At 34.1% G+C, this 72,089-nt stretch overlaps 3 protein-coding genes across 4 annotated transcripts; all 3 read right to left on the bottom strand.

Annotated features, from left to right (window-relative positions):
* Window positions 1–2,162: 2,162 nt before the first annotated feature.
* On the bottom strand, window positions 2,163–5,648 carry LOC122294965 (double-stranded RNA-binding protein 2-like). The gene is made up of 3 exons (XM_043103953.1): window positions 5,093–5,648; window positions 3,508–3,727; window positions 2,163–3,133 (listed from the first exon to the last, which is right to left on the bottom strand). The coding sequence occupies exons 1-3, from the start codon at window positions 5,336–5,338 to the stop codon at window positions 2,406–2,408; spliced, it is 1,194 nt and encodes a 397-aa protein (XP_042959887.1). The 5' UTR covers window positions 5,339–5,648; the 3' UTR covers window positions 2,163–2,405.
* A 12,410-nt stretch (window positions 5,649–18,058) lies between these two features.
* On the bottom strand, window positions 18,059–34,222 carry LOC122294353 (vacuolar fusion protein MON1 homolog). Its single transcript, XM_043103013.1, has 14 exons — window positions 33,441–34,222; window positions 27,019–27,098; window positions 26,793–26,864; window positions 26,588–26,627; window positions 25,334–25,435; window positions 25,044–25,165; window positions 23,539–23,671; window positions 23,283–23,374; window positions 21,750–21,831; window positions 21,493–21,557; window positions 21,000–21,290; window positions 20,802–20,893; window positions 19,026–19,090; window positions 18,059–18,407 (listed from the first exon to the last, which is right to left on the bottom strand). Exons 1-14 carry the CDS (start codon window positions 33,921–33,923, stop codon window positions 18,312–18,314), a joined length of 1,815 nt encoding a protein of 604 aa, XP_042958947.1. The 5' UTR covers window positions 33,924–34,222; the 3' UTR covers window positions 18,059–18,311.
* A 14,223-nt stretch (window positions 34,223–48,445) lies between these two features.
* On the bottom strand, window positions 48,446–51,766 carry LOC122293990 (putative UPF0481 protein At3g02645). Of its 2 annotated transcripts, XM_043102459.1 has the most exons (3): window positions 49,937–51,766; window positions 49,109–49,149; window positions 48,446–48,798 (listed from the first exon to the last, which is right to left on the bottom strand). In XM_043102459.1, exons 1-3 carry the CDS (start codon window positions 51,666–51,668, stop codon window positions 48,784–48,786), a joined length of 1,788 nt encoding a protein of 595 aa, XP_042958393.1. In that variant the 5' UTR covers window positions 51,669–51,766; the 3' UTR covers window positions 48,446–48,783. The 2 variants fall into 2 exon arrangements, with proteins under 2 accessions (XP_042958393.1, XP_042958394.1); XM_043102460.1 differs by lacking the exon at window positions 49,109–49,149.
* Window positions 51,767–72,089: the final 20,323 nt, after the last annotated feature.

Raw genomic sequence — 72,089 nt, 5'->3', positions numbered from 1 at the left:
TGAGTTGTAGAAAATTAAAAAAAAATGAATAAAATTTAAGAAAAAATTTGAACAAGCATACTTTGTAATCAATTTTTTTAAAAAATTGATAGAAATCCAGGTGAATGCTCTAAAGTTTCCAGTATATCACAAGCGATGCCTTAATATCTATTTGGTTTGAACACTGTTGAATTCTTTATGCATCGTTAAAGTTTCCGCTCCTTCCTACATAGAACTGAAGGATATATATATAGCCGATTCATCTCTGAGCATCTCTTATAGTTTCAGACACTACATTAAATGATTTTTTTAATCAATCATTTCAAATCTTTACCACAATCGTTATGGAAAATCTCTGGTTTCTTTGAAACAAAATTAAGCACAATCAACCAATTCAATCTCCTATTATCTTTGTTGATTTAGTAAAAAAAAAAAGTCATTCACCATTTAAAAGCCTGGGACACCAAAAATCAACAGGTGACTATAGAGGATGAGATATATCCAGAAGGGTTCTACCTAATTAGTTTCGATGTTGCAGTGAGAAAATAAGGAAGCATCCTCGCTTCAATTTGCTGGAAAGATTCAGGAGAAATATGTTTTGCAAAAACAGATTTCATCAACAGTGAGAATCCAAACCTTAGAGAAGCAAGTGTAGCTTTGATGGCCATCGAAGAAGCAAAAAGACAAGAAATAGAAAAATTATTAATTGAAGGGGACTCAAGTATCACCATCCAGACAATTAGTAATTCTGATCATATTCTAGATTGAACCCTGTACCCAGTCATCAATGATATTAACTATCATCTTCATTCTTTTAAAGACAAGAAGGTGAAAAAAATTTATCGATCTTTAAATCGATGCACGCACAATCTTCCGCAATGGGCAATAGAGACGTAAACTTTTGGTAACATCCCTTTAATCCAAATCCCTCCCTCTTTATTGAATTTCTATACTAAGAAAGATCCACTTCCTCTATATGCATAATTATCCCCTTCTAACTTTATAAGCTTTAGTTGTCTTTTAATATATTATGCAAATCTTGCTTTAAAAAAAAAAAAAAAAAAGTGACAGGGCAAGTCTTCCATGCACCGTCCTCTGGTGCATAAGCTGCTGTTGCAGTTGTCAGATGCATTTGAAGAGTATTAAGGGGACTGAATTTTTTTTTTTCCCTGTTTTTTTGGGTTGAATTTTGAATTTAAAAAATGATGTAATTTTGATAGGTTAAAATTTATATAGTTTTGTAAAATAATTATATATAATATATATATATATATTTTTGTACAGAAAACAAGAATAATATTAAATACAACCTTTAAATATAAGTCTTATATAAATTCTTTTGTAAAAATATGGACCCGATAAAAATAAATAAAATTTTCATATTTCTTCACAAAAGAATTTATTTATTTATTTATTTTTAAGAAAGGATTGCAAAATTTATGCAAATATATCATTTATCGGAAAACAATGGAAAGATTGCCGCCATGGAGAAATGCTTGGGAGCCTCCTGGGGTTACCGTTGGCTGTTTTATTTTATTTTTTATTTTTATTTATTTAATTTTTTTTAACTTAATGATTAAATAAGTAGTTTTTAATAATATTTTAATTTTTAAAAATATTAAAAAATTACATATAGAAAAAAAAAATAGATTTAAAAAAAAACAATCACATAAAACAACTAGCGATAACTCTCAAACGGCTTGGAGCAGTGGCTGTATCCGTTACTATATGCTTCCTGTCATTTCAGTGTTCATAAAAAGTAAAATAGCAGACTGATTAGTCCAGGACCAAACCCTACTTTCTTGTTAGAAAGATAGCTCAGAACAAAGCAACCTAATAAGAAGAGCTTGTAGGTAGAAGATGTAGAAATGGAGAAACTTGAGAAGCAACAGTAACAGGAGAAATAAGCAACTTCTTCCCATGAACCAGAAGACAATTCACCATTATCACTCTGCTAATCTAACCAATAATCATTTGGAATTGAAAGTCTGATTCATCCACAAGGTCCCAAGGTTATATGAAATATATATTTGGAGGGGATTTGGGGGGGGCCAAAACAATGTCAAATCTAATATTTCTTTCAAAAAGTCCCCAGTCAATGCAGTCATTGTAATCCCACTCATCAAGGGTTCTGAACTAGGTTTTTCACAGAACAAAAAGGAATAACAAGACAAGCAGAGAAGTTGGCACAGCTAGCTGCTGTTGAATGGCAAAGATTCGAGACTGCTGATACTAATTTAATCTAGCGTTGTAGCTTTTAACAAAACAAAGATGAGAACGGTAAAAAGAAGAAGAAAAATAATAATTAAAAAAGAAGCTAAAGTAAGATCACTCATATAACAGATGAGGAAAGATGGAGAAGCCAAACTTCAGAACTCTGCAAAAACATAACATTGCTTTCCATGAATTCAAGTTATAAACAATCCTCATATTTTGAGTAATTCCAGGTTTTGTACTACTGTCTTCGATTCTTGTAGATTGTTTGCAGTTGTTCCCTTGGTTTCTTCTACTTGAGCCTGTGATTTACTTCGTTGGGCAGGAGCAGAAACAGCTGGAGGATCTTCTTTTCGAACAGCAGGAGGGTGGTCTTCTTTGCGCGTGGGTGGAGTGGCAAATACTGGAACAGCGTGCCTAATGGAGACTGGAGGAGCAATTGGAAAAGATGGGGCCCACATCACCTGAGGGGTTGGTTTGGATGGCATAGGAAGTGGTGGAGCAGAGTAAACAGGCACTGCAGTCCTTATTGTCACTGGCTGTGCAATACTATGGCAAGGCGTCCTAAACCGTCTGGGAACATAAGGAACTGCTCCTGCTGCAGGGAACTTTTGTGGACGGGCCACCCAGCCATCCAATGAAGAAGTCTCTGGTGTTAGCAACGGGCTCTCATTTGCCATTGATGGAGGTTTGTTTCGAGGAGCTGTCTTCTGGCAAATTAAGGGGAGGATCTTTGATGTGGTCGTGGAGGGAGGTTGTGGGCTGGGTGGTCTGAGACTCTGAATTGGGAACTTCTTTGGAAATGGTATTGGGGCATTGGGGTTAGCCATTGTGATTTCCTCCTTCAAACGGTAATTGACTAAAGCCCTTGCTATTGTGATCTGTTCCAGCTCGTCATTGTTCTCTGTTTCAGATGAAGAATTCGCAGCTTCTTTTATCACTAGCAGGAAGAAAGTAACATTCAGTACAATGTTCACAGGCATCTAGGAGCATTGGTGACAACTTAAAAATAGCATCACTAATATCATGGCATTGAGCCTTGAACTGTGGAAAAGGTAAGTCCAAATAAATCGATAAAGTGGTCTACCAAGGATTCTTATTTTCTGTAACAGTCACCAGGCTTCAATCTAAAATGAAGATTGGTACACTATGGTCAACTCTGTGTTACATTTACATTGCTATGCATGCAAAAATGTTCAGTAATTTGTATATTTTACTGGAGCTCAAGAGAGAGGTATGAGATCCATCTTCTAGTGGGCACTCCACAGTCAATTCGCTCACTTCAACTATAAAAAAAAGTTGGATGATACTCACATTGTTTTAAAGATGACCAAGCTGCCATAGCTGCATTCTTCTCTGCTTGTTTCTTATTCTTGGCAGGTTCCCCAGTAAATGTTACTCTGGCCAATTCCACTGTCCCAGTGAAAACAGGTAGATGCCCAAGGCCTGACCTGAATGTTGTGTATTGTGGCAATGGGGCTCCAACTCTCTGTGCTATTTCCTGCAAAAGGTTCTTGTACACACCGGTCTCATCCTAACCAAAGTAAAGCCTAATCAGTATTCAGTATCAGGACAACCAAACTAAATCTGTGCTATTTAATGGATGTTCGCATCATAATTTGAAAAGCAAGTAGCAAATGTCATTCAAGGTTAAACTGATAGGCTTTACGCGTTTGTTCAGATTTTTCCATAAAATTATCTCTAGATTAGTACAAAACCAGAGAAGGGATAGATCCTTCCATCTTATAATCTAGTATCACGCATTAAAATTTGATTTCAGAACGTGTTAAGAAGAGACTGAAGAGCATGACAAAAAGGGATAAATATAGATGGAGGGATAAATATAGATGGCTGCATAAACAGGCTCACCCCCCCCCCCCCCCCCCCCCAAAAAAAAAAAAAAAAAAAGGCAATAAATGGATTGATTGCTCAGTAATATCTGCATTATTAAGATTTAAGATTTCAAACTACAAGTTCATACACCCCTATCTTCTAAATTGCTAAATGTAGCATTTAAATATTCCTATGGACAATACCATACTTATCAAATCCATACATAAGAAGGCAAAGTTTTGAATTCATTTCACAAGCTAACGCAAGCCTAAAGTTAAAAGAAGAAGAAATAACAAATATCTAGTGAAGCTATATGCAAGTGTTTTAGCCGAAAATTTAAAAATATATAGGTACATATATCCAAATCTATTATCTGGAACCCAATGCCAGAAAGACTTAGTCATTTGGGACCTGAAACGCAGAAACCTCCACTGATCGATGCCAAAACACAATTTTAGTTATCTAGGGTCTAATCTTCTGGATGTTATGACATCAAAGACAATTTGATTACAACTTTTTTTTTTTAATATATAATTATTTTGCATTATTTTTCCTCCATTTTCTTGGCAACCAAACAAAGGGTAAAATACAGAAGAACAAAGGTTTACAAAGTTCCGGTCATTAATCACTCCGTCTCCCTTACTGCAAAACACAATTTTTATGACCTAAAAATACCAACCTTAGAGCAATTTATTACACCAGAAAATCAGAGCAAGTACGCGCTGGTTCTCAGAGACATTGATAAAAGAAAGACAAAACCAGATAGCTCTCTCTCTCTCTCTCTCTCTCTCTCTCTCTCTCTCTCTCAGAAAAGAACAAAAACGCTGTGTGCGCAGGATGAGCTGATCCTCAGACCAACAAAGCACATAAATAAATAATTATTATTTAGTTACGTTCTCCCTTCAAAATGACTTAAGAAAACCCCACCGATTGATCGGAAATAGAGAAAACAAACTCGAAATCGAAGATGAATGAACTGAAAAAACCCTAATGGCCGTTTTAGAGAAGGGGCTTGGGAGGGGTTTTGGGGAGGGGGGAGAAAGGCAACGAGAGCTGTGAAACTTACCAGGATCCTGGCGGCGAGCGAGTGAGAGGGACCGCGGTTGGAGAGTGAGTTAAGTGCTACCTCAGCGGCGGAGTGCTCGGCCTGGCGGAGGGTGGAGCAGTAGTGGGGGCTCTCGAAGATCTCTCCATTAAAGTTGACGGTGGCCTTGAACCTAGGCGCGTGGTCGGGACCTTCCCGAATGCACGTGTAGGAGGGAAGGTTGAAGCAGCTCCGCTGTGCCAACTCTTGAAGCTGGTTCTTGTACATTTTTCTTCAGTTCTCTCTCTCTCTCTCTCTCTCTCTCTCTCTCTCTCTCTCACTTCTCTATTCTATCCTCTCTGCCAGCTAACTAATTGAAGTACCAATCGCCCACTTTCTGGGTTTTCCTCGGATCCGATCTGTCTCCGAGGTTGCCAGACCGGCTGTTGTCGAAATAAATGGTTTCGCAACTTTGGCTCTTAGTTACGGCGCCGGAGAATGGGCTCTCCGGCGAGAGACAGAAGAGAGAAATATGATGCGAAGCTCTCAGGGAAAGAGGGAGAGTGAGAAATGAACAGGGAAGTCTAACGTATTTATGGGATTATTAAAAGGGAGAATTTATTATACAAATGCTTTTATTGCCCTGAGTCAACTGAACGTTAGGCTGCATGGATCTCATCTTTTTCCCTCTAATTTCTCCTTTTTTTTCTTTTTTTTTTCCTTTTTCTTTTATTATCTTCTCAGTTCAAAAAATTATTCAGATCATTATATTAAAGGTTTGTTAATAATTTTTTAAAAACATTACGTTAATGTCTCGTTTAGTTACAAAGTCTAGATGGGATATGATATTTTGTTAAAATTTAAATAAAATATTATTATAATATAATTTTTTAATATTAATATTAGTTTAAAATTTAAAAAAATTAAATTATTTATTATATTTTATTCAAAAATTTAAAAAAATTATAATAATTATATAAGATGAGATGAAATAATTTAATTTTATGTAACCAAACCAACCTTTATATTATATAACATTTATTAATACCAAGAAAAATACTACAAATTAACACTAATTATTTTATTTTTTTGGAAAATACTATTTTCATGTAAATTTCTTACCGAAATTTTTTACCAAATTGCATTTTATTTTTTATTTTTTTTACTTCATGATTAAAAAATTATTTTTAAATGAATTTGTAATTTTATTTTATTTTTAAAAAATATCTGAATAGTTTTAAAAAATATTTTAATAAAAAGTGAAAAATAAAAAAAAATAAATGTTATTGTTCGGTGAGGATTTTCGGTGAGAATCTTCTGTGTCAGTAACACGTTCCTTTTGATGATATTTATTTTTGAGTTTTTATATATTTTTATCTTTACCATTGGCTTAGCACTTGACATGTGTCGAATGGTTATTAGTGTTGATGTGATGCTTATAATGATTTGTTAATAGATTGAAAAATTATGAGCTAATTTGATTCTTCTGCAAATTACACCGTGTAAAATGTGCAATTAGAAGGCAAAGGAATCAAATTTTATACTTAAATTGAATATTTAGTAAACATTTAAAAAAAATTCATGAAATCCTATATAGTGTAAGATTTGTATCAAGTGCTCACTTTATACATAATACTCATATAAACAATAATAAATATTAAATTAATATTAAATAATGTTCGATACAGTTATAGACTAGTAATAATTTTAAAATGTGTAAGTTTTATGCATTACATTTAAAAGAAAGTATGGTTCACTATTTAAAAAATAATTTTTTCATGCAGATTCCAAATTTATTTGCTTTTTTTAAATTTGGGATTTTTTTAATTTTTTATTTCTTATTTTTTTAATCCAATAAAAAGTAACTTAAGAAATTAAGACAATATTATTTGCATATGGAAACCATTGTTTCCTAACATTTTTAATATTTTTACCCAAATCTTAGAATTTAGAATGAAAGAAATAGATAGATTCTACTATATTAATTGAGTTTATTATTATTTTTTTATGTGAATCTCGTCGTATAAATCTTTTTCTCCTATTTTTCACCCATTTAAATGATTCGCTCGGTATTGGGATTTGGGTGGGCAATTTGCACATTACTACTCGCCGTGCAGACGGGTTAATAACATGTAAAACCAAGGAAAATTTTTTCTCATTATCTTTATGCTACAAATTATATATAATTTTTTTGTATTAAATGTGTGATTTATGTAAAATGAGTAAAAAAATTTATTTAATTTAAAAAAAATTAATATATGATATGTGATATAGAAATGATGAATAAAATGACTCTAATTTAAAGCAGAAAAGTTGTGAATATAATATTATATTTCTGACTTGCAATTCTTCTTCACTTTTTTTAATTTCTTTCTCATTTTTCTTTAGTCTCTTATCCTCCTTAGCCCATGACGACCTCCTCATTTTTCTTTTTCTTCTCATCCTTTTCATCTTATTCTCTTATTTCTTTCTCTAGTTCTCATACTTAGACGGTCTTTAAATGTTAGAGACCAATGAAGTTGTCATGGTTAGCTAAGGTTGTGTTTGGATATTAAATTGAATTGAATTGAAATGAAAGTTAAAAATTGAATAAAATATTATTTTTTAATATTATTATTATTTTAATATTTAAAAAAATTAAATTATTTATTATATTTTGTATTGAAATTTGAAAAAATCGAATAATTAAATAAGATGAGTTGAGATGGGTTTAGGAACTAAACTAGGCCTAATTCTTAAGTTTAAGAGACAACTTGCTCTAAATTTCATCTAACAAAAAAGATCAAATTCTACCCTAATTCTTCTTAAGTTGTATTTAGTTGTTGAGACTCACTACTTTTTTAATTTTTCATAAAAAAGTAAAACTTATATTAATCTACTTTATACATTTTAACCTAAAAAGCTAAATCATCTCAATAAAATCTATAAAATATTACTATTCACAATTTAATTCATAACAACATTTGAACTTAATCTAATGATCTACTTGGAATAACATTAATTTTATAAAATTTTTAAAATATGGTTATTATAAAAAAAAAAAAAAAAATCGTGTATCTCATTTTCAAAAGGAATCATATCATAAATACGAAGGTACGAAACATTACCAGCCTACCAATAGCTTTACCATTCTACGACAAAACTAAAGAACATTTTCCGGAGGAATGTAGTTGGGGCAAAAACAAGAGATATGTTTTTGGTGTCGGACGTCGCTCTTTAAATTTATTTAACTTTAAATAAAAGTTGAAAAAATATTTGTAATCTTCAAAATATATGAAAACCTTCTTGAAACTTGTCAAAAAATTTTGAAAAAGTCTCTTATGCTCCATTTGGATAATAAAAGTGTTTTATCTTATTTTATCATTATAATTTTTTAAAATTTTTATATAAAATATAATGAATAATTTAATTTTTTTAAATTCTAAAAAAAAAATAATATTAAAAAAATAATATTATAACAATATTTTATTTAATTTTAAACTTTCATATAAAACTATCTCATCCCATTTCACTATCCAAACTGCACCTAACTCTATTTAGAATTCTTGAGACTGCACGAAATATGAAAAAAGATTCAGTTTTTTAAAATCCAAAAATAGAAAAATGAAGATTTATGCACACCTAAAAGAATAATTTAAAACCAGGCCCCAAAATATTTTATTATTTGAATATATAAATTTTTTAAAACGCCCATTTTTCTTCTAAAAGTTTTCAATTTCGAAAATATAAAAATGTTTTTTTTTAACCCATAATATTTTTATGCTTTTATCTCTCCTAAGTCTCTTCAATTGGTTTCTGTTTTCTTTTGAACCAGAAGCATGATGCTTTTTTTTTTCTTTTTTATTTTAAAAAAAAAATTATTCAAACTGAAACTTTAATACGACTAATTATTAAGTTTGATAAAAATAAAAAATAAAAAACTGTTTGTTGCATGGGTATGAAATGAAATTGCATCTATTATATGTTTTTTTTTTTAATTATAAACAACAAATGGGTAATATATACACAGTAACACAAGTATAATATATGCACATATAAATTGTCTATGAATATATATATATATATATATATAGATGAGTAATGTTATATACCATACCATCATTACACTTCCATCATATTATATATGATGTAGCGTATTTATTACCATTTGATGCATAATATATACACAATAACACAAGTATAATATATGCACATATAAATTGTCTATGAATATATATATATATATATATTTATTTATATATATGAGTAACGTTATACACCATACCATCATTCCACTTGCATCCTACTATATATGATATAGCGTACTTATCACCATTTAATGATAAAAAAGTATGCAATAAATTATCATTCAATGATGATAAATATGTTATATCTTACTTAGTGGGATGCAAGTGAAATGATAGTATGATATATAGAATTTTCCTATATATATATATATATTAAAACAAGATGTTTAAATTAGGGTTTTACACCCTCCAACTAAAGTCCACTAGGCCTTAGGGGTGGGCAAAACTCCACCCACTTTGACTTCGCCCGAAATCTAACAAGACTCTGACTCAGATGTTTTTGGAAATTGGAGTTGGAGTTGGAGTCTAGAGTTTGGAGTCCATGTCGGCTCTAAACTCTAACTCCAAACTCTAACAATTAGACTTAATATATTTAATATTATAACATAAATGACAGGTAGTTGAGTGGCCTAATGGTGCAACGCCACATTTTGCCAATTAATTGACTTACGTTCGAGCCCCACTTGTATGAGATGGTGTATATTGCAAACCTTTATTTTAGAAATCCTCAAAAGTTTAAAACGACATCGTTTTTGCCTCCTCTATGTTTATCACTTTAGGACCAAAACCCTACGCCGTTTCTCTCCTCATCCTTCATTTTCTCAGAGCTATAAGTCTCTCTCTTTTCTCTCTTGTCATCGTTTCCTTCTTTCTCCTTCATTGTCTCACAAATTCTCTTTTGTCTCTTGTCCTCTCACTCGACAACTTTCTTTCATCTTTATTTCTCTCTGCACTTGTCTTCCTCTATTGTAATCCAAAATCCTAGGATGCAAAAATCTTCTGTGAATCTATTTGTTATAATTTATGTTATTTGTTATAAAAAAAATTGAAAACAAATTTGCGTTTTGTCATAAATGTATGTTATTTGTTGTTTTGTTATAAAAAAATTGAAACATATTTGTCATTTGTTGTTCTGTTATAATTTTTGTGAAATGTTCTTTGTTGGGAGATTCCAAGATTATGTTGCAAGAGAGAAAACAAGTTGTGAGTTGTGAAATGTTCTTTGTTAGGATTTTATTTTGTTATATTTTTTTCTGCTTTTCTTCTTTCATTCAACTTCGATCAGTACTCCGACTCCAACAACTCCAATTGGAGTTGGAATATGTTCTGATTCGGAGTTGGAGTCAGAGCTAGGGGTATATCGGGTTCGGTTTGGTCCAGTTTTGGATAAAATTTAGGAGAAAACTGATATGAATCAGTTTTGCATTTTTAAGAATCGATTCTGCACCGGTTACACCCCTAAATTGGTTCTACTGGTTTTATTATACTAAATTATATATTATATAATATATATAAATTTATAATATAGTATATTATGATAATATTATAGTGATAAGGTATTATAGTATATTATAATATATCGTGATATAGTATTAGTACAACTATTAACATGCACTATATAATATTAGTATAACTATTAATACAATAAACTAAAATGATATAAGATTTTAAAATTTAATATTATATTAATTAGTAATTTATCATATAATATAAAATTATTTTATATATAATTATATATTATATATAAATATTATCGATAATATAAAAAATTAAAAAATATATATCAACGATCCGGTTTTAGAAAAAAAAAAATCAGAACCGGACCTATTTTAACTGGTTCTAAAAAAAAAAAAACTAGTATTGGACCGAACCAAACTCAAGTCTGGTTAACTGGTTCATCGATTTTTTTTTTTATACCCATAGTTATAGAGGTCGGAGTTGGGCTTTCCGACTTTGTCGGAGTCGGATCCCTGCCCTACCAGGCCTAGTGGTGGTTAAAGGTGATCTACAAATAAGTAAAGAATTTTTGCCACCCCTGAGGCCCCAAGGACGACTAGCTGGATGTTGTTGCTGGTGGTGGTAAGAAAATAGTTTAGGGTTAGGATAAAGTTTGTGATTTTAGGATTTGAGTTTATATTTTAATATTTTCAAACGCAGAATCATCTTATGTAATTTATGTTTTTTCTTTTGTTTAAATTGTAGAATCCTTTTGCGGCGATCGGAGGTTAGAGAACAGAAAGGTGCTTTTACATCATATGATCCTACTGGAGAGGTTTCTCATTTTCAATCTATACAAATTAATTTGCCCTAAAATAAGAAAATATTATTAAGTATTTTTTATTTTGTTGTTATTTTATTTATTTATTTATTTTTCTGACCACACTCTACAAACTGCATACTAAGCTACATGATAGCTAAATGAAAAAGATGGGTTGCTTACATGCTTTTCTTCAAGAAATTTCCTCTTTCTAAAAATCATATGGAAATTATGATAAAGATCACAACGCCACAAACAAAGTGTTAAAAGTGTGGTTAATGATGGTCCTAAAGTGACCATCAATTGTTTTGACAAATACCAATAATACAGATAATATCCTACTCTCTCATTATTCATACAATTAAATGGTTTAATTCTAACTAAAAAATAGACACATTGGATGAGTTTTACAACATTTAAATATTTAAGATTATATTAATCTCCGACTATTGAAACTAAGGTCTCATTTGGATGCACAGTTTATATAAAATGAGATAAAATATTTTAAATATTAGTAAAATTTTTTAATTAAAATAGGATGAAATAATTTGTAAAAAATAAGCATTTGATGAGATAAGATAGTTTTTAATTTTTAATATTTGAAAAAGGTGTGGGTCGCATTGTTTTATAAAAAGTAAAATAGTGCACTGTTGACGTAATGTTCATTTACAATTCATGTTAGTTTTACACTGGGCACGCATTGTTTATAGTTTATTATTGTTTATTTAAGTGGATGTTTTAAAATTTTGAGATGAAATATAGTGTGTTTGGATATATGTATCCATTAACCAAATCGAGCGTAATTTTACAATTATGGAAGATCTTAATTAACTTTCAAGAGTATCATAACGAGTAATATTATATATATTATAGGGTATGTAAAATTCATGCAGTCATTACGGATAAATACTGAGTCTATTATGAAAAAAAGTGAATTTTTTAATGTAAGTTTCCAGTGAGTGCCATTTTATATTTTAGAATACTGCACAAAACTTGTACAATTTAATATTATACAAATCATTTTCGTAACCTCTAATCATTAGATATTTTTTTGCAAATGACGATATCTTGGAATTCTATCGTATTTATGTATTTGGTGAAGAGTGAATGCGTGGCCATGGTGTTCTCTTTTTATTAAACCATGATAATGATAATACTTAGGTACACACACATAATGCTCAAGTCAAAGAGCACCATAGAATCTCCATGGTCGAGGATATCAGATTTACTGAAGTACCCCCACATACCACTAATGTTAATGGAGGTGTATTATTTAATATGTCATGACTTTTATGGTCATTAAACATCATTAAAAGCACCGGACTAAGGACTTCGTTATCATGGACAACCTAAGTGGGGAACCAACTTTTATTAATCTCCGATATTGGTGAAAGCTTGACCGTCCGAAATTATGCCACTAAAGTGGGGTTTTTTTTTTTTTTTTAAATAAAAATTTGAAAGCCGTGAAAGTCAACAATGGAGGAGGAGAAGATGGCCAAAGTAAATGGCAAGTTTGAAAAGTTCTTCCATATTCAATGTAATTAATATTTTAGTGATAAAATCCCTCAAAAAAAAAAAAAACGAAAAAAAAAATATTGGCATTGGCATTTATTGTTTTGAGCAGCCATTTAAGAGCCCACATGCTTCTCAAAATTCATCTCTATATTCTACTTGAATCTTAAGAAAAAAAATGTTTTGGAAGAGAAGGGATTGCGTGGATATAGTTAATAATTAATGCTTATAATATTCAATGTTATTTGCAAATTATAAAATATGGTAGGATCCACGTGAATATCTCTATGATGAAATTGAGCATAGAGTTTTAACTTCAAAGAAATTGATTTGGTAAACAATCTTTTTTTTTTTTTAAATAAAAAAAACCTATGAGATGGGAATGTATAATAATATCGTGATTTGAAAAAGAGCGTTTAGATATAAAATAAAGTCTACTCATTTTCATTAATTAGTTTAAGTTTTTAGAATAAGTGTTGATTTTATATGATTTCAGAGTAGAGGTCTGAGGTTGAATTCTGACTCTATACTCTACCAAATTTAATTATATATTCTACGTATTGGACTCATTCATTGAGGGAGAGTTTAGCCTACACGTGAAGATGAGTGTTAAGATATAAAATAAAATCTACATGTTTTCATCAATTTAAAGTTTTAGAACAAGTGGTGATTTAAAAGAAAAAACGTGACTTCTAATCATGTATAATAGTATTGGCATGTACTGAATGTGTAAAACATGTGTTTGATTTTGTATAAATTTTATGTTTTAGATGAAAGTTTAAAATTATATTTTAATATTATTATTGTTTTAGGATTTGAAAAAGTTAAATTGAGATTTGAAAAAGTTGAAGTGTTTATTATATTTTGTATGAAAATTTAAAAAAATTGTAATAATAAGATAAGAATTTTGAGAATTTTAGGTGGCCAAACCAAATCATATCTCGATCTTCAAGTTTTGCAAACAGTTTTTCTACGCTTACCTATGAATTATCGAATTATACTAAATGGATCGGAGCACCGTAGTGTTATCACACTATAGTACTAATATTACATAGGAGAAGAAAGTGAAAACATAGGAGATTAATAAAAAAAGTTAAAGACTCTCAATAATGGCAACTCAAGCCAATTAATGTTAGTTAGATAGTCTTGCAGATCTATTGCATTTGACAGAAGGATGAACTCTTAAAGAGGTCAATTTCCATAATAATATTAGGGTAAAAAAACAGTAGAAAGATTAGAACTGAAGTCATGGTGGAAAAATCAGAAGAAAATGAGGAAAATAAAAAGGTTGATAAATGGGACAACATTAATCATTACAAAGAAGGAGAAAATGCGTTTGAAGTTGTGTTTGACCAAAGCACCACAAAAACTTTGCTTCCATAGTTAAAGAAATTCAGTTCATAATTGCCAACTCATTGAAAAGAGGAGAGGAGGGGGGGGGTTGTGTTTGACCAAAGCACCACAAAAACTATGCTTCCACAGTTAAAGAAATTCAGTTCATAATTGCCAACTCATTGAGAGAAGGAGAGAAAAAGGGGGGGGGGGGGGGGTTGTGATGGGGGAGAAATGGCCACAATACTAGTATTTTATCCCAATCTAACAAAAGCACATCTATCCAAAATCCTAGTAGAGTTCATTCTGAATCTAGCACTACATTTCATTAGAGTAATTGCCCAAGTTAGGACCCCTCCTCACAACACCATGTAAAAAGAAATTACTTGAATATGATTAGGATTTCAACTCCAATGGTAAGGATGCGTTTAGACGTGATGAGTTTCTCAATCTCTCATTCATATAGAGAAACTAATGCAGTGGCGGATGATTTGGCTAAATTGGAAACTAGTGGTTCAGACAGATTGTGGTTCTCATAAGACTGGATAAAGGTAATTTTCCTTACAATAGAAATAGTTAATAAGTTTGTAATGAATTTATTTTTTGGATATGTTTATTGTTTATTGTTTCTTTTGTGAATTGGATTTACAAAGCCGCTTCGGAGCAATCTGTCCATTTTTATGAGAAAAACAGCCTTCCTATCATGAGGTGCCACGTCAGATATCACACCAAATAACCATTACACCCACCCACACTGAATCACAAACGTAGGTCCCTCAATCACTTCCCCTCTTCTGTCTCACTTTCTCATTCCAGGCACTATCCTCACCATCGAAGCACGAGGCAAACCTCACCATGGACAGAATCGAAGCTCATCGAATCCATCTCTTTGCTCTGTCGGCCAATAGTTGTCCTCGTTCCACCGCAACCGCCGAGCATCAGAAAATCTTGCGATTCTCTCATGGCAAATCACGTGGATGAAACTTGGAAAGATGATATTATAAGGACTTCTTCTCTAATTTTTTTGGTCTGAATGGATTTTAGAAATTAAGTGAATTGAAATTTATTCTGACTATTTGTTAGAATAAGTTGAAAAATCCATATTCTCCCCTCTAAATCTATCTACCCAAATATATCCTGAGATTATTTCGAAATAACCTATAAATCACAAATCTTAGATCAAGTAAAATGATTTTGTGAATCTTGAGCCAATGGTATGTCTATTTCATTCATTCAAAATTGACTAATCACACAAGGGATGGTTAATCCAGAATGTAGAACAAGAAGGTTTAATTTTGGAAAAAAACAGAGTAGAAAAACAACGTAAGTCCATGTACGAAAGATAACTAATAGAGTAGAAAAAAATAGTGTTTGAAGCTATCACGATTTAAACCACCGCAACGAGAAGGGTCTGAAGCCTTCTTGATTTGAACCACCATAGCGAGAAGGGGGAGGGGACCTGGAATGGAACACTTGCTCGCGGTGAAGGAGTGAGAGACGATTTTAGAAGTGAAAGACTAAGAATTGGGTGAATCACGGTTAAGAAATGGAGCCCATGAGACGCGTACATGGCAGCCAATTAATGGAGGGCTGTTATTTGAGGGTTAAAAGCTCAACCGGTCCCCAGGTTAACTTTTCGATTTATTGTATTATTTTTATTTGATTCGGTTAGGAATCTCTTTTTGCACCTGGGTTTTGGTCTAGTATTTGGCTTGTTAACATAGTATTCCTCTATTATAAGTGAAGGCTTATCAATAAAATTGAAATGGAAAAAAGAAGAAGATATATTTAGATGTTGAAGTGATTTTACAATATTTGTAAATAATAATATTTTATAAATTTTATTTAAAAATAAATAAATTAAAAATATATTTAAATATTTAAAAAATAATGCATCCAATCAATAATTAATTTCAGATGGAGAACGACCAACATAGATAATGTCTCCCCTAGAGAGCACCACTTTCTTTCTTTAAACACGTTCTAGGCTTCTACCTTACTCATGCGTCAGATTTGGGTAGTTTTTTTTTTTTTTAACTGTACACCCTTCTACTTTGCATAGGTGTTGATAGGGCTGCTGGGCTTTTTTCACTCCAATTAGAGTCAAGAGTGATTTTGAGATCAGCTTCGAGAAGTGTCGAGTTTGGATTTGGTACAGGCTTTTACTAAGTTGAAATGGAGGCGGAATTCATGTCAGAGCCCATGAAAAGACAAAACAAATTAAATAACAATTAATAATCAAACTACCACAAACAGCTTTAAACTTCCCTTCTTTAATCCAAATAAACAACAAATCTAAAAATATGAGCGGATGAAACTAAGTAACAAGAACATTGAGAGGGAGAAAAGAAATGAAATCAACGTCATCATAAGTGTTTCCAATGTGTTTTTGTCTTAAAATCACATTAAACAACCGTGCCACGTCTACCAATACAATTTCAACATGTTTTAAATATATACTAATATTTTATTTGATTATATAAATAAGATAATATGAGAAATTTGTGAATAGTAATAATATAGTTTATAAATAGTAGTGAAATGATTTGAATTAAAATATTTTATGAGATTTTAGAAAATGAGATAAAAAGTTGAATAAAAATATTATTAAATTAAAATATTGTTAAAATATAATTTTTTATTTTAATATAATTTTTTCATTTCGATTTGAATTGAAGTAGGGTTTGGAAAAATAATCATGTCGAGTTTTGTTATGTATAAGCAAAGTTACGTACTAATTTGTGTATAAATATTGATTAAATCATATTTAAAATTTAAATTAATATTGTTTTTAATAAGATCTACTTTTTGACCAATCACATTAAATTGATACACATATTAATACGCAGTTATGCTTGTAACTAAATTTTTCCATGTAAAAACTCGATGTTCTTGCACAATCGTATTGTTCTTAATTTGACAAAGATATCATTGGCTTTGAAACCCCATATAGGGACAATGGTTTTCTCTTCAAATGTATATAATTCAAAGCATATAATTGTTCTGGGAAATATTGAACGAAAGAAAGAAGAACCAAAACATGATGACCCGCTATTGCAGATGCGTATACGTTATAAAAACTAAGTGGCCATTAAGAATGCTCTATTGCTGTTTGAATTTGACAGAACATTAACTTCCACAAACTTCCCTTGCAATTTTATGTCAAAGCTTTTAGGAGGGCCTGTTGGCTGTTGCTCGGACCTAAAATTATCAACATGCTCCAAGTAAAAAGAGCTCGCAAAATAGAACAAGAGTTATGCTAATAGGATGAGATAGATTTTATTATATATTCTATGTTTTAACACTTCTCTTCACATATAGGTCAGACTCCTACTCAATAGATAGCCCAACACGTAGAATATTTAATTAAATAGAGATAAAGTGTAGAATCAAGGTTCGGCTTTCTACTTTGATACTATATGAAATCGCCACTTGTCCCAAAAAGTTAAGCTGGAGAAGTAAATTTTGTTATATATTTTTTATATCTTAACAACATGTTCCTGTTGCTCGATTGATCGCTAGGATTAAAACTCTGCACCAAAGAAGGTTTCAAGTATCCAGTTGAAAATAAGAAAATTTACTAATCATTAACTTGCTCCAGAAAGTCCCCCATCCAGGAAAAATAAAGTAAGATATAATTAAAATGTAAGCTCATCCACAGGCAAAAGAAAATTATTTTGTAGCAGAAACCACAAGGTACATGTCTTTGATGCTTTTACCTAGTTGTCAGTATCATTGAGGACTTAATTTCTGATGGAATGTCATGCCTAACATGGACAGAAGTTCGTCACCAAATCACTGTCATATTAAGCACTCGGAACTATAACCAGCAATTGTATGTTGTACCAAATACCTTCTATTGATCTGTATATTTTCGTTGTATTATTAGTAGAAGATATATCACTGCTATTACAAAATGATTATGAGTACGAAATCCTCTGAAGGGTTACTTAACAAATTGGAAGATCACTATCATCATCATCATCATCATCATCATCATCATCCTAATGAAAGCGTGTGGGAAAACAATTTCTGGGGTACTATTAAATAAAACAATAACTATAGTACATGCTGTATTAGAGAGTGATCGGCATCACCATGAAAAGGGGCTTGCTCCAAGCAAAAATATTTCATTTTCCACATCTTTCACCCATTGGGAAATCCGGGTGCAAGTCTTTATAGCTAATGCCTGTATATTTAAAGTCGTATCAATCAAAACTCAGAATGCATCCCACAAACATATGCAAAAAAACAGGTGCAAATTATGGATAATAGCTTGATTGACTGCTTGCTTTTTTAGCAGTAGCTCGATGTCACCTGATCAGTGTTTCTTTTAGGATGACATACACAAGCTTATTACATTTCGCTAAATAGAATGATGAAACAGGTGAAAGACATGGTAAAGATCAACAGTTCATGCAGAGAGTACCAGGTAAACCTACCAAGAAGGTCAATATCTCTTCGACCAAACAAAGGAGTCAATACTACGAAATCCTTTGTAAGTTGGAAAATATAATATCAAGAACATTGGAGGCTACAACATTGAACTATCAAGATCTTCATTGAGTTCATGAGGGAAGCACACTTATTAAGGGCAACAATAAAACTAGTTATGTGGGATAAAAAAATGTCCAACTTTATCATTATCTTTCTAAAGTTTGTCGATAATATTAATCTCTAACTAGATGGTTAAGTATATTTGGAAGATAAGTGAGGTCACCAAGTATGTGCATTAGCACAAAGCAAACAAAAACAAAAGAAAAAAAAAAAGAAAAAAAAAAATCAGATGCATGAACTTAGATAATACCTTCTCTGCAAGTGGATCAAAGGCCGCATATAGTTCAAAATCCTGGGTGGCCCAACAGAGTAGAACTGCCAGGATAAAAGAACATGATGTTTCACCAGGAAAGCCTTTCAAATGAAGCAAGTACAAAAGAACACGACAATCTAATCCTATGCAATAATTATGAAAAGAGGTTCAAACAACTGAAGAAGCCAAGGATTCAGGGCAATTCCCATATTGCGGATGGTAAAGGACTCTCTCTCTCTCTCTCTCTCTCTCTCTCTCTCTGTTTATAGAGTGTATTTTATTCAAATCAAAACAACCTCACTTATGGCAGAAGAAAACCATGGTAACAAAAATCACTTAAGGGTTACATCTTGATCAAAACTATAAAAACCTTATTACCCACCAACTAATTATTTACAACAAAGATATGGTAGGCCTATTTTGTCTAGTTTTATTACCCGTCACGCTTTCTGTGGGATATCTGACCAACAACTATAAATCCGTGTCTCCCCTGTAGCTCCCAGCTTGGCCAAATGGTCTGCAACTTGGTTCACCTTGTGGAACACATGGTGGCATGAGATAGACAGATCTCTTTTAACCTCTATGATCTTATCCCACAGCTCCCTATGAAACCATGGACAGCACCCTTGCCCTTGCATCCATCGTACCACACCATACAATCTGATTCTACCTCCACATGTAGAAAATCCCTCTCTATACATATCATTAAGCACTCAAGGAGTGCTCTCATCTCTGCCTCAGTGTTTGTGCTCTGCCCATAAAAAGATGAAAAAGCCACTAAAGGTTGTCCAAGATCATTCCTCACTATACCACCACCTCCACAATTTCCAGTTTCCCATAGAGCAACCATCTACATTGAGTTTTACCTTTCTAGCTTGTGGTTTAGTCCAAAACAAGGTTTGTGTGGTCTGTCTCTTAACTTCTACGATGGGGAGTTGAAATTGTAGTATAATAAATCTGTCATACGAGGAAACTTTTTTCACTTGGCTGAGTTTAGAGAACATCTCAGCTAACATTCCTCTAATTTTTAAGCACACTGACCTCAGATTCTGGTGACACCCTTCCATTCTAGCTTGACACCATCTCATCAATAAGTTCCAACTAATAATCAAGGGTTAAAGCCCAAGACTTACAGCTTGAGAGAACTTATTAGCTATGTTGAACCAGGTAATCGATGGTAAAGGATTCACTTGTTAGATTTGTTCGCTTGTTGGCAAAAGATTCAGGGAAAATTCCCATATTGCGGATGTATGGAGAATGATTACTTTTTAGTATCATGTGGTAGATTTGTTTGCTTGTTGGCAAAGGATTCGGGGCAATTCCCATATTGCGGATGTATGGAGAATGATTCCTTTACGTATCATGTGGTGTGTTTGGATTGAAAGGAATGGTTGAAGCTTTGAAGATAGGGAATGTTCTCCAGATGAGCTTAGAAGTTTCTTCTTCCACAATTTATTTCTTTGGGCTTCAGCCAGAGTTTTTAATGGAGCCAGCTTACATGATTTTCTGGTATCACTTTCTAGCTCCTAACTTGTAATTAGTGTATGCTGTTTGTATATTTCCTGTGTACTTGGGCTATGCCTATTTACTAGCTTCAATAAAATTTTATAGTACTTGTAAAAAAAAAGAAGCCAAAATCAGATTATGAGATGAAATAAGAACAAATAAAGCACATAAACCAAAAGAGAAGCAGATGTTAACTATAATTTTTAAGCAAGACCTATCGACATAAGTTGCATGTTTTGGCTGTAGTTGAACTGAAAGATTACATACCATAATTTTCATCTCTTCTAAACTGAGTTTTGTAGGGACCAACTCCTGTATTATGCATAGAAGCATAAAGTTTATGGTAAGCTCTGTATAATCTGCAAAATGACAAATTGGTTATATCATTGACAACAAAAAACTTAATAATAGCTTCACCAGAGAAGTGCATTAGCTTTTCTTGCAAAGTTGCTGTACAATTCATACCTCTTTTGCTGTCGTGGATTATTAATAGGTGGTGAGAAATCTGAAGATACATATTGATCTAGAAATATACTGCGATACATGAAATGCCAAAGTCCTGCTGGACCTCCAATGCCCGTAAATTCTCTGAATCTCTCAGGAGAATCAGTAGGTTGGCCCAGATGTGAAGATAAAGATCCATAACGAGGCAACGGATCGACAGGCAAATCCTCGACATGCATCCCACCATCTAGCATGGACCTCTGAACTTCACTGAGAACATTTGACTTCAAAAGGACCACTTCAATACGAATCCTATGAAAGTGCAGGAAAGATTTCTCAACAAAAAATACACGGATTTATTTTATTTTTATATGCAAGCAAAAATAACACCCTATAAACTATGTAGTAAGCCTATATTTATTTTACTTCTTTTATGGTAAGTCATGTAAAAATATGAGAAAATGCAACAAATGCATGCTGCCCAACTGAAATTATTTTTCACACCATAGTTTACCTGCAATCCTTAAGATGATAAAAGGCATCTGAACTTGTAGTAAGCAAAATCAAGTATGTGTCAACCTGCCATGAGCAAAACGTGTCAAATAATTTACTGTGTCATTGATCTAACCAGTAAACAAGCATGTCTACACTGCATACAGACTATACAATTTGTATAAATCAATTGAAGGCCAGCTTTTCCAACAACCGCAAGTGAGAACCTTATAAATTAAGCAGTTAAACTTGCACGTGAATTGTAAATCCAAGACTCACATCAAAGTAATGCACATAAGCATACAAAAATGCCATGGGATTATATCTTGGCAGGCAAATTGGTGAAAAAGATTCAGAAGTCCTGCATAAAGCCAAAAGCACACATAAGGTTGCAGTCTTGGAAAAAGCTCGCAAATGAAAGAGTAAAAGAATAAGTATAGTTTTCCTCACTGTGGATAATCTCATGTTCTATTAGTTTTTATACATGAATTTATCAGGCTCAAATATCAACAAAAAAAAAAAAGATGTTACACACAAGGAAGTTGTCCTTGGCATGTTTTGCAGAAACTAGACAAGGATGATACCATTCCTCTGGGGTGTGATGCCTGCCATAAGTTTATCAACTTGAAGAAAATGTTCCCAACTAAAGAAAAACAGAACTAGGCATGTTTCATTAAACAAATATTGGAACAAAATATTTCAAAAGATTTTTTTTTTTTTTGCCAAAATCTGGACATTGAGAGTGTGGCACAAACAAAAGAAAATGTATAACATTTGAGGGAAACTCCTTGCTGAGGGCCTGTGCACCTTGGGATTAATCAGGATATTGTTCCTGGACATCCGGTGCCAAGAAAAAAAGAGTTTTGCTAGGTACAAGCACACTTCGTGCACCAATTCGCGTACCAATGATCTTTTTTATTTAAAAAAATATAAAAAAAATTTTGAAAGAAGAAGAAAATCTTCTATCTCATGAAAATTATTTTCGTTTTCAATTCACATCGTTTCGTTAAACATGTGGCTTACATATCAATATTGGTGCGCGAATTGGTGCACAAAGTGTGCTTGCAAGAAGATTTTTCCATTAAAAAAAATGCATAATTTGAACAAACACATTCATGAAATGTTAATTGTAGATTTTGGTCAATTGGGAGATCACTTCGCCATGGTTGCTTGAAGGATGGACCCTTTTGTTTGACATGGAGCATATGGAGAGAATGGAATGCAAGATGCTAGAAGATCGTGAGATGTCATTGGTAGAGGTTAAAAATATCTTGGTCATGTCACTTCATACATGTACAAGCGAATAATATCTCTCATTTTGCCAATATTTCTGGATTTCTGGATTTTTACTCTTCTATAAACGATTAAATGAGTTATCTCTTCTTATATACATTTAGTGTACTAAGGTTGCGCCCCTTTGCGCATTTTATGGAATGAATTCACTTCTTAAAACGACTGTAGGTAATAGAAAGATTTCTACTTTTGAATTTTAACTTACACAATAGATATTTCTTCGCATAACACAGAGTAAGACAAGACAAGAATGCCAACAACTTTATTCACCAAAACGTAAGTTAGCTGCAGAGAGAATTGAGTGGAACCCAGTTGAGCAATTTAAAAGAGCCAGAACCATTACTTTAACTTTCACTAGCAAATGTCCTAAAAAGATACTGAATTTTATCACCTAACAATAAATCTATGAGAGAGGTTCAATCACTTCACTGTACTTAGCCATGTTACAAAGTAACATTGTCCAAGCGAGAACAATCATCAAAAGATGAAACATGACTTATGAAAGACAAAATAACTTGCCTAAATGATTCTGATGACATAACAAAGTTGGCAAGTAGTAGCATGTCATCAGGATGAAGCGAAGCTTTTTGAGCACCAACAAGACTGATAACCTGCAAACAAGCTTCAAGCCTCTCAGTGGCTCTAAACAGAAAAATATTTATAAACTGGAAATCAAGTAAAAGAACTGCTCCAATATAGGTGTCCCTGAGGATGCAAAAATTCAGATGAAAAGGCAAAAAGCAAAAGATGAAAAGAAGGGCAAGAGGGTGCTAACCTTGTGCTTGCACATTAATATTGCAAATAGAACACCTGAATCGGCAACATCTTGTAATATAGCACTTGCAGCTTGCCTTGTTGCATAAGCCAGGGGAAGACATGTGTATGCGTGAAGAAATGTTGCTGGATTCCTAAAAACAAAGAAATGGGCAGCAAACTAATAAGCACCATCAAACTAAGATACTATATTTATATATATTATTAATATTTTTTGGTTGGGGTGCATGCCAATTATTATTTGCAGACAATAGCTAACAGAAGATCAAAGCAAACCTCAGAAAAATGACCAAAAATAAGACCCAGGCATATCAATTTTGCATTTCAACTTCATGGACTACACAAGAGATAAAGAAACATCATAAATAGAAACACATACAGAACAGAAAATTAAAATTGATTTTGACGAATGTTATTATAAACTATGAAGCCCTGACCAGAAAGTGTGAGATAGTTGATGACTGAGATCGCTGGTTTTGCATCTAAATAAAAAATTATGTGGTTATAATGTGCACATAATGTAATTAATTATACTAATTAAATTTTTTACTATTTTGTGCGTATGTGTCTGTGTTCATAACATTTACCAAGCAATACTAGAGATGCTTGCATAACCACCCGTGGGTAGCCCAAGTGGTAAGGGCAAACTCGTGTTCATGTGCTCCATGTCACAGGTTTGATTCCCCTGGGATCAAACTGCGATTTAAGTGGGAGGCCATGGTGGTGGGTTGCTGTGCTAGTCTCCTCGAGGGTTTAGGTTTCATGGGTGAGTCCTAAGGGCTCTGCCATGGGGTGGTTCCCTTGTCATAAAAAAAAAATATAGTAGAGATGCTTGCAATCAAGTTTCAACCAAAAATCCAGCCATTCGCAGTTTTTTGAATAGTTCAAATGAATTTTTTTTTCTTTATAGAGCCCTTTTTTTGGACTACATTGCAAGATAGCAAGGAAGAAAATATGGAATGAGTTTTTGGCATGGGTGGTGCCTGGAAGGGCAGTTGATTTCTTAGCAAGTTGGATGAGTTTACAGGGCAATCCACAAATTGCAACAATTTAGAAAATGCCTCCTATTTGTTTATTGTGGTGCCTTTGAGGGAAAGAAATGAGAGAAGCTTTAAATAATGCAAGTGGACAATGGATGAAATTAGAGCTTTCTGGCTTTACACACTATTTCATTGGTCGATAGTGATAGATTTTATTGAAGCCGTGATAGGCTAATCCTATCATTATTTATCAATAAAATTCTTCATTACTTAAAACAAAAAAAGAAAAAAAAAAAGAACACCATATACATTCACATTAGCAATATTTTTTTGATAGATACATTTACAAAAGCAATACTGGAGCCTCTACAGATGAGCAAATTAAGATTATTTTTCTCAGTAACCTCTTGCAATAAGATCCAGCATTACACTGCAAAAGAAAAAGGGCATATATGTTCTCAATTATGTATGCGTATGTTTTACAACAAAGGCATTCCAAAACCAAGAAGGGAATAGAGAAACACACCAACTGAAAGAATGGATTAAAGATGAGAAGACAACATCAGTTCCTCCAAGCAAGGGTGTCATATCAAACTTCGGATTCTTTGCAAAACACCTATTTACCGACTTTGTCAAAATAAGAATCATCTGCATCCATATTGTAAGCAATCATATGAGGAAGTGCAGTGATTGTCATAAAGAAAAAGAATACCAAACACAACCAAAACATTCAGAAGGGAGCAACATGTCAAACAGTCAAACACATCATCCTGAGAAGGATCTTTGAGCATAGGGAAGAAAATATTGCAATCATACCTGACCATAAATTAGCTCCAGCTGTCCCCTCAATGACTCATAAGGCTCCTCTGTACAGCTAATGCAAACTAAGTATATGGGTCCCTTCACAAGAAAAATCACCTGAACATCCAAAACAATTTATTTTATTGATTTCCAAACTGTAAGAAGAAATAATTAATTAAAAAAAGACCTCAAAAACCCTCAAGATTGTAAAAACACATTCATGCTTCTCTTTATAGGCATTGTATTCCTCAAGCAACAAGCGACAGAATTGGCTCTCTTTATTTTTAATAAGAAACAAGTGACAGAATTGGTTCCTGAAGTAGATATGGTTTATTTTCTGACAAGAAACTTGAATAAAATGATCAGATCCTTCCTTTTACTGGACTTCTCAGCTGGAATCATATACGGGGTCTCCTTTCTCTGATGATCTTTTCTATTGGTATAACAACTGTGAGTAGTCTAAGGGCTTGTTTGGACACACAGCATTCTCAAAATTCTCAAAACTTCTTGTAATTTCATTCCCAAACATCACTCAAACACAAAACACTTTTCAATTTCAAATTTTCAACCTTTTCATCTAATGATTACCTAATCATTATTCAAACACAAAAATCAATACAAATTTTACAAACTTAAAAAAAAAATAATATTAAAAAATTATATTCAAACAATTTTTTAATTTTATAATATTTTTATTGAATTTTTTCTCTCTCCTTTCCCAAAATCCAATAAAACATCTTCAATCAAATCATTTCAATACTACTCATAAAATTCTGAGATACTCCAAGTATCCACACATGCCCTAAACTTCAACCCTTTTCTTCCGGGGATGTTCTCGTTCCCAAGCCCTGGAAGAATATCAAAAGTCTTGTGGAGGATAACTTAACACTGATCTCACCAAATCAGTGAGAAATTTCTCCACACTGGCCATGGTCTCAAAATAGAAAATGTTGCCTTTCTGCCTTTTCAAACTCTAAAAGCTAGAAAAAGATGGACATAGATACAATCCTACACACATATTCGTTGACACATATATACACCACACAAGAAAAAAATCCAAATTTCCCAAACAAGCAAATGTCTTTCTGAAACAGCACATATCATTTTGCACAAGTCCAAATGCTGAGGATGGCACTAGGAAGAAAAGTAGGTATTCAGGCATTCAGGACGGTGAAAACACACTTCAGAATTGACAAGCAGAGCTATCAGGCAGAATCGCACATAACTTGAAGAATGAAAATTCCAACTTGCAGAAGAATGAAAAAAGACCTGGTGTTTTCCTGCCCTGACCGATTTGACATGGTCCCCCCTGAAAAGCAATTAAGGAATAAAATATTGAGAGCCTTATAGATGGCTTCAGAGAAGTTATTATGATAAGAATAGGAGTATAACCATTTCTTTTATGAGCACAAACAGGAGTATGATCATAGATAACAATTCACAAAATAAAGCCGAGGAAGAACAAGCCAGGTACCCATTCTCCACAAAGGAAATAATGGCCTGCAACGTTGCTGAAAATCCTGCTAGCTTGTGTTCATCTCCATATCTGGTAGTTCATAAGAGATTCAAAACAATCTATAAAACAATAGAAGGTCCAAATAAGAATTTATAAGCTTGGACTTCTTTTTTCCTTTTGCATTGAGTTGAATGCAAACAGTGCAGCTTTCTGATACGGATATATGCAGGAGCTAGAGACAAACCTGGAATATATTGGTTTGCCTGAGTTACTTAGAATAAAAAAGTGCTTCTTCCTTTTTCTCCATGATATGGAAGCATCATCCTGCAATAGCAGCCAATAATATTGCAGGTATTACTTATAAAGAAAAAATAATATTGCAGGTGTCATTATAAATATAATTTTGTATGGACTGGCAGTACAACTAAAATATTAAAAAAAATGCTAAAATGGCCATATTGAGCCCAAGCCTGATCTCATAAGACAGAAGACTGAGCTTTCTGATAAGTAGACAGAAAACTGAGTTTTGGAATCGATTTAACATTTAATGAAGAAATTGGGCATTCCCTTGCTTTCCATATGAATTTCATACTCTGTTTATTCTCGATTAGCCTCATTAGGGAAGTAGCCTGGCATAGTTGCGGAAGTCTCCTAATTGAAAGATACTCTCAATAAGGGTAACATATAACATTTAGGGCAGGTTTGGCAAGTGGGATGATACATAAAATTCTCATCTTATCATTACAACCTTTTCAAATTTCCACACAAAATATAATAAACAATTCAATTTTTTCAAATCCCAAAACAATAATAATATTCAAAAATAATATTTTAAACTTTCATCTAAAACCAAAAATTCTCATCTCACTATCCAAACCTACCCTTAGAGAGTATTCTTTCCATTACCAGGTTTAAATCAGGGTGACATATTACTGCTGACCTCAGACCTCAAAACAGGCACTCTTTCCAATCTCCCAAAAGAAAAGGCAGACTCTCCTGTAGGTATGAGCTACTAACCTTTCAGTGCTAGATATCTCCCCTCTCTAATAATAAGGGTTCCAAACCTATCCTTTCTGTAAGGGGCCGCAAGGGTGTAGCATCCAGACCCAAATTTTATAGGCTTGGAAAAAGATTTTATAAGTTTGGACCATGGACTCAATTTTGTTAAGGCTAGAAGGAAGACTATTTTATTGGGCCCATTAGCCCATATGTATTATTTGAGGATCTAGTATTGAGGAGATATGATTGGAGGTGAAGTTATGGACCTAGATTCAAAATGGAGTAGGTTCGGCTCATCAGGCTCATACATGGATGGATAAGCCCAAGTCTTTTCTCGTCAAAGCCCATTTGATTTTTGGTGGTTAAATTCATGATAATTGGAAACCAGCCCTTTTTGGATAAGTTAGAACCAGATTAGGTGCAAAGAAACCCTCTAGATGAAGGCTATCTCCACTTAGGTTTTAGAACAATTCTTGCACCAATAATACAGCCTGCTAGGACTCTTTTGAGATAGGATTTCAGCTGTTCCAAATCTAGAGAAGTAGAAATCAGCCCCATTTATGACTCCTAAATAGATCCAAGGATTAAAAACATATTTTCCCTGTAACTCCTAGCCCTTAGGATTCATAGAACCCTTTTCTAAACAAACTATGAATTAAATTCTTACAATCGTATTATTAGGTTCTTCAGGTCTCATTAAAAGGACTGTATATGGCTTCAAAACTAGAAAAACAGAGGCTGCTGTGAGTCTGGAAAGTTTTTATAGCAATCCTATGTGATGTTCTTCAAGAACACCAATCCCTAACCCTAGATAACTGCTGCAAATGCCAATGAAGATGTCAGCCTTGTTTTCTTGAAGTTCTTGCTTGATCTATTTAAAGAAGACCCTAGGAAAGTTGCTGCAATTTCAGGAGATTGAAACAAACCAGCCTCACCCTACCTATCAAGTCCAACCCTTTTCCAGCGACTTCAAGTAGGTGATTATTGAAACGTTTGTTATTGATAGAAGCAAAGAGGTAAGTAGCATGATCATACCCTTACATGCTACTACCCTTACATGTATAGTAAACAATGTTTTTAAAGTATTATGTATCTATGACCCTTTATTGAAAGCCCCTCTTTACGTATGAAGTTATAATATGATGAAAGTGAGTTTCAATTCCATGTTATTATGTGTTTTACATGTATCATGATATGTTTTTCATTTATGATTACAGGTATGTTATTATGTGTTCTACAAGCATCATGGTAAGAAAGATAAAAAACAAGTTATGAAATTAGCTTTAAGGTTGACCATAAGAGATGCATGAAACCAATGCAGTTGTGGGTAGATGTGCAAGCCACGTGGTCTACCACATAGTATGTTACGATAAGTTAAGCGGTTCCACTTGTAGCCATAGGCAGTGGAACTGGTGCACAACCCTACACATGGGGGGTTAAGGCGTGTTGGCAATTAAAGAAAGGGAAATAAAAGTTTAATGAGTTATGCATAGTACATTTTACATGTTTATGTGTTAATATGAGTATTAAGTATGCACGTTTTTCATGAATACCTATGTTTATTATGTTTACTGTATGATGTGCTACTTTTTCTATTTTTATAGGAAACTGTATGATGTACTACTTATTGAATATTCGACTCATTTTGGTTGTTTGTTTGTTTTTATATTTTTAAAATGTCCAGGTAAAGAAGATAGTGTTGATGAGCATACAGCCAGGCATAGATAATGTTTTCCGGGATTTTCAGACTTCTTTGATAAGTGTTTTTACACAAAAATAACAGTTTTAAATTTTCTTGCTATGAGAGCTTTTATTTAAATATTTTTCAAGACATTTTTTTATGTATATTTTCCAGTTTATTTATTTATTTTCAATAAATGAGATATTCTTTTATAAGTTGGGTCTCTTTAATGGGCACAGTTACGAAAGTATGTGACACTCCTAACCTACGGGAAGGGGGTGTTACATAGGCGTAGCACACTAGTGCCCCAATAAGGCTCTTCTTTTGCAAGACTCCATCAAAATCACCATATGTTTGCTGGTTTTCAATTCCTTTTATTAAACCTTAATTTCCATTCAGGCTTTCCCTAGTCGTAGAATTCTTGCTCAACATGTTAGCTGATTTTTTTTTAAGTACAAGAGGCAATCTACTGCAAGTTTGATAGTCACTTTGGAAGGGACTGATAAAGCAAACTGTTACTCATCACAAAGAAATAAGTACTAGAATAAGGAAGGTGTTCTTCAATAACATGAAGGTTGCAGGTTTGAGACCTGCATGGGCCATTTATTAATTACTCTACCTTGACTTGTATATATATATATATGCATATTTATATGGATTGAGAGGTTGCTTGGTTTATATTTATATATAAACACACGAAAAATCACCCCCTCCCCCAACACACACAAATACATACACATTTTTCCACTTAATTTCTTTCCTTATGCTTGTATTCAACTATGTTCAATATATTTCTTCTTAGGATTGTGCAAAACCTCCGGAGCTCTGGCTTCGCTCTGATGCCTGATCCGACTCCCCTCCAATAGGAGTTGGAAAATTCAGAGTTCAAAGTTTGGAGTATAAAGTCTAGCTAGAAAAACATTGGAGTCAGAGTTGGAAAGAGCTTCTAGTTTCCAACTTTGACTCTGGCATTTTTATTTTTCAAAACAGGGCCATTTTGAGTCGTTCATTTATCAAGGCCTGAATGAATATTGATTGAAATGATGCCGTTCTATCTAAATGAGTGCCATCATTTCATTTCATATGTATTTCCCTAATCTAAACAATGAATCTCAACCCTGAACCCTCATTCAGTCATTCCTCAACCTCAACCTACCCCACCCCCTGAGCACCGCGCCTTTGACCTTACACACCGCCGTCTGTGTTTGTCTACCTCAGCATCGCGCTACAGTTTAGTTGAATCAGTTCTCATCTTGCTCTGTCATTCTCAGGTCTCAGGTGTCTTTGCCACAGCCAATACCCGCCACACTTCTGCGCTCATTTGGTTCTGCCACTGTGCCTCCGAAAATCATCAAGCAACGGGTATAAAACTCCTTAAATTATTGATTTGATTAAGAATAAACATGTTTTGGTTTAAAATAGCATTGGAACGATTAGGTCATATTTACTGATCTGATTTCTAGGGTTTATAACTGATTTTAAGGATTGTTAAGGCTGACAGTTTGTGATGTTTGTTGGTTTGTAACCGATTGCTATTAAGAATGATCAGGTTTTGGTTTGATTGTTAAATGTTAAAGTTTGCTATTTGTAATTTGACAAGTATGGCATTCTAATGATTATTACAGATTTTGGTATTTGCATGTTTAATTAAGTTTTGTTGGACGTGACAACTTTGTTTATTTTCAATTTTTAGAAGGGAATTTAACGATTTAAGACTGGATCATTGATGGGGTCACTTAAATTTAAGACTGAATTTAAGGATTTAACTGGAATCTGTTGTATTATTAGGGCTTGTTAGGGTTTGAATTTATGGTGCTTTAGAAGGTTTGATTGACCATTGTAATTTGTATTGGCCTATTTGGTGTATGCAGTATGCTTCAACCGTAACCATTCTTGTTGGGTCCATCTATATATTAATAACATATATAAGACTCCGATTTTTTTGGTGTATGGCTGTATTCAGTATGCTTCAATCATAATCATTCTTGCTTTTTTTGTTTTTTTTCAAGAGAATATGGATATGGATGCTACACCAACTCCAAATGTTACACCTAATCAGAATTCTACATCTGCCCCCACGACAGCCACCCCCACACCTAGTACGGCTGCTTATCAGAATTCATTGTCTCCGAAAACAGTGTAGGCTCTTATTTGTTCACAGAATTGGCTAAGGTCTTCACCTATTGGACTAGAGGGTGCTCACGATGCCTAGAGCCATTGGCTTGAGTCGGGTAAATAAGTAACTTTGTGTGATGGCAGCTTCAATGGCTAATTAGTATATAGGTAATCTTATATCTTCTTTTACTTATATGAGATTAATTTATTGTTTTATGCTTTCTCTTGTTGTAGAGCTATCTGTAAATCCCACAATACTTGTAAAGAACTGAGAGATGTTGCCTAACTTGGTGCCTATGGACTGATAGTAATTTTTTGGTTATAATTAACTTCACTATTATCATTTAGTTGGGTGTTGTATTTACTAATTTTTTTTGTTTAATACAATGCAGGATACTTGGAAATGGGAGATTGAGGATGGATTATCCTGAATTATTGGAGACATCCTGTAGTTTAAATTGTTTAATTATGATACTTTTCTTATTTGGTAATTTGGTGAATGTCAAGGTGGATTCAGGATGTATGTGGTGGTTTGGTTTAGTAGATGTGGACCAATGGGAGGGAGTTGATTTGTCGTTGGAGATTGTAGTAGGTTTATGTGTACTGGTCAATTTGATGTAATTTTTTATATGTGATACAACTACAAATACTTTGTGTGTGTGTGTGTCTGCGCGCGTGTGCTGTCCGCAAGGGTGTGCATTGTGATGTTATGTTGCATAATTGTGTGTTTCATGATATTATCTTTGATGTCATGCATAGGGGTTGTTCTTGTATATGTCACAAGTACTTGAGCTATGCTATGCCTACTTTTTTTTTTTTGATAGGTAAACAAAACTTTATTACTCAAAGAATAGGCCTAGCCCAGTGTATACAAGAAACAGCCCTTAAGCGGGCGCAAGAGAGACAAGGAAATCATGAAGGACCATTCCATTGAAATCAACAGCTATGGCCCAATTACATAGTGTACTAAAAAATAAAGCCAACAACTCCTCTAGTGATCACTCCTTGTCTTCAAATGTCTGTGCGTTCCGCTCCTGCCATAAGCACCACATGATACACAGGGGGATCATCCTCCAAACTGCTGATATCTGGGACAGACCTCCTATGTTGGGCCAGCAGGCCAAGATTGCCACCATGGTCCCCAGCATGGCCCAACCCAACCCAACTCTACTCTACTAAGCACCTCATCCCACAAAGCCCGTGCTATGCCTACTTCTCTCATCAATAAAATTATTCTTCACCTATATATGATAACGATTTTATCTTTGATGGATATAGAAAATTTTTTTATGATTGAGTAACGCTACATGCCAAACTTCCATCCCATTATATCAAATGTGACACTTTTATCACTCTTGGATCATTCTTTATTTTTTTAAAGAAAAAATCAAAGGTTGATGGGCAATATCATCTCATCATAGTGGGATGAAAGTATGGTTTGGGGGATTTTCATTTATGATTTTATCTTTGATGGATTTAGACTAATGTTTTAAAATTTTATCTTTGATGGTTTGAGCTGTTGCTTGGTTTATATTTGCTTATTAAAAAAAATATCTTCGATGGATATAAACTAATGTTGTATTGTTATAATTTGGTTGTGGTAAATTAGTAAGGCTTAAAAAACTGAAATACACAACAGAGCTGCTGGAACCATACATTCCCACTAAGAACTCAACACTCTCATTTTCAGCAGCATTGCAATAAAAATTTTCCCAAATATTTGTGCTATGAAGTATAAATGCAATCCAATGAGTGTGTCATTGTGTATGTGTGAAGCCTGCACAATTGATCCAAAAGAACATAGAATTCTCATATACGTGGATATAATTGAACGATAAAAGAATACGCAAGAAGTTCCCCAAGTGCACTACCTCATCGAGGTGCCGTTTGCCGGGCACCCAAGATGACGACAAATCCGAAAACCCATCGACTAAATCATCATTCCTCACATGCTGTATCTCATCCTCGACAATCCCGTCAATCCCTGACGCAGCACTGCTGGCACTGGTACTGCCCCTTTCACCGGCATAGCCACTGCTACTCGGGCTCGACTGCCCATCGACTTCCAGCTCTGAATTCGTCCTCCTCCACATCACGCCATGCTCGACACTCTGTCCCACCTCATCAACCTCAAATTTGTCGTCAACTCTTTGCTCGAAACCACCAACAATTCCTTCTCGTTCATTGATCTCGGTTTCGGTTCGGTGATGGCCCTCCCCGTTAAGGGACTCCTCCTGCGTTGCCGGTGCTTCACTCAATGCCACCGATGCAAATTGATGTTCGAGTGGTTGGGGGGTATGTTGCCCACTTTTGGTGTCGTCGCCGGAGGTTGAGGAGCTGGAGTCGGAGGACATTGACGCAAGGAAGGTTTAGATAGGAATGTTTATACTAAAAATCTAGGGTTTTCTCTGTAATTTCGGGTTGGCTGAGAGAGAGAGAGAGAGAGAGAGGTCGATTTTTGTGAGTTTTACGGGAATGGATGGAGATGGAGGAGGCGTTACCGCCTAACAGTCGTTGAAGGTTTTGCTCCAATGCGTAGGAATTACACCATATTTGGAACGTAATGCTCATCCTCCAACTCCCTGTCTGACCGGTAGTTGGAAACGTCGTAGCGTGAGATCCGATTCCATCTTCTCCCGCCCACTGCTACGTGTCGGACTGATATTTTTTGTTCTTTGGAGCGGCACTCAATTTTTACGCAAGTTTTTGTAAAAATAAAAAATAAAAAAAAATAGTTGCAAGTATAATTGTGTATTAATCTATACACTAATATGATGTAATTGATCAAAAAGTAGATTTTATTAAAAACAGTGTTAATTTAAATTTTAAGTATGAATAAATCAGTATTAGTACATAAATTAGTGCGCGACTGTACTTGTATGTAGCAAAACTGTATGTAGCAAAACTAAAAAAAATATATGTATATATATATATAGGCTTTGCTGTTATCATTTTTTCATACTACATTTTATATTTACATATATTTTTTATTCTATTTTTAAATTTTTTAAAATTATTTTTAGTTTTATTCTTTTTGAACTATTTAAGTTTTTCTACTCATCATCTATATACTATACATTTAATAAGAGAAAATAATAAAAATTTAAAAATCATGTATAGTGTGAAAATGCTAAGTAGAATTTTTTTATATTTTTTGAATTGAGATTTAGAGGTTGTTTGGATAATGAGATGAGATAAGATAATTTTAGATGAAATTTAAATAAAATATTATTATAATATTATTTTTTAATATTATTATTATTTTGAGATTTAAAAAAATTGAATTGAAATTTAAAAAAGTTAAATTATTTATTATATTTTATGTGAAAATTAAAAAAAATTATAATAATAATATGAAATGAGATGAGTTAAGAGTATTTTTCAAAACGGCTTCTTACTCTTTTACAAATAGAATGTGTGAAAATTGTTTATTTAAAACTTATACAAATCATTTTAGACTGTCTTTACAAGAAAGATATTTTATAAAAATAAATCTATAAATTAATATAATTTTACGATTAAATCTAATATTTAATAAAAAAATTCATATATTAATGTATAAATTTATTTTTTATAAAATTTAATTAAAACATTTTCTTTTTACAAGACACTGCAAAAGCAAAACTGACGTTAATTTATGGTAAAATATTTTTATTACATATATATTTTTACTAAATTATAAAAGGACATGCATCTCATATCAAAGAATATTTAGCAAGTCTTTTTACTAAAATATTTTTATATGCTTCTTTGCATTTAGTACGGTTTGCAATAGCATTTATTTTTGCAGAGAAATCTGATGGGTCGAGCACATTCTCTCAATTTCGGCCTATGGATAAAGAACAATCAATCAATATGAACTTTTTATTCAGGGATGATTATCATCCAAGTTCTCAAGGTTCGGAACTTTTTAAATTAATTCTTAAAACTAGGTGGTTATTTAAAAAAATGACTGCTATAGTTATAAAGACATTATATAAAATAATCTTTTAAATTAACGTAATTTTATATGATTTGTTATATTTAATTTATAATAAAAATAATTTTACAATCTAATAAATTATTTGAAAATAAGCCAGTTTGTTAAATTATTTTCATATAATTTATTTGTGATTAAAATATGACAAATATGACAATTAGGTACTTAATATAACCTATAGCCATATAAATGATAAATTGTTGTTGGTATGTATTGATGCAATTATTAGTTGTGCTTGCAACGCTTCTACGGTAACCAGAGATTAGAGCAGAGACAGCTCATTATAAATTGAGACTTAAGGTAAAATTTAAGTAAGACATTCTTAACTATAATATAATAAAATACAAATTATTATACTGAATATTGTAATTTTGTGTCTCAATTTAGCAAGATCTTAGAAAACTTATTTAAAAATATAAATTATTCATTGTATTAAATATTAAACTTAGTATCATGGGGCCTTGAATACATTGAAAAATATAAAAATTATTTAAATTTTTATTTAATGAAATGGTTTCTATATTATTTCTAAAAAAAATTAATGTAAAGATAGATAACACTCATTTTGAAAAAAAAAAAATAAGGGATCCATCATTAAGAAAAGTAATTTTTTCATATGAGTTTATATTTATTCACTTTTCTCAAAAGGAATATGTAGCGATTGCACATTCTATAACTGTAAATATAATTTTTCTAAAAATTAAAATAAAAATAATTCTCACTTAATTTTGGGGCCTTGCATAGGATGGATCTTTAGACAATGGCCTAAGTGGCCTTGCCCTTGAGCCGACTCTGGATTAGAGAAATAATTTCGGGTGATCCTAGCGAGGGATGCTTCATATAGTTAAATTAGAAAAGATATAATCTCTTACGTTGTGTTTGGATAGTGAAATGATCTCAGATATTCTGTGAATAGTAAGTAATAAAAAAATAATAAAAAAATTTTGAATAGTAGTAAATAGTAATACAAATAAATAAATAAATAATAAATAAATACTTCACAACCCAAACAAGATATCAATCTTTTAATTTGGTAGTATGTACATGGAGGTGTAAGGTTTAAGGTGTCACACGTAATGAAGTCTTTCTTGTGGATACGAAACCGGACATAATAGTGTCTCGCCAGTGAAAATATCTTTATGGGACCTATTTTATTAGCGTGAATTTTTCATGAGATAAGCTTTCTTGGGCAAGGTTCCCTACCAGCCACAAATGATTCTTTGTATTATCCTATGATCTCCAAATGATGCGTTTTATTTAGTTTCAACGCTTACTCGCCTTATATCATGTATGATTAGTTGTACTGCATAAGTTCTCTTTGTTATTATTATAATCTAATGGTAATTGAGGAATTTGTATATGGCCTCTGCTAGCCCTCTTCTGATTGAGCATGATATTGAGATTTGATTCAATATATATACTTATGATAAGGAGTATTATTGTTAAGGACGTGTTTCACCATCATCTATGCAACTGTTAACTTGGCAAATAGTAAGAAAACTTTGGTGGGATGCACCTGAGAATACTCTGATACTTAAATCAGTACAATATCTCTTAAAAATATATAATTCAACTTATTCTCATTTTTGGGAGTTACCTGGTATATATAGGGGGTATCTATTAGACTGGATCATCCTTGTATGAGATCACTATCCTGTGATGTTTATCCTGTGCTGTGTTTATCCTTACGTAACTGAAACAATCACGTACGTGCATGAAACTTGCTTCTTCCCGAATAAGGTGGCATGTAGTGTGCAGGTCCTGTTGGGTTTTTCAGTTCAAGCCTGCTTATAGATGACTTTCATACTGGGCTTCAATACGAAATGGGTCATCTAGCTATTTCGCTAATTCCCTTCACTCCATGGCGTAGGGAATTTTAATTTGATAGCTTTTCAAAAACACTTTTTTGATCATCATGTACTTTTTTTTTTTTTGCTCATACCTTGCCATGGGCTTCATTTTTCTTCCAAGCCTTGTTTTCAAATAGTTGCAAGCCCATTTGCCAACCGCTATGTACTTCTCTATTCCTTCACATTTTCAGAAATCGAAGAGTCCCTCATGATTAACTATTAACGTTGCATCGGTAAGGATTCCATGTGACAGTTACCTTTCTGCTCCCATGTCAGGTTATGATGCCTATGGCTGGCGTTTTGTATTCGCCCCTTTTAAATTCCCGTCTACCATTCTTGCTCATTCTTTCTTTTACTACTTTCCGTATTTTCATTCTAACCCGTGCTTGTCCTTGTTCTTATTTCTTGGCGTCTGCCAATCTTGTATCACCTAGTTCCTTGCCATATTTCTTCCCAAGATTCCATGGCTGAATACGGCGGCAGTTCTGAGCAACTTTCCCCTACACCAGAAATCCCAATCTTCAATGGGTATGGGTGGCATTCTACATTGCGACAAAAGCATCTTCCATCAATTAGGGAGGAATATCGCATCCTTGAGGATGCGATGCTGGATGTTCCTTTGTCTGGGAGCTGCGACAACGAAGGGTTCGCCTGCAAAGTGACCCTAACCACCTCTCTTTTGTTTCACGGTCTGAGACTTCCTTTTTGTCTCCCTCTTCATGACATTTTAGACTTTCTGGGTTAGGCGCCTGCTCAACTCCATCCCTTCATACTGAGGGCCTTTCTTTGTGCCTGCATGGTTTTTTGCATGGCTTTAGAACTCCTTAGGGACATTTGCCCTGATTAGACTGCTTGAAATTTTTTGTCTTTTTATAATGTGAGGCCCACCACCAAGGGCAATATTGTTAGCTTTCACAAGAAAGACAAAGGGCAAACGTTGGCCCGATTTGAGACTTGGCATTCAAATGACAAAAATTGGACGAGTAGGTTCTTCTTTATCACTGGCCAAGGTTGGGAGTTTCCCGCCTCTAAGGCTTGTTTAAGAGATTTTCCAGTTAGGGCAATTTGGGACGTTCTTTCTGATGATAAGAGTTTGTGAGTGAACATGGAGCCTTTATCAATTTGAAAACTAGCTCAAATTGAAATCGTCCACTCTTGGACTCAGGCTCACCCTGACTGGCTTTAGACTGATTTCCTATTGATGCCCCCCCACATTGACTGGTTCTTGATTTCCCCCAACCGCTCCCATGTTCAGGGGTACTCATTCATGATTTCTGCCACAATTCTTCCTCCCAGCCTTGGCAGGCCTTTAGAGAAAGGCAAGAAAGACAGCCAAGCCATGCAAGAGAAGAAGGAGAAGAATAGGCCGTTCGAAGAAGAAAAAGGCGAAGAGAAGAAGGAGAAGAAGAGTAAGAAAAATAGAGAGGAGAAGAAAGAAATAAAAGAAAGAAAAGAAAAGGAGAAAAAAGAAAATAAAAAAAAGAAAAAGTGTAACAGCCCGCTAGAAATTCAATTGTGAAATTTCTATTAACTTTAGGAATCTCGTGAAAAACCCATAAGTTTTCACGAATCCATTAATCGTATAGGTTTTTGTCTAACTACATAGTTAGTGTTATTATTTACTATGGTATCAGAAGTATATTTTTGATTATTGGAGATAGTTAGAAGTGTCAAAATGTATTATGGTTTGTGCCATTAGACTCGGAGGGTTATTTAAAGTCTTATGGCGCAATAACATTTTTTCATATTTTCGGACAAAACGTTTGTTCAAAACTGTAGATATTATTGGATAAAAAGAAATATCTTGAGGTAATTTTCGTGAATATTATTGGGTAAAAATATTTTGAGTTGATTTTTATAGATATTATTAGATAAAAATATCTTAAGTTGATTTTTGTAGATATTATTGGATAGAATATTATGAGATAATCTTTTATAGATATTTTGGGTAGGAGAAAACCACACTTAACTCTCAACTCCAGTCTTATCACCTCCCTTATCTCGTCCATAAATGTGTCCAGCCAGCACCCATGAACTTATCTTCAATTACTCCTTCTAATAAAAGATTATCAAACACTCTCTCTCGGACAGATTTTAGGAGATCTTTTGCATGCCCATTTCGAAGCTATTGTAAGTGTTTTATCATAAAGTCTCCTTCATATAAGTTGTTCCTTTTTGAGTCTAGTTTACATGGATATCTTATTTGCCCCATTTGAAGATCATTTTGTCAGTCAAATATTGTGTAAACTATAGAAAGGTCATTCTGGGAGATAAACTGGAGAATATGTTATAGTTTGGAGTTTTTGACCAAGCTAATGGATAGATATTGGTCCGAAATTTTTATGGAGTATTGTTAACATGTATATGTGACTATTGGTTGAGGATTTTTGCATGATTAAAGGTTTTGATGAAAGATGTTCTTAGATTTAGAAACTTAGAAACTGGAAGAGGAAAAACAGTTTCTGTTTTGAGAAAGTTTAACTCTTTGGTGGTCTAAACCTATTCTAATGACTTTGATAATTTTATTGGAGGATCCTAAACATCTTATATACATGTTATATTATTATTTTGAAGATATTTGATATTAGTTTCAAAGATATGAAATTTTATGCAAAGAGATATTCAAATAAGTCAAAGTGTGGATATTCTTGGCTAAATTTATGTTTTGGTTAATTTCTAACCATATGATCTTGAATTAGAAGCTTATATATGTTTTAGGACATCTTTTTAAACCATGTGATGGTTTGGTTTGAAGATCATATATTTATAAGTCATAGATCAAGAGATTTATCAAAACTAGTTGAGTGAAAAGTTTATGTTTTTGGACTAAGTGTAAAACCAAAAACTCCAAATATTATTTTGTGATTTTGGTGACTTTAGTTTGATGATTTAAAGCATGGTTGATGTTAGGATGATATTATGAATATGTTAGAAGTAAGATTTGATTTTTTGAAATTCTTGGAGATGTTTTGATTTAAGGTCAAAACTTGTGATTCAAGTGCTTGGATCTTTTTACAAAAAAGTTTGGTGTTGATTATTAGCTTTTTCTAAATGGATGTTTTAAGTATGGTTTTGAACTTAGGATTGGAAGATGTTTGTTGCAAAATTTTGGTTTAAGCATGAGTTTTGAAGTTGGAAGGAATTGCAACAAAAATAAAGGGAAATGACCTATGGATGTTTCGACCATAGTGTGTTCTTCATAGTTGTGTTTTGTTTTAAATTTTTCTAAGTTGATATTTAAGTTTAGGATAAGATTTACATGAGGAATGTAAATTTTGGAAACTTTTGGAGTTAGTATGCAAAATCCTTAAGTTATGGGTAAAACGGTCATTTTCCCACATGTAGAGAGTAAAATGAAAATTTTATTCTTTAAGTTAGTATTTTCCATATTTCAAATTATTAGTGATTTAGTTCTAACTTTTAGAATCACTAATTACAGTTCCTCGTGATCGCACTTGAAGTTTTATAAGAAACGCGGAAATCGAGGTAAGTTAGCTTTTAACTTACTAGCAGTCTACTGTGTATGTGTGCTAAGTAAAAGAATTACAGTGTATGTATGTATGTTATCATATATGTCATGCCATGCCAAGTTATCATGTAATTGTCTATTATACAGAATTTATTCTGTCATCAATTTTTATCTGTTACACAATATATTCTGTCATGTATTACTATACATTACAAATATGTCATGCTAAATATGTTGTTTGTTATATGTTATGCTATGTTACGAAATGTTACTATCTCAAGTTGGTTATGTATTTCAAATTATGTTCAAGTCACGTTATGTTACGTCAGGGTTTCAGTCCTTTCATATTCCAGTCACGTTTCATCTTGAGTATATTCAGTTTATGTAGAATACATGGGGCCACAACAACTGTGGAGTATGTATTTAACTGCATAGTGATGTATAGAATACATGGGGCTACAACAACTGTGGAGTATGTATTTACACATAGAATACATGGGGCCACAACAACTGTGGAGTATGTATTTTTAATGTTAAGTCAAGTTTGTGTAGAATACATGAGGCCACAACAACTGTGGAGTATGTATTTACACGTAGAATACATGGGGCCACAACAACTGTGGAGTATGTATTTTTCATGTTAATTCAAGTTTCAGAGCAAGTTCATGCTAAGTCAAGTTTCAGATCAAGTTCATGTCAAGTCAAGTTCAGTTCATGATTCAATTTAAGCTATGTCAATTATGCTATGTTGTACGCTAAGTTATGCTTTAATTGCTTATAAATTTGATTATACTTTTATGCTTTTACTGTCATACATGCATCATTAGTCTGTATGGAAGTTTTTTGTTAACTTGCTGAGATTTGTAATCAAATCTCACTGTGGTAGTCCCAACTACCATTCCCCCCGAATGGTAGATCTTGTTACAGGACCTGAAGGAGGATCAGGAGCTGACCAACTAGACACAGTCGACTGAACGACGGTGCGTCGTTAATGTTAATATAGTAGTTAAATTACTACTTGTACGATGGAGTTGCATCTCCAATACTTTTGGATCATAACTATTTTGGAATAGTGTTGTGATCTTAGTTATTCAATGGATCTTTATGTATTAAGTATGTTTCAAGTATTGGGATATTTTCAGTTTGGTGTATAGTATTGCTAAAGAAAAAAATTATCCGCTGCGAATATTGCATAATGTTAGATGCATGTTAGGATTATTGCATCTTATATGTCATGAACGGGGGCAGGTAACCTTGTGTTGCATGTCTCGACGCTTCAAATGTCCGTCCGATCCCAAACGGAATTTGGGGGCGTCTCAAAAAGGGCCTTGTAGAGGACACTTCTCCTCCTATGCCCAAGCAAAAGAAAATCTTGGTGCTTTTAGAGGGTGACCTCGCCCAGGCTCTTAGCCCTCTAGCCCCTGCCAAACTTCCTGTAGCTGGTAGGTCTTTTTTATAGTAGCATTCTCCCGGATTGGAAGATGTTGAGGGTTTGAAAACTTGGCTCTCTCAGATTTGGCTGCCACCTTCGAACTTGACCCCCCAACTGGCGTGCACCCTAGTGTCCAGCCCCATCTTCAAATTCCCCATCTTTGACAACCTAGTGGGGGAAGGTGAGTTGGACCCTGAAGTTGCGGCCACCCTCAATCTGAATTCTGACCCGGGCAAGGAGATTTGCTCGCTTATGGTGGGAGATCACGTCCCCTTCTCGCCTGAGAGCGCTCGTGAAGGGACAACGAGTATTCCACCTACTAACGGGGCGGATAAAGCTCCCGCCCAGACTAGAGACTTGGATGGCGTGGTCGAGGGCATGCCACCTCAACATGAAGATAAAAGGCGATGAGATGGATGCCAACTCACTCCTCCCAAAGGCCCTGCCAATCACTGTCTCTGGGGGTAATACTCCCTCGTTGCCTGCTAGTGGTGAGTGTCTCTTGCTTCCTCCTCCATCCGCCCCATCTTTTGGCAGAGATACTGAATCCCTCCTTCTTAAGGGATTGAGTGGTACATTGGGAGAAGCACCCGCCTACTCGAGGCTGACTTGGCATACACTAGGACCTCCCTCTCATCTTCAAACTTTGGAAGTCCCCTAGAAGGGATGGTGGACTCAATGCCAAGGGTAGACCAAACCTTTTTGCTAGGGATGTTCCGAAACCCTGAAGAGATCTTTGGCAGGGAGGTTAATGGTGGGGACTCCTCTTCCTTCGCCAATGCCCAAGCTGAGGCCACCGCCCAAATGGCTAGCCGCCTGAAGGATTGGCTTTTTGAGGTATCACCAGCAATCGACCTTCTCTTCCTTTCTCTTTTCAAGTTTTCATGTATTTTCTTACTTGAACACTTTTTTTTTAATTAATTACTTTTATAGGGCATTAACAATTTGGTGGTGTGGATCTTGGCAGATTGGGCCCGCCTTAAAGATGAGGCTAGAGAGCAGCAAAAGCTTTGCTACATCGTCAAGCTTGCTTTTGAGAAATGGTGGGTGGACTGATCGGAGCTGGAGACTCTAGCAGAGAAAAAGAAGGAGTTGGAGATGCTGCTAGAGCAGTCGGAAGGCTACTCCCACTCCTTGCAAGGCAACATGGAGATTTTGGAAGGCGAAGTCCTTGAGCTCTGCAATGCTGCTCGCCATGCCCAAGAGGCGAAGACTAGACTTCACCTTAAGGCTTCTTCAATCAAAAAGGGACTCTACAAAGTTCCAACTTGCTGACGCTCGGAGAGGCTTCGAAATGGACCTCGCCCTCCTTAACTTTAAGCTGCTTGCTTGCAACGAGGAGTTGGATTCAACCTGCGAGGATTTGGACCACTAGCAAAAATGCAGCAAGGGGCTAGCTCAAGAGTTGGAGGTTGCCAAGGAGAAGAATCACTGCACTGCTCTTGATCTTTCGGAGGCATGAGGGACCTTAGAAGAACTCCAGAGGCATCATCAGCAATACAAGGATAGTCGCAAGGATTCAGACGAGGAGCTTAGGAAGTCCAACCTGGTTTTCCTTGCCAAGGACCGGCAGTTGACCAAGAAAAGGGAGGAACTAGCTGCTGCCGAGGCATAAATTGCCCGCTTGCGCTGCCAACTAGTCCTAGCCCCTACTACTAGGGATTGTGCATTCGCCTATGGTTGTGTTGCTGGCATCCTAAGGCTATGGTCCTGCCTTCTGACCTACTTTGGTACAGGCCTCGAGAATCTAGATTGGGACCTGTTCATTGCTAAAACTGCTCCGTGTTGCCATGTTGACACTTTTGGGTGGGATGAGATGCCAGACGCCTTCATAGGCAAACCTCCACTACCACCTCCCGTCCCCTAGCTTTCTCCATATGGCCTTCCTTTCTCTTTTTTTTGGAAGCTTATTTATTGTATTTTTATTTCTTTTATCATTTTGTACCAATAATAAACTTCTATGATAATTGTACATTAATTTTCCTGCTACGCATTCCTAGCCGTTCTTTTTAATTGATTCGCTCGCTCTTGATTTTCTTTTTTGTAAGTTGATGATGCTTGTGATGGGTACCTTAGGAAGAGGTGTGGTCTAAGGACCACACCACTCATTTTTTCATGACACTATTAGCTGCTAAGGCTTATCATACGTGTTTAAGGGTGGCGTGGTCTGATGATCTCTATGTCCTTTTTACATGGCATCACAAGCTGCTAAGGTTTGTAATAGGTGTCTAAGGGTGGTGTGGTCTGGTGACCTCCGTGCCCTTTTTATATGACACCGCAAGCAACAAAGGCTTGTCATAGGTGTCTAAGGGTGGCATGGTCTGGTGACTTCTGCTCCCTTTTTACATGGCACCACAAGCTGCTAAGTCTTGTCATAAGTGTCTAAGGATGGCATCTGGTAACCTCCACGCCCTCTTTAAATTGTACCGCAAGCTGCTAAGGCATGTCATAGATGTTTAAGGGTGGTGTGGTTTGGTGACCTCCATACCCTTTTTACATGGCACCGCAAGCTGCTAAAGCTTGTCATAGATGTCTAAGGGTGGCATGGTTTGGTGACCTCCATGCCCTTTTTACATGGCACCGCAAACTGCTAAGACTTGTCATAGATGTTTAAGGGTGGCGTGGTCTGGTGACCTCTACGCCCTTTTTACATGACACCACAAGCTGTTAAGCCTTGTTATATGTGTTTAAGGGTGGCGTGGTCTGGTGACCTCTGCTCCCTTTTAATATGGCACCACAAGCTATTAAGGCTTGTCATAGGTGTCTAAGAGTGGTGTGATTTGGTGATCTTAACGCCATTTTTACATTTTCCATAGCGCGCTTGCTTAATTTTGTACAGATGTGTGCTTGAGATGGTTGAGTGTTGGTCTTCCTAATATTGTGTTGTAGAAAGACAAGGCTTTTACTACCAAGAAGTCAGTTACAGTGGTGGCTTTCCGAGTCCCAGTTCCCACAGTTACAGGGAGTGTAATAGCCCCAACAAGTTGTATTGTATCTCCAGAAAAACCCTTCAGTGGTGTTGGGGAGGGCCTTAATTTATTTTCATTGATACCCATTTTGATGAATGCTTCCTATAACAGTATATCTGCAGAGCTTCTATTATCAATTAGTACCCGCCTGGTTGTGAAGTTTGCTATCACAAGGTTGACCACTAGAGGATCATCATGAGGATACAACACTCCTTCCCGGTCCTCCTCCCCAAATGACATTGTCATCTGGTTACTAAGCCTCTAGTGCTTAGGGGCTCTGTTTGTCACATTTACCTCTTCATACTGTATCCTTTGTGCCTATGCCTTCCTACTATATGTGGATACGCCTCTCCCAACAAAATCCCCTGCTATTGTCTGAATCTCTCTTATAGGCACTCTATTCTTATCGCCCTTTGAGGGCACCTGTCCTTGTCATTTGGGCAGACCTCAGTTCCGTATTGTCATTGTTGCTCAGGGCTATTACTCCTTCTAGTACCTCGCCTGGACTCATGGTGTCTCCTAGGTTTTGAGCGTTCTGCTATCATTCGTTTTGCCAGCTTAGTTACTCTTTTCTTCATAGTTGTGCAGTCCTTAGTCCAGTGTGACACTGTTTGGTGGTACTTGCAGTAGCGACTGCCTGCCTTAAGTTGATGTCGTTCTTTACTCTCATTTTCTTCTTCCCGTACATTTAGATTGCTATGCATTAATCTTGGGTTGTGAGTTGGTTGTCTTTCTTTCCTCCTTACTTGTTAACTCGCACTAGTTTTTATGTCAACCTGCTTGCTCCTTTGTTCAACCTTATTGTTGTCCTTTCGAGGATTCAGTAGAGCCTACAATGTATCTTCAGCATTAACGAAATCATCCACCCTATCTATGAACTTCCTAAGGTTGGAAGGAGCCTTTCTTGCTAGCTCTTCTGTAAAGGGACTTTGTGGCCATATTTAGCCTAAGAGGGTAGCGAGGGAAATTTTTTCATTCTGGTCATCTGTTGTTAACCTTTCTTTGTTGAAGCAGGTAAGGTAGGTCTTCAAGTTCTTATCTTCTTTTTGTTTTACTATTATCAGGTAGGTGGCTAGGCGCCGACGCCTCCTGCTGGGCATAAATTGGGTTAATAATTGTTTAGCCAACTCCTTGAAACTGCTTATTGACTTTGGGGTTCTGAACCACCCTCATGCTGTTGCTTTTAGGGTCAAAGGAAAAGCTCAGCATGCAATCTCCCTTGGAAAACCATGGAGCGTGATGTGAGATTTGAAGTTCTCCAAATAGTCTACTGGATCTTTGGACCCATCATACACGTCTATCTGGGGTACCTTGAATTTTGGTGGAAGTGGCATGACCATAATCTGTTCGCTATATGGTAGGTCAGTTTGGTTTAGTGAGCATTCTACCGAGGAAGATCCCCCCATTCTTCTCGCCATTGCTTCGTACTTTCCTGCTAGTTCTTTCAATTCATCGTGCATCTTCTTTTTCTCCGTCTTCCCTAGGTTTGACTCTACATTGCACTGGGTCTCTCCTTTACCTTGCTTACTTTGACCGGGTACAATGTCGCTGTGACTGGGTACGGTGATGTCATTAGATTCACTATTCTTTCGCCTCAAATCGTCATTTTCTTTCTTCAGGATTTCTATGGCCTGTAAAGCTTTCTTCAGCTTCTCCTCAATTTTTGGTAGTCGTGCTTCCATGGCTGTTGGCAGTATCTCCATCTCTTGGTTTGCTAATGAATGTGTTGCAGTCGGCATGTGAGAACTACGTTAGTCTGTAACGAGAGACCAAATTCAGATCCCACAGACAACATCAATGTTAAGGACGTGTCCCACCACTGTCTATGCAACAAGCAAGAAAACTCCAGTGGAATGCACCTAATAATACTCTGATGCTTGAGTCAATATAATATCTCTTAAAAGTATATAATTCAACTTATTCTCGTTTTTGGGAGTTACCTGGTGTATATAGGAGGTATCTGTCAGATTGGATCATCCTTGTATGAGATCACTACTTATGATGTTTATCCTATGCTATGTTTATCTTTACATAGCTAAAATAGTCACGTACGTGCATGAAACTTGCTTCTTGTCGAATAAGGTGGCATGTAGTGTGCAAATCCTTATTGGGCCTTTCGTTCAAGCCTACTTATAGATGACTTTCATATGGGCTTTAATATGAAATGGGCCATCCAATTATTGTCATGAATATTATTCATTATGATCATTTTAATTATCATTATTTTATTATTTCATGATATGATATTAAATTATTGGTATATAAGTAAAATATCATAAATAATTTTTAATAATTTAATATCACTTATTAATGACAATAATGTCGATAGAATAATATTTTTTTTTATTCTATTGTTAATTGAAAAAATTTAAAATAAGGCACTCCAAATCTCGAGCTTGTAGATACATGTATAGAAGTTGTCCAAATATTTTTCTAGGGAGGGAGGAAGGGAGTGAGAGAGTGCAACTTCCTGAATTGATATAAAAGAAACAATACTACATATAGTTGTGGAGTAGACAAGTGCCGTATAATTCTTTTGAATCTCTTATTTATTCACATTTTTTAAAATAATTATGTGATATTTGAGCATTCTTACAAATGCCATTTTTCAATTTAAAAAGCTTAAAAGTGCTATAAGGGGGGGAAAAAAATTTGAGAGTCCACTTTTTTAAAAAAATCGAATCGAATATTTTATTAAAAAAGTTCCTATAAATAATTGTATATTTTTAAAAACTATCATAACTAATTTTAAAAATATTTTAGATGCGTGTATATCAAATTATAAATAATTTTTTAATTGTAAACCGTATAATAAAATTCTACAATTAAAAAATACTTAAATAAAATAAATTTATTTTTTTACCACAATTCCAAAGAGAGCGCTTAATAATTATCATAATGGGACGTTATCACAAAGACTTTTGCAAACTAAGAATATACAAGACTACAAAAGCTTCAGGTTTTATCAAAACGTTATAACAAGAAGATGTGCATATCTGATGGAAAAAATTTAATTGTAAGTATAATTGTGTATTAATATTTATATTAATTTAATATGATTGATTAAAAAATAAATTTTATTAAAAATAATATTAATTTAAATTTTAAATATAAAAAAATTAATATTAATACACAAATTAATATGTGACTTTATTTTTATGTAATAAAACTCATACATAAGACGTGCTAGTCATGATCACATTCTATTAATTCATTCGTCCACGAGTATACGAGGATGGCCATCAAGACAGCCATTCGCAGCAACGACACGAATGCTACAGCACACACTCCGTACATACTTAACTCAGAAGAGAAAAAGAAAAAAAAAAAAAAAAAAACCCAGAGACTACTTACCCTTTTTATAATTTAATACAACCACTTAAAAACCAAAGGCTTGAACTCTTGACTTTGTGCATTGCTTCTGTAGATAAACAATATTAGCGGTCCATCATCTGCCTGTCCTTCTCAAACGAAATTTCCCAGCACCTTCCTTCAGGGTAGCTAAGTCGGAGGGGTTAAAGATGGTCTACCTGAAAATTATTATTAAACGAAAAGGAATGAGATTCATCATTATTTAAACTCGTTACATTCGAGGAGATGAGATGCTTTAAACAAAAAGAAATCATACATATTATACAATGTATAGAGAAAATAATCAAAGATTAGGTAGCTAACTAGGCCGATGATCAAGATCATAAAAAAAGTCTAATTTGGTCGTGTACATGAGATTTTCAAGGCGTCTGATGAATGAGATTTTCACATCCACTACTTCTAAAGTTATTAATATTTGAAGAAATAAATAAGACATGAGGAACACAGAAAGAGTCAGATAGATCGTACATTTGGTAACAAAGGCATGTTGTTGAACCCGCACATAGAACCTACATGTACACACCAATAAAGTTGAAATGATTAACGTCAGATCTTGAAAATCTGAGCCAGGTACTGTCTTCCATGCGCCCATAAAACAAGAGGAGACGAAGAAAAACTTGGACAAAAAGAAATCAAGTACAAGGCTGAGAAGAGGAGAAGTGCCTTCCTCCTCCTTTGCTACAGAGCTTTAGACAGAGAGTACATTTGGGATTGTTTTAATTAAAGAAAGTAAAATAATAAATATAAAATTATTTTTACGTTTTTTATATTATTATATTGGGATTTCTTACTTTATATTTTATTTAAATACTTTCATTTTATAACATGATTGTATAAAAGAATAGTGATATAGTTACTGCTCTATCCATTCATCACTCAAATTCATTTTAAGTTTTTTTTTTTTTATCATTTTCTTTTAATTATTTTTTAATATTTTTAATCACTGAGAAAAAATTAAAAAAAAATATAACTTTACTACTACTCACTCTCTTAATTATTAAGTAAAATAAAAAATTAAAAAATTTAATTTTTAAGGCAATGAATAGATAGTTATTAAGATTTGAAATAGAGTAATATTAAATATAATTATGAATTGTATAAATACTGTATATTTATTTTTTTTTTTAAAAAGAGATATATAATTTTTTAATATAAATTTTATATTTTTTTATTTTTTTATGTACCGCTTACATACTAATTTATAATTATAAATATCATTTATCGAACGTTTGGTTGAGCATATTTAACTTAAAATTACAGGGAGTATATATAAACAAGATCCGGAAGCGGGCATACCTGATGAAAGCAGCTGAGAAGAGGTACGCGTACTGGAGAAGGAAACTAATTTGCTCGGCACAAAGCTGATAATACTCCCACAAAAGGATTTGCTCTTCTCGAATACAAGCGGATAGCCGTAGACCGAGCCAAACAGGTAGAGAGCCACAACCAACCAGAGCAGGATTGTCACAAAAAGCTTGAGAATCTGCTTTATGAATTTCCGAACCTTGATTTTCAGTAGACCATTGTAGTAGTGGTTAATGTCTCTCATGACCCAGTTGAAATGATCAGCTCGTTCCTGTGCCGAGAAAGGGGGCTCCCTCATTCCACTAAAGATTTTCGCAACCTCGTCATCCTTCATGTACCGAGCAGTTTCTAGAATATCATGATCCCTAAGTACCTTCACATCCTTGCCAGTTTTGACCAGCCCACTCATCAATTGAATGTACTCCCGAATGTACTCCCTAAAAACCCAACGCGAGGAGACTTCAGGCTTGAACATGACTTCGTATGCCATTAAGTTTCTAATAATTACCTCTGAGTTTGCATTCACTTTAATGACCGGGAGCTTAACCGAAGCTGTTTCACGCTTAAACCGAACGTGTCTGATGTGATCCGGGGAGAATTTCACTCCAACATCAGACAGCTTTGATGCTGTAGGCATCAAGTTTTCCTGATCTCCAACCCCAGCTTTGTAGGATAGATAAAGTAGCAAAGACCACGGTAGACCAAGCAAAACTTTTACCAACTCAATCAGTTTTTTTAGTTCTTCTGGCAGAGGAAGACCTGAGAGAATATCCAAGACTCCGGTTGGCCCCAGTTGTAGATATTCTACAGAAACATCATCTTTTTTTTTCTCATCCTTTTTTGACTCTTCTTTTTTCCTTTCTTTTTTATCTCTTCCTTCTTTGTCGATTAATATTTCCAATTCGTGCTCTGTGAGCGTGATCAAGTGGTACAGAAGATCCAACATATGAGTGCGCTTTAAAGCCATGGAATCCGGGTATTTATTCACCACTTTGAATGGAGAGAGTGCTTTACAATAACCCAACAATAATCGAGGAAGATTTTTCTCAATGATTAGTTGCTCCGAGCATTCCATTTGCAAGATATGTTTCAGTACAAAAATCGGAATTTGGTTTTGAAGCATCATCGTATCCCCAGCTAGGATCTCATCCCTGTGGAATCTGCTCATATCTGTTTGGGCTAATAAGCCAAGCAAAGTATCCGAAGGGGTTAGAGCATCATTATATCTGCTACGGTGACAAAGCAACGCAAACAAAAACAAACCGTCTATAGCCATTGTGCATGCTATCCTCTCGTCCCCATCAGTCAAGTACATCTGGTAACAAGCGCGGATGGATGGCAGTAGCTTCAAGAGTCCCCGAATGAGTTTTTGGAACTCAATATGATTGAATTTATCATGAATGTTCCTCGCTATACCAACCTTGTCCATATCATGCAGTGGTGACCTGAAATGATAGAGGGGTCCTAAGCCTATAACCTTAGGGGAGTAAGCTTCTGGCTTGGAGGTGCTTAGAAACCTGGGCACAGAGAAGACACAAACTGGAGGAATTTCAATGCCATGATTGCTTCCGAATATGTCAACGATAGAAGTGACAAATGGATCTTGCAGTCCAACATCGTTGCCATTGGCAGATGGATCTTGCAGTACTTCATTAGTATCGGTGCCATTGGCAGATGGATGTTGCGCATGCTCATGCTGATCAAGGCTTGAACTTGAGGCCATATTGGTTAGGCTACCACGCACGTAGAAGTTTGTTTCAAGCCAATTGTTGTGCAACGCATGATCACAAGTTCTTTAGTTGCGCTTTATAGCCAACTACTACGCACGTAGAAGTATGATAAGTCGTAAAGATCATGGGCAATTACGTAATGGAGTAGTTGGGATGGTAAATCATAGGCGCATGCGTTTGACAAAATTACAGGCAGTTTTTAATTTCAGAAATGATTTGTGCAGTCGGGAAATGCAGTCGGTGTGCAGTCGGCTGTAAAAAAAAAATTAATACGGGACCTATATGAAAAAAAAAAATTATTTTTATAACTTTTTATAATTCATGTAGGTCCCCCTGAATATAAAATAATTTTTTTGTAATTTTTTTTATTTATTCCGTACAGCCGACTGCACGCCGACTGCATTTCCCGACTGTATGTAGCAAAGCCCTTTTAATTTAGGTCGGTGCTAGAATGCGCCCTGCTTTGACCGCTGATCGTATCGATTAGCACAAATTTTTTTTATTTTTTAATTTTTTTTTACTTTTATGTTTTTTAATATATTTAAACATTTTTAAAAAATAAAAAAATATATCAATATATTAAAAGTTATTTCTTTAATCATTAAATAAAAAAAATTAAATACATTAGCAATTAAAATAAGAAAATAAATTTAAGAAACATACTAACATTTTCCTTTATTTTATAAGTAAATAACGAATTTATACGAGAAGAAAAAAAAAAAAAACCCAAAGACTACATACCCTTTTTAATCAAAAAAAAAAAAAAAAACCAAAGATTGAAGAGTTGAATCCAAAATCTCTCCGCTTTAAACGACATCTAATTAGGTTGTACATTAACATCAACAGGCTTGAGCACTAGGATATGGTTATCAAATAACCAATATCTACCATGCTCTCTATTTGTCACTGTAGAATATTGCAGCACACACTATACACTTAATTCATCAGCAAAAAGAAAAAAAAAAAGAAAAAGATAAAACAAAACAAACAAACAAACCAAAGACTACCGCGCACGCGTGCCCTTTTTAATATTTAATATACCCACTAAAAACCGAAGACTTGACTCTGACTTTGTGCATTGCTTCTGTAGATAAACAATATTATTAGTGGGCCATCATCTGCCTGTGCTCCTCAAACAAATTTCCCAGCACCTTCCTGCAGGCTGGTGGCGTACCTGAAAATTATTATTAAACGAACAGTAATGAGATTCCTCATTATTTAAACTCATTACATTATTCGAGGAGATAAGATGCTCGAAACAAAAGAAATCATACATATTATACAATGTATAAAGAAAATAATAAAAGATTAGCTAGGTAGCTAGGCTGATGATCTGGATAAAAAGAGTCCAATTTTTAAAAAAGCACCCAATTGAATATTTTATTAAAAAACTCCTACAGATCATGACTGTTAAAGCAGTACTAATATAGAAAGTTCTACATATTTTTCTAGCACAATTCCCCACAGTACTAGTATAGAATAGACAGCTTTATAATTGAGCTTCACATTATCTAAAAGCGGTATTAATTGTTATAAATTATCTTAAATTGTATGATTACATTTATCTAATCGTTAAATGCATAGTACATAGTACTAACATAGTACCAGTATAGTGAGTTAGCCGATATATGCATAGTATATAATGCTAGCATAGTACTAACATAGTGAGTTGACCGACATATGCTTAATACATAATGCTAGCATAGTACTAGCATAGTGAGTTGGCCGACATATGCATAGTACATAATGCGAGCATAGTGAGCAAGCATAGTCCCCTTTGTATGTTTATATATATCGTTGAATTTTTAAAAAAATTCATAAATTTCATAATCTTTCTGAACTCTATCTCTTTCTCTCTCCTTTTAAAAGTTTTATAACACGTTATGACTCTCTCTTTTCTATGATTTTATAACACGTTATCAGCATGAAAGTTCTGACGATTTTGAAACTAGTAGTCCTCTACTTCAAGTAAGTTTTTCAATATATTTTTATATTCCTGATTTATATATGTAAAAAATGTCAAATCTTACAAAATTAGAATTCGTTGCTCTTGACATTTCTGGAAAAAATTATTTATCTTGGATCCTTAATGCTGAGATCCATCTGGATGCGATGAACCTGGGAGATACAATTAAAGAAGGAAATCAAGGGTCCCTGCAGGACTGTGCTAAGGCAATGATTTTCCTTCGGCACCATCTTCATGAAGAATTAAAAACTGAGTATTTAACGGTGAAAGATCCACTTATTTTGTGGAATGATTTAAGGGAGAGATATGAACACCAGAAAACTGTAATCCTCCCAAAAGCTCGTCATGATTGGATGCACCTGAAGTTGCAAAATTTCAAGAGTGTTAGTGAGTATAACTCTGCACTCTTTAAAATTAGTTCGCTATTGAAATTATGTGGTGAAAAAGTCACTGATGATGACTTGTTAGAGAAGACATATACTACTTTTCATGCCTCGAATGTGCTCCTGCAGCAGCAGTATCGAGAGTGAAAGTTCAAAAAATATTCTGAACTTATATCTTGTCTTCTATTAGCTGAGCAAAATAATGAACTTTTGTTAAGAAATCACCAGTCACGTCCTACTGGTTCTATATCATTCCCTGAAGTGAATGGTACTAGATTTACATCATTCCCAGACGCGAATGGTGCATCTTTTCAAAGAAAACGAGGGGGTGGACGTGGTAGGAAAAACTATAGAAGTAGAGTTCCTAGAAGTGACCACACTAAAAGGAACAATAATAGATATACACCGTACTACCAGAAGTGGTTCAACTCAGAAAAAGGCAAAAGTCCTCAAAACAAATTTTTAAAGAAAGATGAAGATGGATGCCATAGATGTGGTATGACTGGACATTGGGCTCGTATCTGTCGTACAGATAAGCACTTGGTTGACTTATACCAATCTTCTATAAAAGAAAAAACAAAGAAATTTGAAACAAATTTTGCTAAACCATCATATGCTTTAGATTCTATAGATGGAGAAGATATTACAAGCCTTGATGTTTCTGATTTCTTTGAGGATTCTAGTGGTAGAATTAATCATGAAAGTGTTCCTTTTTAATTAATGCATTTCCTTTATCTTATTATAAAATATTTTTATATTCTGCAATGTTTTGTAGTAATGAAAGTTTTATTTATTCTTTTATACTTGTTATAAATTATTGATGATATGATTTATCTGAAAATGCAAATGGAGCATTCCTGAAGGATCGCCCTAAATCAATAATTTTATTGAGTATCTCATATGAGTGATACTTGTACTAAAAGCTCATTATGATTTATGCATCTGAAGTTGCATAATTGAAATTGTAGAAAGAATATATATTTGAATGAACGTCTCGAATGTGCTCTTGAAGTAGCAATATCGAGTATGCTCTTGAAGTAGCAATATGAAATGCAAACATTCACAATATATTCTAAATTTGTATCAGGTCTTTCAGTGACTGAGCAAAATAATGAGCTTTTGATAAGAATCATTATTCACGTCTTACTATATCATTCCCTGAAGTGAATGATAATGAATTTATATCATTCTATTCCCTGAAGTGAAAAGAATGATGCGTTTCATTCAAATAAACTAAGAGATTGGACGTGATAATGAATATCTTTTCGGACCAGAAGCTCGTATTGGAAAAGCTGTAAGTTTTCTCTTTGAGATGATATTATACAAATTAATGAATCAAATATTATGATGCATCAAAAGGTGATATGATTCAAAATATTTGTATCTTTTTATGGTTATCTTGATCATCCAAAATCAATTACGATAAGTCGAATGATTTTCATATGGACGTCCATAAAAGAACCTGAAAATTCTTTTACTATAAAGTTTTACCACCAGAAGTGGAAAGAAAAATTTGCTTGAAGTAAATAAAATGAAATTATTCGATGTTATCTTGATTATCATATGTGAACCAGAAGTTCAGATGATAATTAAATTTTGGATACAATAAGATAAAAATGTCTCATATTCTAGCTGCTAAAATCCCAACGAGGATTGAAGTCCCTGTAGGACAATTAAGAAATTCAGCAGTCTAAAGACATGTATAAAGGCATGTGAGACTTATCGATACAAAAGATAGAGTATCTCAAAAGAGAAAGGCACAAATAATTTGGTACTCCTGAAGAGGCCATTCCCACAAAACAAGCAATAAAGTCCATCCAAATTCTCTGTATAAAATTTTCCTATATAAACTCTTGAAGAGTACCTCGAGGTTTTTCATGAAAATGTCTTCCCTTGAAGAGGGACAGGTACTTGAAAATAACGAGATCTCGTTACATTTCATGAATAATGGAGAAATTATGGATAGAAATAAAATTGTTGTCGACAATGTATTTCCATATGAGATGACAATTGACATTACCAGAAGTAATGATGAAAGTGAATCAAGAATCGTCGAACAATACGACGTAAAATATTGGCCAAATTTGAAAGAAATAATTCCTGCAGAATTGATTCACTAGTAAAATATAATGCATCGGGACTTATAGTCCAAACACCTAAAGAGGTGATGTTTGTTGAATGTCAGTGGGTATTTATGGAAAGGAAATAAAAATGTGATATATAAATCACAAGTCAGTTTCTCAATTTCTGCAGAATTGATATCACTAAGTAAAATATGATAAATATAGACTTGAAGTCCAAACACCTAAAGAGGTGATTTTTGTTAAATATCAGTGGATATTTATATACATGATATAAAAAGTCTGAAACTTTTAATATGAAAATGTGATATAGAAATCACAAGTTAGTTTCTCAAAGAAACAATATTGATATGATTTTAAAGTGGTTGAAATCATATTGAGATTTTTATTAGTTTGAAAGTTACCGAGAGTTTGGATATGTATGATTAATTGCATATTTATATGGATCATTGGATCATGATATATATGAAAATCCCTGAAGGATAGAAAATGTCTGAAACTTCTAATATGAATACATCTGAAAATATGTATTCTATCAAGTTTCAAAAATCCTTATATGATTTAAAGCAATCCAAAAGCAAATAGAAATAAGCTATTATTGCAGTTTATATATATGATTTAAATGTCATTGAGGCTCCAGAAGAGCTCATAAAAACTGCACATATTTGAAATATAAATCTGAAACCCTTGCGGCTTCAAGGGGAAGATGGATGATGTTATTAGTCATGAAATACCATCTTATAATACAATTAGTATTTCAAATTCATATTATGGGTTTGATATGAAGTGTGCATTATTAAAGAAGAAATAAAACGGAGCACACAGAATATCTACCAAAAAATAGAAACACAAATATGAATATTTGTGAAATATTATTTTATTATCTTGAAGCAAGAATTACAGAAATTTGAGGCACTTTGTCTCATTCTTCAAACGCTCTTGTTCTTCAAGAATCTGCATTGCATCCCTATCTAAAGGGGTGGGCAATCGAAAAGAAAATTTAAGCAAGGATTTTAAATTCCTATTCTCTTACCTTATTGATTCTTGAAATTCCCAATGTACCCCTGTAAAACCACGAAATTGTCTACCAATTTCCTTGAACAAATAGGTTAGATCTCAATTAACAAGATTATGAAAAGAATCAAATACTTTAAAATAAATAATCAAACTTGCAAAACACAACGATTGGTTACGAAGGGAAACCCTTTAAAGAACTCTTTAAAGGTAAAACCCTACGGGGCAGCCAAACCCAGGAAAGTCAATCTTATTATTTGAAGAACAATTACAAGCAATAATCAATTACAAAACCTTTGCAATTCGACTCTCTTACTTGCCTAGACAAACGACCCGTTTGTCTTCTACCGCAGTAGCAGCCAGAACCTCTGGCGATCTTCAAATGTTGACTTCCCTTCTGGAACTCCAGAGGCTGAAATCCAATCAATGTTGCTTCACATTCAAAGCACGATCACACTCAAGAAGATATGAAAAATTCCATGAAAATTCTCAAGTGAATTTTCTCTCCTAAATACTCAGAATCTCCTCTGTAAAATTCGTGGCTTGAAGTCCTTGAAAAGATACAAAACCGAATCCCTTTAAATAGAAAGTCTGGAAAGAGTTCTAGTCGCAGTAGGACTCTGCTGACGGTTAGCAACAGACGCGAAAACGTGTTCCGACGGACTGCTAACATTTCGCGATAATATCTTCTGTTATTGACTATACTCTGTTCAAAAGAATTCTAGTCGTAGCAGGACTCTGCTGACGGTTAGCAACAGACACGAAAACGTGTTCTGACGGACTGCTAACATTTCGCGATAATATCTTCTGTTTTTTACTTAAACTCTGTTCAGCTTTCTTCTTGATAAATACCAAACTTCCAGAACTCGATTTTAACCTCAAAGACTTATCTAAACAATACCTAAGACTTCTAGATAGACTCAATATTGTTTAGATACAAATCAATACTTATTTTACATTCATCCAAATTTAATCAAATAATGATAAGATGAATCTTATCATTCATTCAAATTTAATCAAATAATGATAAGATAAACCTTATCATTTAGTCATCTAATCCTAGCCAATTTTTGCCTTTACAATCTCCCCATTTGGTGGATTGGTGATAAAACTAACTTGATGAATGTCTTGCATATACCATCTTCCCTTTGGTGGATCGGTCACAAAACCAACTTGATGAATGTAGTGTGTACCTAAGACAAAAACAACCAGCAGACCAAGATCTCGTGAAAAATATCTTAATACAGTTATGATAAGAAATGACATAGAACATTCCTTGAAACTAGTCCCAATAATAATCAAAGGTTAGATGTAATGTAAACCGACAAAAAAAATGTTCTAGTCATCATCAATAACCATGTTCAATACTTAGTTCTCCCCCTCAATATTCTGCTGCTCCCCTTTTTATTTTCAGCAAATTCATTAAACTCCCACTTACTCAAACTCCCCCTAAACTTCATAATATCAAGATATTCCAATTTGTTTTTCTCCCCCTTTTTGTCACTAATATGACAAGACACAAACTAGAATAAATATCACTTATGTGAGTCAAGATGACGATACTAAGAAATGATGAACAACTCACATGTGTCTCAATTTTTCATGGATTAAATGCACATGATGTATGAGCATGAATGTATGTTTAAACGATGAGCAAATGATTGAGACAACTTGGTTGAGACAAAAAAAAACAAACACTTGGTGGGCATTCCATGAAAACCGAATGACAAAGGCTAAAGACCCATTCAAAAACCGTCTTCAATGCATGCATAGAGTAGATATAACAAAAAAAAAAACCATTGAATTTTTTTTATAATTTTTTTTTTTTTTTAATAAAAAACAACAAAAGGGCAAGTAACATGCTTAAATGCATCTTAATTCAAACATAGTGTAACTCACAAAACAAATTCAATAAAGTACACCCTTTTATTTGCAACAATCACTATGGATGTTCACTCCTCATAAGATCATCAATGTCAAAGTTCATGTGAGTGTGTGAGTGAGTATACTTATATCATGGCATGTTATGAACTCCTTTTTTTTTTTTTTCGTTTTGCTTCCCCCTTTTTTTTTTTAATATATCTTTGAGACCTTTGTTCAAAGAAAGATTACTTTTGATAGATGCTCTCAAGAGTTTGTTACTTGACCTTAAAAGTCAAACTTTATGCTAGGGCCTAGATACATGAGCATCTCCTCCAAACACTAGTTTGTATACCCCCTTTGTTCATGTTGGCTGCTCATCTTTTTCCATAATGATTAGAGCAACGATTTTTTCTGTAAGAACTCAAGGTGGTAGATCCGTGTAGGGTGTTTGTCTTTTTCCGCAATGAATTAACACCGACTTTTTCTATATGGATCACTCTTTGTGTTTGGCAAGAAGAGAGCTCTTTATATATGTACTAGGTTCAACTAGTATTAGTCAATTCAAGGCATGAACTCCCCCTTCGATGAGCATCTAAAAAAGAAACATATTAATTATAGGATGCTTACATATAGGTTCCTCACAGTGCATTAAAAATGAACTTTGCCAAGATACTCCATAGGGTTAGTATGCACAAAGTGAATTGCACAAAGTAGAGAGATGCATAGGTTCAGGAATTTATTAAGTGAGAACACAAATGCTCAAACTTTGACATATCAAGCATGTACTTTCCTTAAAGAAAAGTTTTAAACCAAACTAGATTTTTTTTTATTATATTTTTCTTATTTAAAACTGAAAAACAGAAACATAAAACAAAACAGAAAAATAAAATGCATGTCCTAGGCTAATGCAATAATATAACGGATGCAAGAACATGCAAGTAATCCTATCCATTAATGTGACATGACATCCTCTTTGACCACCCATTTTGCTTTAAATTTTGGCCTATTCTTTTTATCAACATCACTTTATATGATATTTTCTTTATTTTGAAAGCAAAAATCTTCTATTTCACCAATTTTGAGATTTAAAAAATTGATTTGTTGACTCATATCACAAATTTGATTCTCTAGACTATTTCCTTTCCTTTTTGGATTTCTTTCACATCCATTTTTCTTCACTTTATTCAAGTTAAAGCAATTTGGCCTTATATGACCAATAACACCACAATAATGACAAGTAAGAATAAACTTACCTTTGGACTTACCTTGGTTGGGCTTCTTTGTCATTGATCTATCATGTGAGGCTCTTGGAACATGAGTTGTAGACACGGCCTTCTTTGGAGTTTCCTCATCTTGACTTCCTTTAACAAAAATGATATCTTTTGATGAGGTGGCAGCGGATGATGAGTCTTTAAGTTTCATACCTTGGGAAGTCATATACCCCAAACCCGTGCGATCACAACTAGATTTTTGAATACTCAACATCTCTTCTAATTTTTGTGTTGCTGTTTTTCTTGAACCTTTTCCAACTCTTTTTCTAATGCAATTTTTTGATCCCTTAATCTTGCTATTTCAATATCAGAAATTTTGAATGCCTCAAACAAGTTATTTTTCTCACTCTCCATATTAGTGAATTTCTTGTACAGCTTCTTGTTGAGTTTCTTTAATTTGATCACTTCTTCACACACATCATAGTAAGCTTCTTGTAAACTCAACTCATGATCCTCTACAACTAGAGCAACCTCCGAATCACTATTGCCATCATCACTTTCAGATTTTGTTAACTCAATATCAGAAAAATCATTAACAACAGTAGAAAAAGCCACAAAAGTATTGTCATAATCAGATGATGAGCTTGAAATTTCAGATTCTGAACTATCACTAAGTGTGACATTCAATGCTTTTCCTTTACTTTTCTTGAAATTTGGACATTCAATTCTTATATGACCATAACCAGAACATTCATGACACTTTACTTTATCAGATTTTTCTTTATTCCATTTTTCAAAATAATTTTTCTTTGCAGAAAATTCTCTACCTCTTTTTTTCTTTTCACTATACTTTTTACTAAACATGAATTTTCTGAATTTTCTTACTATAAGATCTATATCCTCATTGTTAAGATTTTCTGCATTAGAAAAATCATCTTGATTTTCTTCTATAGTTTTTAAGGCAATAGACTTACCTTTTCTTGCTTGAGGAAGCGAAGATTCATATGTTTGTAAAGAACCTACCAATTCTTCTACCCTTATTGCATCAAGATCTTTACTTTCTTCAATAGCGGTAACTTTGGGTCGAAATCTTTCAGGTAAAGACCTTAGAATCTTCCTCACGATCCTTGAATCCTCCACCTTTTCGCCGAGATTAAACCTGGAATTCACAATATCATTCAGTTTAGCATAAAAATCATTAAAATTTTCATCTTCCAACATTTTAATCTCTTCAAATTTTGAGGTTAGCATTTGCAATTTCGAATTTTTTACTATTCTTGTGCCTTCATCTGTAACCTCTAAAATATCCCAAGCTTCTTTAGCAATCTCACACATGGAGATTCTTTTGAATTCTTCGGAGGATACCGCCATGAAAATAGCGTTAAGTCCTTTACTATTCAAATTGCAATTGCTAATTTCATCTTTTGTCCAAGCATCTATAGATGTCTCGGGTTTAGTCCATCCTCGTTCAACCAAATGCCATACACGTTCATCTAAAGACTTGAGAAAAGCCCTCATACGAACTTTCCAATAAGCATAGTTTTCCCCATCGAAGTATGGTGGAACGTGTAATGACGTCGACATGATCTACAAGGACACGGATCACACTCGAATGAGTGAACCACGCTCTGATGCCAATTGAAATTCCCAATGTACCCCTGTAAAACCACGAAATTGTCTACCAATTTCCTTGAACAAATAGGTTAGATCTCAATTAACAAGATTATGAAAAGAATCAAATACTTTAAAATAAATAATCAAACTTGCAAAACACAACGATTGGTTACGAAGGGAAACCCTTTAAAGAACTCTTTAAAGGTAAAACCCTACGGGGCAGCCAAACCCAGGAAAGTCAATCTTATTATTTGAAGAACAATTACAAGCAATAATCAATTACAAAACCTTTGCAATTCGACTCTCTTACTTGCCTAGACAAACGACCCGTTTGTCTTCTACTGCAGTAGCAGCCAGAACCTCTGGCGATCTTTAAATGTTGACTTCCCTTTTGGAACTCCAGAGGCTGAAATCTAATCAATGTTGCTTCACATTCAAAGCACGATCACACTCAAGAAGATATGAAAAATCCCATGAAAATTCTCAAGTGAATTTTCTCTCCTAAATACTCAGAATCTCCTCTGTAAAATTCGTGGCTTGAAGTCCTTGAAAAGATACAAAACCGAATCCCTTTAAATAGAAAGTCTGGAAAGAGTTCTAGTCGCAGTAGGACTCTGCTGACGGTTAGCAACAGACGCGAAAACGTGTTCCGACGGACTGCTAACATTTCGCGATAATATCTTCTGTTATTGACTAAACTCTGTTCAAAAGAATTCTAGTCGTAGTAGGACTCTGCTGACGGTTAGCAACAGACACGAAAACGTGTTCCGACGGACTGCTAACATTTCGCGATAATATCTTTTGTTTTTGACTTAAATTCTGTTCAGCTTTCTTCTTGATAAATACCAAACTTCCAGAACTCGATTTTAACCTCAAAGACTTATCTAAACAATACCTAAGACTTCTAGATAGACTCAATATTGTTTAGATACAAATCAATACTTATTTTACATTCATCCAAATTTAATCAAATAATGATAAGATGAATCTTATCATTCATTCAAATTTAATCAAATAATGATAAGATAAACCTTATCATTTAGTCATCTAATCCTAGCCAATTTTTGCCTTTACAATTCTATTTTCATGTTGGACTCCAGAAGAAGTCGCTGAAGTATAGCAATATTCTCGTAGAGATTGTCAACTCCACAAGTTCTGGATTGCAGTCGTTGAGAAAATGCGACAATGGATGATGAGTATCGGGTACCGAGACTCACAAGCTCATAGATAGCTTCATTATCTGACCTATGAGTCAGATCATTATATTGCATGATAGCACCTGTGGTAGAAGTAGGAACAGCTGATGAATGAGGTGCAGAGTACCTCATATATTGGCCATGAGAAGATCGCTGAGCTATTGTAGGATAAGAATGCAGAAAGAGATTGCAGAGTAAAAATGCAGTATGATTACAAAAAAGTGAAAAAGAGAGATGCAAATGAAGATGAGCTGAATATCTCTTTTATAGAGAAAATTATGATACAGCATCTCTCGTGAAGCAAGAGAAAAGAGATGAAATATAGCTTCATAGCTCTGCGGCGTCTGACAGCTGCGGTGCCTGACAGCATGCCTGACACCTACAGAAGAGTTGAAAATCCGCGGTGCTTGTCTGATCTTAAAAGGCTGGCCACCGTTTTTATTAAAAAATGAGGTTAGTGGTTTAATGTTGATGAATTCTCCACTAACTGTGTTATTTACAAGAACTCCAGAAAAGTACAACTCCAGAAGAGTAGTGATGAGCAGAAAGATCCAGTTGTGATTATTTTATCAACGTGGATCAAGTCCACAGTTAGTTGGATGTACAGATGCAAGTTATCTTTCAGATACACACAAGAAGATCATTACAATTCATGAGAAGAAAGTTGAAATTGATATCAAGAAGGTACGGTCAAGTAAAAATCTGGCAGATTTATTCACTAAAGCATTACCAACTGCAATATTTAAGAAGATTATGCAGAACATTGGAATGCGGAGGTTTAAAAACCTATTATCATGCACTACCAACTGCAACATTTAAGAAGATTATGCAGAATATTGGAATGCAGAGGTTTGAAGACCTGTTATCATGCACTACCAACTGCAACATTTGAGAAGATTATGCAGAACATTGGAATGCGGAGGTTTGAAGACCTGTTATCATGCACTTTTCAGGGGAAGTAATGTTTTGAAGACTTGTGCTGATTGTACTCTTTTTCCTTCGCTAAGGTTTTATCCCACTGGGTTTTCCTTTGCAAGGTTTTAATGAGGCAATCCTAAAGCACTCGGCGATACACATGAATACTGTACTCTTTTTCTTTCGCCATTGATTTTTTCCCACAGGGTTTTTCCTTGGCAAAGTTTTAACGAGACATATTCTTTAAATATGATCATCCAAAAGGGAAGTGTTATAAACTATCTTGAATTGTATGACCACATTTATCTAGTCGTCAAATGCATAGTGCATAGTGCTAGCATAGTACCAGCATAGTGAGTTGGCCGACATATGCATAGTGCATAGTGCTAGCATAGTACCAGCATAGTGAGTTGGCCGACATATGCACAGTGCATAGTGCTAGCATAGTACTAGCATAGTGAGTTGGCCGACATATGCATAGTGCATAGTGCTAGCATAGTGAGCAAGTATAGTCCCCTTTGTACGCCTATATATATCGTTGAATTCTTTAAGAAATTCATAAGTTTCATAACCTTTCTGACCTCTATCTCTTTCTCTCTCCTTTTAAAAGTTTTATAACACGTTATGGCTCTCTCTTTTTTATGATTTCATAACACTAATATAGAAAGCTCTACATATTTTTCTGGCCCTTCCCAACAGACCCTTGATAATTATCGTAACAGGACATCATCATAAAAGAAACTTCCGCAAAGCAACAATTTTGAAATAAGAATTTTAAATTTTAAAATAAATATTATTATTATTTTAAGATTAAAAAAATTAAAAAAAATGTGAAGATATATTATAAATAAGTAAAAAGTAATAATAGAATATTAAATAGTAATAAAACATAACATAAAGTAATAAAATGTAAGTAAAAAGTAATAATAAGATAATAAATAATAGTACAATATGTTGAAAAGTATTAAAGTATTCTCAATATCCAAACACAATCTTAAGTCGGAAGGGTCAAAGGTAGTCTGCCTAAAAATTTATAGGGGAAGAGATTCTATGTCGCCATGTTTGACCGTCTTAATTGACCGTTCGTTAGTTTTTTAGTATTTGAAAAAATTATAATGATCAATTTAAAAATTTTGTATTTAAAATATTTTTATAAAAAAAATATGATAATATGATATGAAAATTTTGAAATGAGATCTATTTTCTTTTCTATCAAGCCATTAAGGTTTTTGATATGAAATTTCACATCTACGTATTACTCCCAAATTATTGACTTTTTAAATAAATAAATAAGATAGGAACGTCACGATAAAAATATTAACATTTATAACGAGTTATTTAAATTGAAAATGGATTCATTTGGACAAAAAAAGTCACTTTAATAAAAATTAATTGATAATATATAAGCACTTTTCTTATAACGAATATAAAAAGAATTAGATAGATTGTACATTTGGTAACAAATTAAGGCATGTCGTTTGATCAATGCAAAATTATAAGTATACAATATCATAGTTTTATAGAAAAGTGATGAGAAGGGTGTCGTTTTCTGGAATCGGTAATCTAATCTTGAATAAATACTAATTATACTAATTTTGACTTTATTTAAAAAAAATCATTAAGATTTTTATAATTACAAATTGAAATAAAATTAATTTAAAGAAAATATTTAAAGGAAAAAAAGCTATTGTTTAATGAACAAATCAATAAGAAAAAAAACTTCTAAAAAATTGATTTCACATAATTCTTTATTATGTTTTTCTCATCTAACCAATGGAAATTAATTCCCTGTTTGCTAGAAAATTCTCCAAAATCATTCCAAAAATCTTTTTGGATAGTTAGTTGAATTTATTCTTGATAATAATTTTATATAAGAATATGCAAATTAATGAAACAAGAAAGTATTAAGACCAATTATTTTAAGACTACAGAAATTTGTATAGGTCTTTCAATTTTTATATTTACTTATACTGACATATTCAAGATCTATCCATAATTATCACTTTCAAAAGCAAATCACAAAATCAAAATATCTAATTAATAACGAGTCAATTAGAAGCAATGGACTCCAAATAAATAAGACAAATACCATAAAAAATTACTTCAAATTAGTATAAAAGAGCAAGCATAGTTTAAAAATAAATTACATTATTTTTTTAGAATAAAGAAAATTTAATTTATACTAAAAATTTAATTCAACATCAATGAATTTAACAAAATTTTCTTGAGAGAAGAAAATCTACAGTAAATAAAAAAAACTCGTCCAAGTCGAAGCGTCCTTCAAACCGAAAGAAAAATAAAATCCTTCCAGTCGCAGTGTGTCCCTCCTTTTGTCAAATTCAAAACCGTGTCTTCCGTAAAATCAAAAGAGGGGCCCCCGCCATGCGTAAAACTCTCTCTTCAGATTTTATCTTTCAAATTGCCGAGTTCTACTAAAACTTAGATATTCGGTCCTTTAAATTTGAAATAAAATTTAACCATAATAATAAAATCTAAAACAAATAAAAATAAATAAAATGATATTAAAATTTAAAATTAAAAAGTGATAACATATACGAAATTATGTAAGGCATCATTATTAATTACACTTTGCACAGTCTCTTTTAGTTACACAGTTCAGTTAAGATGAGATTAGATTTTTTGTTAAAAATTAAATAAAATATTATTATAATATAATTTTTTAATATTAATTTTATTTTAAAATTTAAAAAAATTAAATTATTTATTATATTTATGTGAAAATTTAAAAAAATTATAATGATTATATAAAATAAAATGAAATAGTTTAATTTTGTATAACTAAACAAAGTTGATGGGATGAATATCAAATCTTGTAAATCTAATCTGAGTCAGGTAGTGTCTCCCATATATATATATATATATATATATATACATGGCACCCATGCATAAAACAAAAAGAGACGAAGAAAAACTTGGACAGAAAGAAATCAAGTTACAAGGTTGAGAAGAGGAGCGCCTCCCTCCCTTTGGCTATAAAAGCCTTATTTGGTTAGGCGGTATAGAGAAGATAAGATGAAATATTTTGTTAAAAGTTAAATAAAATATTATCATAATATAATTTTTTAAATATTAGTTTTGTTTTAGAATTTAAAAAAGTTAAATTTTTTATTATATTTTATGTGAGAATTTAAAAAAGTTATAATGATTATATGAGATGAGATGAGATGAGATAATTTGGTTTTTGTTAACCAAACCAGACACGTTAGGGTTGTTTAATTTATTTAGGTCTCGTCTGTTTTCAGAGATGAGATGAGTTAGAATAAAATATTATTAGAATATATTGTTTTAATATTATTTTTGTATTGAAATTTGAAAAAATTAAATTATTTATTTTATTTTATATAGAAATTTAAAAAAGTTATAATGATTAAGTAAGATGAGATGAAATGAGATAAAATATTTTGTAAAAGTGAACAGGCCGCCTTTTATATAAAAGGATAGATATACAATTATTTTTATGAACTTTTATATAATTATGTTTTAAATTAGATATAATTTTATAACGTAATTTATAAAAGTAACATTGCTATCATCATTTTAAAACATGATTATATGAAGGTTGTAAAAAACAATTACAGTGTATCATTACTCGTAAAAAATTTGCTATATTAATCAGCAAAATATATGTGAAAGTCAAGAATCTAATAAAAAAGAGGGGTATAATGACATAAATAAATGTTTTATTACATGAGTGTTTCCAATATTTAAAAGAAGAATAAAAAAAAAGAAGGAAAAAGAAAAGGCAACGAATCAATGGTCAATATATAAGTTTCAAATTATAACCTTGGATTAGCACATTTAACTTAATTACGGGGAGCATATATCTTAGAGGTCTTTTTCTCTCTGCCCAACTTTCAGCCATCCTTTCATTTCCTCCTCCCAGAGGGGGGTTGAAGTCTCGGCGCCTCCCTCCCTCCTCCTGTTTGGCCAACACAGGAGTTGTGTATAGTGTTTTTTTTTATTATTATTATTATAGCACCAAGAAGCACCAATCTATTGCGTATCGGCCTTCTGTGACCACTACACACCTCGCCAGTAGACTCTTTAGCTATCGATCTATTTCAAGCGGAGAGTGGCATGTAAGTCTCACATGTGGCTCATACCGAGCGAGTTTTACGTGCCGCTACACTAGGGAGAGTCTACCACCATCACGCGCAGCACCAGTAGGATCAATGGCTTTGGATTTTTTAGATTTGACCACCACCTTATTTCATAGAGTAGCGTGTGATCCACACGTGCCTCTACAGATAGTAAAGGTTATATGCTGATGTATTGACACATCCTCCGGTTGTTAAGTTCATATGTTTCCACTTTCCCTAACCAATGATCAAGACAAAGTGGTGGTGGAAGTCTCCTACAACCAGTCCAAACAAACAAGATGCATCACATATTGATTTACTACGACTTTTAGTCCCAGTCTTTTGGTCTGTTTATTAGACTACGCAAAAACTGTTTCAAGCGGCTTCCCCTTAGTGGGAAATGGGTGGGAGCTAAATTTTTGTCTTTAGAATTTTATTTATTTTTTATTCCACTTGTGTTGCATTTGTTTATTTTGGGATGATTGTTAGGGACTCCTATCTTATTAAATCTTGTATCATGTAACCACTTAGTTTATCTATGAACTTGCTTGCTTAGAAAAAATGAAAATAAAAATTAGGAAGTGGGCATACCTGATGAAAGCAGCTAAGATGTGCTACGCATGGGGAAGGAAAGTAACCCAATTACACTCTCACAAAAAGATTTGCTCTTCTCGAAGACAAGCGTATAGCCATAGACCAAGCCAAACATGCAGAGAGCCACAACCAACCAGAGCAAGATTGTCACTAGACAGGATCTTTGGTATACGTGGGCCCAATATGTATGCAAGCCCATCACACATGTTAGCCCAATAGCCTGCAGTGGCCCATGTACAAGGTGTTAACTAGATAATACTGCCGCTGTGTAAGGAAGGGATCACTACAGCAAATAAGGAAAACCGTTGGAGATACAACAAAATGAAAATAAACTCATGGAGATATATCTTTTACTTCAATGCATATATAAATAGTTTTTAGGAGGTAACAAATATTTGATTTTACTTCATTTTCTACGTACACTTACTCTCATATTATATTAATTTTGGCATTGGAATGTTCCTAAGGCAACTAGTGCCACTCATTTATTCATTGCAGGTCATCCGTGTGGTTGGTGGTATGAAATACATCCTCTACAGTGGCACCATATGTGGGATCAGTGCATATTTCAGTGTGGTTTTTACATGCCAACTACTACATGATCACAGGCAAACAGGGATCCAGAAACGAGCACAACAAAAATGGAGGCAAGATTGGCGAACATAGAGGACAGATTAAGGAAGGCAACAACTCTAGTAGAACAGTTGCAAAAAGAAAATGAGGTGTTATCGTAGCAACATACTGCCACGCCACCAGTTAACCATGAACAAATGGAAGGCGAGAGAGACGCTCACAATACGAGGAGGGGTCAATACGAAGGACCCAGAAAAGAAGAAGTTGCATGACGGACTCAAAAGTCTCGTTGGCAAGTACGAGGAGATGGTGAAAAGGTTAGGAGGCTCCTCAACCTTAAAGTAGTTGCTGAATCAGATGGATCTTCATTATAGTGATAAGGTGATGGTGGTACCACTCCCGCCTTGATTCAAGGTCCCTTAGATTAACATGTATGATGGATCTAGGGATCCCATGGATCATTTGAAAAATTTTAAAGCACATATGACTCTTCACGATTTCTTGGGGGAGGTGGCCTGCTGAGCTTTCCCTCTAACCTTAAAGGGAATTGAGCGGGGTTGGTTCAGAAACCTACGCCTAGGGACCATTAGAAGCCTTAAGGAGTTGGCCAAGCAATTTTTGATTCAGTCTACGGCGAGTAGATGCGATTGCTGCCCAGCAGCTTATCTTTTGACCTTTAAATAGAAGGAGGGGGAGAGCTTGAAGGCATATTTATCCAAATTTAATAAAGAGAAGTTCACCACTGATGATCAGGATGCAAAGATCACACTTGCCGCTTTGTTAGGAGGCATATGGCCATGAAATCCATTCATGACCGAGCTGGCTAGGAAAACTCTCTCTACCCTGAGGGAATTCATGGATAGAGTCGACAACTATGTTAATGCAGAAGATATGCTATAGGTGTTGTTGGAGCCAAGGAAGCTAGAAATAAAAAATGATTCCAAAAGTTCAAGCAGGGATAAGAAGACGAGTTTAAGTCATGCCGGCAAAAGGCATGAGAGACACCCTAGCCAGCAGGACCATGGGGCTCGCTTCAGCCACAATAACCTAAACATACAAGAGAAACTGAGAGCTGAATGGAGGGACTCACATCCAAACTCTAGGGGTCAGTGTTATTGAAAATACCATCAGTCCGATAATCATTAGATAAAAGACTGCTCCACGATGAAGAAAAGAGTGGCAGAATTGGCAAGAAGCAGGGAGCATGAGTGGATGCTAGCAGACCATGTAAATACAAGTAAAGAGGAAGGAAGTGGACGCTAACCTAGGAGGAGCAGGAGCCCAAAAAAGCAGCGCTAGGATAGAGGGCAAAGGCAAGATGCCCCATGACAAGAGCAAGCCCCTTTGGGGGTAAATACGAACTATAGTAGGAGGACTTTCTGGAGGAGGTGCAACAGCATCAGGAAGAAAAACTCTGTCAAGCCAGATACCATGAAGTTTTTTCAACAGAAATACTTTCTAAATGTTCCAGACTTGGGGCATCTCCCATTATCTCCTTTGGTGACAAAGACTGTGAGGGTGTGTTATACCCTCACAACGATGTGTTGGTAGTAACATTGTTGATTGCAAATTACACAACCACGCTAATTTTAGTTGACAATGGAAACTTTACCGATATCTTATTTTGGAGCTTTCACCAAAATGGGCATCAGCCCAGATAGACTGCAACCATCACCTATCCCTTTGAATGGATTTTTTAGTGAAGTTGTCTAGCCCATGGGCACCATCACCCTACCAGTCACAATGGGCCAAGGAGACAATAAGGCCACAACAATGACGGATTTTCTGATTGTGAAAGCCCACTCGTCATACAACACCATACTGGGGTGTCCAACCTTGAATAATTTCCTCCACTTACCACCTGAAAATGAAGTTTCCAACAAACTAGGCATTGGAGAAGTAAGAGGAGAGCAAACCTTAGCTAGAGAATGTTATGTGATAGAACTAAAAGCGAAGGCATCAATAGTGGTGGTTATTGAGGACCCAAACATTAAGCACATCCCAAAGCCACCACCATCGCTAATCTTTGCATATAAAAACATTGAAGCTAGAGATGAGGCCAATCTAAAGCAAGCGGAAGCAAATGAACCTTTGGAGCTAGTGATGTTCCACACAAACCTTCTAGAAACCATGACCCATGTAGTGACAAAACTAGCACCTGAATACTGGGATGCATTGAAGCGGCTGTTGATTGAGCATAGAGATGCATTTGTATGGAGCCATGAAGAATGCCAGGCATTGACAATAAAATCGCAAAGAATAGGTTGTGTGTTGAACCGGTGGCAAAAAAGTTACGACAAAGGATAAGGACCTTCAGCACAGAGAAATGTGCAATTATAGGGGAGGAGATTGACCGCCTTTTGATGGCAGGGTTTATCAGGGAAGCCTACTACCCAGAATGGCTGTCTAACTTAGTGTTGGTGAAGCAAGCAAATGGCAAATGGCAAATGTGTGTTGACTTCATTGCAGGGCACTAGATGCTAAGTTTTGTGGATGCCTATTCAGGATATAACCAAATCCCTATGAATCCTGCAAATGAAGAGAAGACGGCCTTAATCACGGATAAGGGCCTTTATTGCTATCGAGTGATACCATATGGTTTGAAGAATGCAATAGCTATCTACCAAAGATTGGTCAATCAGATGTTTAAACAACAGATTGGGAAGACAATGAAAGTGTATGTTGATGACCTGTTAGTAAAGAGTAAGAAACCCGCCCAGCACCTAGTTGACTTACGAGAATCTTTTAGGGTTCTCCAAAAATACAAGATGAAATTAAATATGGCAAAATGCGCCTTTGGTGTGGACTCGAAAAAGTTCTTAGGCTTCATAGTCTCAAAGAGGGGGATCAAGGTGAATCCGGAAAAGATCGATGCCGTACTGAACATGAAAACGCCACAAAGCA

Source organism: Carya illinoinensis, chromosome 14 (genome assembly GCF_018687715.1).
Source record: "Carya illinoinensis cultivar Pawnee chromosome 14, C.illinoinensisPawnee_v1, whole genome shotgun sequence".
NCBI classification, from domain to species: Eukaryota; Viridiplantae; Streptophyta; class Magnoliopsida; order Fagales; family Juglandaceae; genus Carya; species Carya illinoinensis.
Note: the sequence above shows the minus strand (reverse complement) of the source record. Positions and strands in the feature narration are given on the sequence as shown.

Excerpts from the sequence above, each read along its gene's own strand:
- LOC122294965 (XM_043103953.1), bottom strand. The coding sequence starts at position 5,338 with ATGTACAAGAACCAGCTTCAAGAGTTGGCACAGCGGAGCTGCTTCAAC. Across the intron at positions 3,728-5,092 it reads CGCTCGCCGCCAGGATCCTG|GATGAGACCGGTGTGTACAA; the intron begins GTAAGTTTCACA and ends TACTTTGGTTAG. Across the intron at positions 3,134-3,507 it reads TTGGTCATCTTTAAAACAAT|TGATAAAAGAAGCTGCGAAT; the intron begins GTGAGTATCATC and ends TCTTCCTGCTAG.
- LOC122294353 (XM_043103013.1), bottom strand. The coding sequence starts at position 33,923 with ATGTCCTCCGACTCCAGCTCCTCAACCTCCGGCGACGACACCAAAAGT. Across the intron at positions 23,672-25,043 it reads TTAATCCATTCTTTCAGTTG|GAATCCAGCAACATTTCTTC; the intron begins GTGTGTTTCTCT and ends CTTTGTTTTTAG. Across the intron at positions 21,558-21,749 it reads CTTATGTGCATTACTTTGAT|GTTGACACATACTTGATTTT; the intron begins GTGAGTCTTGGA and ends TGCTCATGGCAG.
- LOC122293990 (XM_043102459.1), bottom strand. The coding sequence starts at position 51,668 with ATGGCCTCAAGTTCAAGCCTTGATCAGCATGAGCATGCGCAACATCCA. Across the intron at positions 49,150-49,936 it reads TTCTCAGCTGCTTTCATCAG|GTTCTATGTGCGGGTTCAAC; the intron begins GTATGCCCGCTT and ends GTGTACATGTAG.